The following is a 54,017-nucleotide window of genomic DNA, read 5'->3' on the forward strand; positions in this document are numbered from 1 at the left end:
AAGTGTTCACGCCAAGAGAAGTAATAGAGGTAGTTATTCCCAAGAGAAAATTAAAAAATTCTAATTCTCCTGCATTTGGATAACCTTTGCTAAAGCCATTTTTTTGTTGTTGTTCCTATAGAAGTCTCCAACATATCCCCCTCAATTATTTTTAGAACGCCAGGATTTCCCAAAATATCCATGGAATATTTGCCTAAGATATATGTGGGTCGGGGTGGGGGGGAAGGTTTTGTGGTTGAATAATGCTGAGAAATATTCCCTTGGAAATTCATATGTACACTAGCACCCTAAGGGTTTGACAAGTCCTGAGAAAATATTTTATTTAGTTTAATCCAGAATTTATTGAATTTATTTGATCCCTATACTATTTATTAACATTCCATGAAACTACTGTTACATGAAATAAACATAGAGAAATGCTGGATTCAATGAATATTAAAATGGCCTTTATCCCAAAGCAAGGCTGAGGGGCATGGGAGGTAGGTATGGGAAAGAGAGAGTTCATACTTTCAAGACTGTAACTGAGAATTTGCCTAAAACAATTCACTGAGCAGCAACCACACAAATCCTTCAGGGTCACAGACACTCAAGCACATACAATGTTCCTTGGAAGCATGTGCAAGGTCTCTGGAGCCTGGAGGGTGAGGATCCAACACTCACTTTGTATCCTGCTGCTGCTTGCTGGGACCCCACTGTGGAAGATCTAAAGGCTCCTAAACATACTGTACCTTCTGCCCTTGGTCATGACTTCCTGAATTTACTTCCTATTTTCTGGAAGAGAAACTACAAGAAAAACATTTAAAGTGGAGAGGCCCAATTAGAGAATCAGAAGCTAGATCCAGGAGTGAGGGGGAGTAGAGAAGATGGGCAGAAAGGGCTGTGTTGAGAACCCCATCAGATTCAGGACAAGGATATTCCTCTGGGTGGAGGTGAGATGAGGGACACCAGTAACATCAGTGAAGAGGACTCTTCAGAACAGAGCAGGGCTGGGATACACTTAGGAGAAACAATACTGACCTCTAAGGTTAGTGACTAGAATGGAAACCCTGAGGAGCAGAAACCATGTTAAATGCATCTTTGTAATTATTTTCTTGAGGAGAAAGATGGTGGCTGGGAGGAAGGAGAATTGTGTTTTTTACAGAAGGGGGAAGATGATGAAAAATCCCGGATAAGGTAGAGGCATATAAAATAGCTTGCTTTCTATTTACGTTGACCACTGTATAGGTGATTTTCCAAATTAATGTTGTGGGTTGGTAGCTGAAGGCAAGTGTGCCCTCCTCTATTTTTCTTTTCCCCTTACTGTGGCTTCCCGCTAAAGAAGGAGTAGAGACAAATTATATTCTAAAAGGCCTGGTGTAAAGATACCTACAATCGTTGACCTTGGGAAGGCCAAGGTCTCTGAGGGGCAGCTGAGCTGCATGCAGGATGGGAAATAATAGAAAAGAATGTACCACAGGATATTTTTACTTCCACCAATTTATATTTTTCTAACTAATAATAAACATGTTACTTTTATAATTGTCGAAAATTAAGTTTATTTCTGTAGTTCACACCCTATACCGTTAGTTTCTAGGAAACCTAAATAAACATAATGTAAACTTCATATTCATGTGTTTTTAGTAGGGGGTGCGGGGATGTTTTCCGAGAAAGTATGAGTGAATGGAAACATAATACAGGAAATACTCCCTTGTAGGTTATGTTTACATAATTCTACAAAAACTTGGGGAGAAATCATCTAGGGGTAAGAGTTCCTGAGAACTTCTGGAGAAAAATGGTAACATTCTCTACCGGCGAGAGGACTGAGTGGCAGGAGACGCTCTTTCGGTGAGGAGAGGAAATACCTGGCAGCCTGCAGAGAGGGCCTTGGCAGGTAGGAAAGGTGGCCGCGGTCTTCGGGGACCTAGGGCGGAGCAGGAAACGGCGGCGCCGGTGTGGGAGGCGGAGCCGCGGGCACTGGCTCAGGTGGAGATGAGCCTGAGTACCTGCTAGCTGCCCGGCACCGGCCCTCCCGCCGCGGCGACGAGCGAGGGGAAAGCGGAGGGATTCCCGCAGAAGTGCTGCGTCCTGGGCGGCAGCTGATGAAGAGAGTGCCCCAGAGCGCCAGAGCTGAAAGGGGTTAGAGAGGGCCCGGCATGGGCCTCGAGTTACCTGCACCTTGGCTCCTGCTCTTCACCTGGCTCCCAAAAGGTGAGCGCCTGGGCCCAAGGAGACTGGAAGCCATTGTTGCCTGCCTTGCAGAGCTGGCCACAGGCAGGGCAGCGCAGGCCTGGGCCGCGCTTCGCTGGTACTTGGCACGGGCGCCAGGCGGTGCGGGGACTGGATAGTTTCACCCGTGGGAACCGGTTGTTTTCCTCTCTTACTATCCCAGGCCCTTCAGAAACAGGTGCAACTAAGGAAAAAAAACAAAACAAAAACAAAACAAAACAAAAAAACCACCTCTGGGCTGCCCCTCCTGCAGTCATTAGGCACTTAGTCTCTACTGCTGAACTGATAGACGCGGCCACACCACTTTAACAATTCCTAATTACTTTTTGCTTTCATCTGATACTTGCTTTTAGGTTTTGGATATGATGACAACTCTATGGGCTCAGAAATGCATTTATTTCACTCCTGGGAGATTATAGTGTGTCCTTAATTATATAATGGATGTTAATTATGATACAGAATCTATTTTATAGGACCACAACATTTAGCTCTTTGCTAACCATCTTCAGGGTCACTTGTATACTTTTTTGCTATTCACCCGCCTTCCTAACTTCCTCCTTGCTTAATATCACCCCCTCAAGTGTCCACCTAACCATCACACCTTCGACTTTAACTTCCATGGCAAGCCCCTCTCTGCTTTGGAAAGCATGGTTTTGTGTGTCTCAGTTTCTATCTCCTGGGAATGTGACAGAAATGTGTATCTGCATGAATAAAACCTGGTAGCAAAGGGTAGCAGAATGAAGGCATTTCAGCCCTTTTCAGTGAGGATGTAGGTGTGATCTTGCAAACCAGAACCTATTGTTGCACTTTAGATTTCTGTCCTGTTTTATTTTGTTTTATGTTTTTCTCCCTCCCTTTTGGGAATAACTGCCCTCTTACCTTTGTCAGTGGGAGGTCAGCTCAATTTGCCCACAGACCAATTTGAGTCTTGTATTTTTGTGAAAAGATATAATGTGAAAGTACAGGCAGAATTCCATTTTTACAAGCTCACTAGGACATTAAAATCACTCTGATGTTATGAAAATTCATTCAGACAAGATTCTACAATAACTTAAGCTTAATTAAGCCACGGGAGGGAGGATTGCAAAAGGGTAGAACAACTAGAAAATTGGTATCCCTAAGGTCCTCTAGCTTACTACATTTTCTGCAGGATGTAGGGCCTACAAATTATCTGAAACTGACAAGACTACATGTTGGACACCTATGATACACAAGAAAATGAACCAAACCTCCCCTAAATCAAAGTGCCTGAAATTCCACCAGGGCAGTCAGCAGCTTGGACTATGAAAGCAAATTCATAAAAATCCCACAGTTTTGCACAGTTTTCTCTTTGATGCCTTGTGTGTTCAGCACAAAGTCCACAGCAGCTAGAGATTTCTAAATTTGCTTGCGCTGCCTTTTTAGGAAAACAGAGGTCTACCACCACCTCTGCCCCAGGGTACCCCATTCCCAGAGTGCTCCTGAGCTGAAAGGAGCCAGGGAGTGGACAGCATAGACTTTGTAGTCAGCAGTTGTCCAGGTCAATAGGATAAGAAAAGAAGCCTTAGAGACGAAAAATCGCGGTAGGGTATAAACCCCAATCCTTAGATCACCAGCATAATGTTTTAAAAGCTATTTGGTTTTCATAAAGAATATTGAACAATTAACATTTTTCAAATACAGTGATGGTAACCAAAGGGTATATTTTTCTAGTAAGCAAATTGCCGAATGAACCAGGACTTCAGAAAGTGGAGCACCAGGTGTTTATGAACTAGCCATGCAGTGTGAGCAACCAGGATATTAAGTAAAGTAATAGAGACTGCTGTATTTGCCTGACATTTTTTAAATGCATGACATGTTTTATTGGATTGGCCAAAAGGTTCATTTAGTTTTTGCTGTACTATAGCTCTAGTAGTGCTTAGTTGTCTTCAAGTTCATTTGAAAGATTTTGTTAGATTGTATTGTTACAGCTGTCATATCAGCATGCATTAAAAAAAAAAACATCAAAATTGGTGAATATTTGTGCAGCCATTTTAATATTGAGGATGGAAGAAAATGCACAACATTTTCAGCATATTCTTTATTATTTCAAGAAAGATAAAAATGCAAGTGAAACGCAAAAAAAGTTTTGTGCAGTGTATGGAGAAGGTGCTATGACTGATCATACTTGTCAAAAACGGTTTGCAAAGTTTCTTGGTGCTATTGACATTTTGGCCAAATGGTTCTTTGCTGTGGGTCTGTCTTATGTATTGGAAGATATTTAGCAGCATCCCTGGCCCACTAGAAGCCAATAGCAGGAGATAGTGGACATATTCAAAATATCCAAATCAATAAAATTATTGGTGAAAATAAAAAATGTGTCTCTTATTTTATGGAATAAAACAAATGGATTTCTTGGTCAACCCAATAGAACCAGAGAATGCTAAATGTGAAAAAGACCTAAGTGTACATCTAATCTCACCTTTATTTCATAGGTAAGAAGTTGAGATTTCAACTGTTTTGACTCCAACACTTTGAAGGGGAAGTAGCTCTTAACAAGCATATTCAATGAATATGTGCAGGAAATGTAAATAAAGCTGCATTCAACTATTTTAATATGCATGTGGGTTTTGCATCCATGATGTTGGTCAACTTACTGAACTGCTAAAAACCTCCAGTAAACTGGGATGACTATAGTACATATCTCATAAGGTTTTTTGTGAGGATTAAATTAAATGAAGATTTTTAAGGCACTTAATACAGTCCCTGGAATAAAGTGAGAGCTTAATAAATGTCCGCCATGATGACCATGGTAGTTATGATTTAGACCCAAGTAGGATTTGATAAAGCTAACTTTAAAGATACAATTTAGGCTTCTCCATGCCTCCTTCACCTGCAGGTAAGAAACTGCAGTTAATAGGTGATTGTCAGGTTGTATTTCAGAATCTGCCTCTTACTAGGTCTAACTTTGAATGAATCTCCCTTCATCCAGGCAAAATTCCTGACAAGCCCTTTTTCTACCCCACTCCCTTTCCTCCCACCAAAAGGCCAACTCTTGTTAAGTGGGTTAAGATCAAGCACAATGTCGACAGCATGGTCATCACTCAGGAAATACTGGGTCCCTCCCTACTGCCCTTGCTTCTTTATTTTTAAACCAAACTTAGCAAAACGTCTCTAAGATCAGACTGGTGAAGACCTGCTTCCTCTCTCATTCCCAGTAGCTACCAAAGCAGTGTTTTTCAAACTTTTTTTTCACAGCTCCCAGTAAGAAACACCATTTACATTGTGACATGTAAACAAACACATGTAAGATTTATAAAATAGAAACAAAACGTTCATACATACACTCAAACCCCATTACTATGGTGGGTAAAACAATAACAAATTAACCTCAAATATTATGTTAATAACATTTAAGTTCATAGATAATACTCTCCAAATTAACAGTACTAAATAGAAAAATCCAGTAAGTTAATTTTCTCAAGATCCACTGCAAATAAGAACTTTGGAAACCTCCACACTAGAGTGTCTTCATTTTGGTCCACCAACTTGTTTTCTTCTGTTTCTAGAGAGGAGTCAACCCAATCCTCTGATTTGCATCCAAGCTTCTGCAATTGCAAAGTGTAGGCCGGTAGTGAAATGATGTCAGATTTGGGTACTCGCTAGTTGATGTGGCTTGGGGGCCCTGAGGTCAGGGAGTCCTGGGAAGTTACCATAGTCCCTGTGCTCTCAGCTGTGAAGAGATCAGTTGTCAGAGGTTTTTGGTGGTGTTTTTGTTGTGTTTTTTTTTTTGGCATTTTATCACACAAGTAGTACTTGCTTCTTAAAACAAAACGTTAAGATAAGGCTAAAGTATGTACCTGCAGCCCTTTGTATTATTGGTTAACATTTCTGGTTATGTTCCTCCAACCTCAAAGTTTATTCCTGAAATGAAAATTCAGTTTTTTCTTCAAATTGTAAAATGGTGAGTCATTTTTGCTTTTGTGAAAAATAATTTAAGATCATAGAGTGATGTTAACTTATGAATCTACACAGCTGTCAATGTGTAATATTATTCTGTGGGAAATCAAGCAGCTGAATCAGACAAGATTCTTAGCCTCTAGAACTTGTTATTTTTAATGAGTTGTGTGAATGAAGGTTAGGGTCATACTCAAGACTTAATGTCATTTTGATCCCTGATGTAGTAGATGGTAAAGTGGAGCATCTTAGGGTGAGGGGTCTACGGGAGGTGGATGGGAGGCTGCCCACTCAACAGCTCCCTTGTTTCCATGGAACCCCCTGAAATATCTCCCCAGAATCCCAGTGCTCTGCTGGACATAAGTAGAAGTCACTCCCAGTCCTTGTCTTCTCCTTCTGGCCAGTCTTACAGACGAGGAAATCTGTGTTCAGGGAAATCACACATCCCAGAGTGACACAATGAAGTTCGTTTTATACCTGAGACCAGAACCCTGGTAACCACTTATAGTCCATTGCCCTTTTATCTGTTTCATGCCAGTGGAGTGGGTTTGTTTTGTCTAATTGAATCCTGGGATGCAGAAATAGAAATAGTTGCATCCTGGATGTCTAACTAAATGTAACTTATTAAACATCTTGCTCCAACAACAACGCAGTAGAATGAGATGCCAGGTAATTAATGTTACCATTGACATCCTGGGTTTTCTTCAGCTTAATACTTTATTTCCTTATTTGAAGTTGTTGGGAGAGAAATAGAACTGTATGTTTTAAAAATTGGGAAGACTCTGATCATGTCACCTTTCTCTAGTCCTTAATTCTCTATCTTCTGATGTGTAAATCTTAGGGTAAGGTAGGGTCAAAGGCAAGCAGATTTGACACTTTTTTCATTTCCCAAATTCAGTTAATCACCAAATTCAATTGCTTAATCCCAGAATCTGCCCCTTCTTTTTTATTCTAGGTAACAAACCTCACACTGGCCTACCTTAAGCATCTTGACAGCCTCCTTGCCTCTAAACTTGCTACCTCTCTGTCTAGTTGCAACATTCTTCTACCCAGATAATAGGCTAATTTACCTGGGTTAATCTTTCCTACCTTCATTTTAATTCTCCAAGAACCTCCACGAGGTCCCCATTGCTTGTAAGAGTGGATTAAATCTCTTTGTATGTAATTCAAGGCTCACTCATTCTCTGAGGGGGTTACCCTATCCCACAGAGTGCCCCCAGCCACTGTGAGTGAAGAAATAAGTCGTTCCAGACACTCTGGGTCTGCCAGGAAAAGAGGGTGGTGATTCCCTCTAGTGGGGAATGCCCGAGCCCTTCTCTTGAAGTGGCTTTTATTGAGAACGAAATGTGTGCAGGGGTATACAGCATGCATGCAAAGCCTATCAATCTACCTCAAAAAGGCTAAGATAATAAATTGAAGAAATACAGAGGTTTGTCTTAAATCGAGGTCTGTCAGACAAGTAGGCACCAGATGCTCATTAAGGCAGTTTTTGGGGCTCAGGAATTATCTCCTTACAGTGAAGGCAAACACCTAGTTTTTCCTTATCAGGGCAGTGCGAAGCAGAGCAAGCTTCAACAAATACAATGCACTCTTTAGGCCAGATCTCCCATGGAAACCCTCCGTGCTATGTCTATCTGGTCGAGACTTATAGGCCACTTTCAAGGCCTGGCTCTCACAGGGCGACAGTTCCCAATTCCACACAAAGTAGTCCCCAACAACTCTCACCTCACTAACTTGGGCAGCCTTGTCCCCACTAGGATGGCATGCTCTTGTACTTCCTCTTCCCCCAACATATACCCTTGTTCCTTGCTTTTTATCTGAACATACTGTAAATGGTTAACTTTATTTATTTTTTGTACTTTTAGAGCACTTAAAATTTGTTCCAAGCAGTTTGCCCTGTGTCATATGAAATTTATTTGTTCTTTTACTCAACAAATGCAGTGGAATGAGATTCTGGGTTATCAACCAGCAGATGTGCTGGTAAACAAAAGCAGACAAGGCCCTGGCCCCATGGTACTTAAAGCCTAAAGGAAATACAAGCAAAGGTAGAAATACAACTGTGGTAGGAACCATAAGAAAGAGGTATAAGGGACCACACCAACATATAATAGATGGCTTTTGCTCATTCAGGAGGCCCTCCCCAAAGAAGTGATGCTTGAGTTGAGAGCTGAGGAATCATCATTTCAGACTAAAGGGAGAGCTTGTGCAAGGCTGCTAGAAAGGAGATCAGTGAGTATGAGAGAAGGGACAAATGTTAGTGACTGAGTGGAGGAAGTCACAGGGCATATGAGGGAAATGAGGTCAGAGGGGTGGGTAGGACCACATATGCGTGGCTTCATGCCTCAAGGTAGGAGGCTTCCTGTTTATCCTAAGGATAGTGTTCAGCTTTGGGAGATTTTTAAAGAGCAGGAGTTGGGAGACCGATGGCAGTGTGGAATCCACATGGCTGAAAACCAGAGTATGTGCAGGTCCCAGTACAGCTTAGGCAGTGTCCAGGCTGGAAGTGATGGTATCATGTACTAGGGTGGGAGTAAAGATGGACAAACAGATCAAGAGAATCCATAAATACTTAGGAAGTAAATAAAACCAATTTGATAATAAATCGTATATGGGGAGTGAGGGAGAAAGAGACGTCAAGGATGATTCCTAGTTTTCAGTGCTGCCCATTCACTGAGATGGGAAATATCAAAGAGGCCCAGGTTTGTACGGAATGATGTTGATTTAGATTTGGGGCTTGATTTAGAATTTGGGACAATTAAGAAGAGCTACCAGGAATATTTGGATTCGTGTGCCTCTCTTGTCCTTTATTGTACAGTAGTGAGATTTGATATCCAAATCTCTATCAGTTTCTGAACAACCTTTTATAAAGCTTAGTCATAAAGTACTTTGTTTCTGTGCTTACTTGTTGATTGTTGACTTTCCCACCCAGAGTGTAAGTTCTGATAGTGCAGAGGCATCGTCTCCCTTACGTGCTACCGTGCCCCCATCATCTAGAGTGGTGCCTGGCTCATAGTAGGCATTCAATAAATTAAGTGAATGAGTGGCCTCTGAAGACCCAGGGGACACAGAGATTTGTCATTCTGGTGAGACCCAAATTTGCATATACTCTGAGATTAGCATGTGGGGACATGGATGAGTCACTGATTTGATCGACAGACTTTGGGAAACTCCGAGGCTCTGCCTCTCAACCAGGCTTTGTCTTCTACCCCTTAAAGGAATAGCAAGGTCAAACCACCTGAGTGGCTATTTTTTCATCTTGTAAATTATCAAAAATTTTTACAGATTGATAAATTCCCTCATTGGAAAGATTGTGGTGAAACATGGCACTGTTACACTTTTGATGGGAATACATGTATAACTTTCTTTCCTGAAGTTTATATTAAAATATAAAAGCCTTATTTCCTTTTACCCAGCAATCTCATTTTAAGAAACATCCTACTGGAAGGCATACATGTGAAGAGATACTTTATCTAAAAACAGTCATTTTAACAATTTATGTCAGCATCATTTGTAATAGTGATAAATTGGAAGCAAACTAAATGCCTATTATTAGGAAAATGGGTAAATAACTATTGTTCAACCATGTAGTGAATTTTTAGGCAGGCCCTAAAATAATTAGACCTATAGAATATAATGATATACCATTAGTTTGAAGAAACCAAAGTTGTAAGTGAATATACATAATATGATTTTTTTTTTTAAGAGCAGCATAGGAAAAGCTGTGGAGGTATATACACCAAGTCATAAACTGTGGTACCTCTGGGGAGTAGAATGAATGGTGAGCAAGGAGGAAGTTTTTGCCTTATACCCTTCTTTATTGTTGGAAGTTTCTTATTATTTATTTTATATTACAAAAAAGTAAAAAAGCATTTTTATACAAAGTAGTTAAAATAAATCTGTGAATGTGCCTTACAGTAAATATCCCTTAAGGTTAAACTTCCACCATTAGAAAAACTTACTTAGAAGGCAGTTGGTACACAGGAATAAGTGTAGGCTTTGGAATTTTAGAGATGTAAATTTAAATCTAGCTTTGCTACTTTCTAGCCCTGTGACCTTAAATCAGTTACTTAATATCTCTGTGGATTTTCTTCACCTGTGAAATTGAGATAAAAATAAAGCTTATCTCATGGGATTTTTGCAAAAGTTAAATGAGATACCATGTAATAAAGCACCCAACACCATTATCTAATAGCATGTTAGTGCCCAGTATATGTCACTTTCCTCCCCAGGGTAGCCAGCCACGTGTTTCAGTGCCACCCCAAGCCTAGCACTGTTGAGCTGCACAAGCCAGACCTTTGTTAAATCTGTAATATGTAGACATAATTCCTTCCCTGCCTCAACTCCCTCCTAACTCTCTGGATCCCTTCTTGTCTGTACTCATTGCCAGTCACTCTTCCCCTTTATTTCTCTCATGTTTGCACTGGTATCTAAGGAAATATAATAAGTACTGATGGCAAATATACTTGAGGAGATAGCTCGCTCAGAGATAAACTCTGATAGGATAAAACCTGTGTACTTTTTGTTAACATGCTTACTGGAGCAGAGGCGCCTGAGTACCTGAAACACACTCAGGAATCAAGACCTTCCACCAGCATCGGCACGAGGCCACGGCCCTTGTGAGGAAAGATCATACTCTCCCTCCCTGGCTACCATCCCCTTGGAGGGAGGACCCTCCCTATGGAAAGGAGGGGAAATACCATCTAATGTTCTGAAAATAGTTCTTAGGAAAGGGGAAGGAAGGAAAGGAGGGAGGGAGGGAAAATATCTTTGTTCCTATGTCCCTATGCTGTATGGATAATACATTCTAGAAACTGTAAAACGTCTTGCCCAATATGATTGTAGACAGGGAAGACAATGAAAAATAAATGTACAAAGATACGCATGTATTCAGGAACACATAGCATTTAATTGTAAAGATACTCTTCTTTTTTGGTATGTTTTTCTTCCATTTTAATGTCAGATGGTAGTCCCCACTCTGCACGGCAGCCTTGTTTTGGAAAGTACCTCATGGCGGGAAACAGAGAATCCCCTTCCCCTTCCCTCCTTCCCATGAGCTCTAGTACCTCATCTGAAGTTACCTTTCCATCCTTAAATGACAGGACTCCCTTTCTTCCTCTTTCACAGAGGAGGCAGATTGTGAATGGGTTTGCCAGAGTATAAAATGACACAGCTTTAAAAGCACTAACTTCATTTTGCAAAGAGAAGACAGTAGTGATAGTTTACATTTGCATCATTTTAATTCTTTCAGAATACTTTTACATGATAGTCTCAGTTGATCTCAATATTTTAAGGTAGGCAAGATGCATATAGTTGATACAAATAATAGCTAATAGTTTATTGAGTGCCTGGTATGTGTCAGGCTCTTTGCTAAATGCTGGACATTTCTCTCATTTAATCTTCATTATTATCCTATCAGGCCAATGTTAGTATCATCCCAATTTTGTGTGTAAAGAAACAACTGGAGTTTGGAAATACCTTGTCAGTTCCTCTAGCTGGTGGGGAGTGAAGGTAGAATCTGAACTCAGGAAGACAGTCTCTAGAATTAAGTTTTCAAGGGCAAAATGATAGAGACCGCTAGGAAAGAGGTAGCAGTGAATTGGGGATAAGGAGATGCCACAGGAAGAAGGAAATGTAAGAATAAAAAGATAATTTACAAATCTGAAAACTTGAAGTACTAAGTTTAAAAGAGCAATGATGTTGGGGTGGAGGTTAGCGGGTGGAGGGATTGAGCAAAGAGGAAAACGGACTCATGGACGTGGACAACAGTGTCGGGACTGCTGGGGGGAAGGGGGTGTAAGAGGACTAAATGATAATGGAAAAGAATACAATAAAGATTAAATTTTAAAAAAAACAAACAACAAGAGCAATGATGCAATCTACAAACGGGGCATTTATCTTTTTGAATCTGTTCATATTTTCAGCCCCGATCTTGCTGCTTTTGGCCTCTTCTTGAAAACCCCTATCTGCTTAGTAGTGTGCGTGCCCAATGTGGTCAGTTTTACAGAGAAGTTACAGCATGGGAAAGAAAGATGGGAAGTTTTGCCTTTGAGATGGATTTGCTACTTCCTTTGTCTTCTTCCTAATCTGAAAAATCCTCCTGCATTTATAGAGTCCGGTGCCTGACTTCGACTTAGAAGGTTAAAACCTGCCTGCTTGGGAAAGATTGGGTTTGGGTTAAGAAATAAAAATAAAAAGATTGAATTTTGGTGTCAGCAAGCCCTAAATTCAAATCCTGAGGTTGAGAGGACTTAGTTTATTGTCTGAACTTTTGCCCACGTGGATGAGAAGGGCTGATCCCACCCTAGGGGGTTTGTGAGGATTAAAGACAATGTATGCAACCGTAGATGCTGAGATCCAGGGCAACAACCTAGAAGAAGAGAGAAGGGTTTGCTGGTTGCTCAGTTACCTTTTATCCTGGGACTCTTCCCTATTTTACATGTGAGGGTGGTGGGGGCTGAGGACATGTTGTGGGGGAAGGTCTGAGAGCTATGCACGGTGCTATGGGACTGCCAGACCCCTGGAAGGATTGTGAGTGAGCTCAATGTGGTCAAAACATCTGGAAACCTGGCATATTTTAAGGCTTGAAATTCACTTAAGGGGTGAAATTGAAGAGAGGATAAAAGGCAGTATAGCCAGTGTTGATGTTGGGGAAAGGTGCATTCTCTGACCCCAGGTGTCCTTTGCCCATAATAAAAGCATTCATGGAAGAGGAGCTGAATGAGGATTTGATAATGAAGGTGATCACCCTGTTCTCCTGACTCAGAGTGTCAGATTCAGCAATCTTCAGAGCTACTCCAGAGCAACTTCTGGCTCCAACCGAGCTCATTCCTCTGACTCCCGGCAAGCCCCACTCCTTCCCCAAATGTTTCACCTCTATACAAATAATGTTGAGTAGGGTCTTCTTGATAAACTGCTTTTTATGTTGAATGATCGTTCAGTAAAATAAAGAACATGTAGGTTATTAATTATAGTATCAGAGTGACAGTGGACAATTGTATATTAATTATTGTTCACATAACCTGGACCCATGTTCCAGTTGTTTGCAAGCCAATGAATACCAAACATGCCCCTTTACTTAAAAAGTGGCCAGGCAGAGTGGTAAGAGCACTGCTCAGGGGACAAATCTGGAATCATTTTTTTAAATGAATTGATTTTTTCAAATACATTTGTCTCTGCCTACCCCCACCACTTTCTCTTGTGGAATCATATTTTCTTAGAAAATAAATGACCACAGACAAGTCATGTTTTCCAGTCTCAGATTCGCTGCCTATGAAATGGGCACATTCTCTCTTCCCAGGGATCATATTTAGTGTGTAAAAGAAAATATTTGAAAGTGCTACGTGAAGCTAGGGTCTTATTTAGACTGCAAATCAGTGTTTCTCCCCCTTATTCCAATCCATTTGTGTTACTATACAAAAGAAACTAGTGTTGACAAATTCATCGTAAGAATCTTACCTATAGCTCCTTGTGTTCAGTTAAAGCTATGTTGGGCAAGAGCTCCAAAGTCCATTTCAGGTCAGTACTGGGAAAGAAAAAGTGAGGGTGGGGAAGCAAAAATAAAAAAAGCAGGTTACGACAGAATCCATATTAGGCTTGAGATGCTAGTCACTGGCTCTTCTGTCCTGATTGGATTGGTTTCCAGGAATCCTACAGCTGATATGGACAGCAGCTCTTTATCCCCAAACCACTGAAGGCTTGTTTTCGAAATGATATTCTTTTTTCACTAACAGCTGAATAAGGAAGTCATCCATCTTCCTAAAAACACCACTGTCACCCTATAACTGTTCTTCAGAAAAGCCCTCAGTGATTATCTATTAACTAGAAATAGGCATTGGAGTGTGGTGTACTCCATCTCCCCACCTTCCGGTCACCAATACCAGGACCACCTTATTTATCCCCTGTCTCCCATAAAGCCAGAGCTGTCGGCTAGGTTGGTTCCCTCCAGGTTCCCCAAGTTACCGCCCCTTCCTGATCAGGGGCTTTGCTCATCTTCCATCCTGACATGATGAGTTTCTCTGCCTTCTCTTTCTCATGTGTAATCTTTATCCTATCTGAGTCTCAGGGTCTAGTTTAAATCTCTTCCTTCATCAAGTCTCCCCCACCCACAGGTCTCCCCTACACTTCTGCAGACCCTCTCTCCAGCACAGCTGTCATGGGCACATCCTCATTTACAGCCCAGCCCTGGAGATGGCTCGGGTCATTTCTGGGCGCCAGAGTCCTGAGCAGCACTCTGCTCTCTCCATGGACGTGAGAAAAGCGGGTGCAGGTGTCCATCGAAAGCCTCAGCAGGCCATCTTATGTGGGCTGTGCCCAGAAGGTGAGGCAGGAGCCAGAACCAATGACTTGGGCTCTTAAGACAGGCTCACCCAACTGCTCTGTAATGGGTGTCTATGTTTCTTTTGTTTGTGGAAGCAACTCAGTTAAAGTCAGCTCCACCTGAGAACTCCAGCTTGAACCTCTTTCTCCTTTGCTCTTTTAATAAAGAGGGAAAAAGACGCGTACACTGACGCTAACCCTAACATGGTAGTGTGTGTGTGCCAGGCACTGAGCCAAGCACTGGATGTGGACTATTTCATTGAATTCTTACAAGGACCTGATGAGGTTAGTACCAATACAATCTCCATTTACAGTTGAGGAAACACAAATTCACTGAGAATAAATAATTTGCCCAATGTCTAAGTAGTAAAGTTTGATTCGAACCAAGTCATATCTGAGTCCAAAGCATATGTTGTTTTTTTCTTAATCTAGTCTACACCAGTATTTCTCAAAGTATGGTTCCCATCGCAGTAGCATCAACATCTCCTGAAAATTTATTAGAAATCTAAGTCCTTGGGCCCCACCCAAGTCCTACTGAATCAGAAACTCCTGTTGACATCGACCTGGGCTGTCTCAAGTCTTCCTGGTGGTGGATGCTCAAGTTTGACTGCTCCTGCTCTACACTAACCCTCCCGTGAGAAGATCCCCTATAACCCAGCCTAGAAACCATATTGACATAGGAACATTACAAGGTGCCAATTATGTGTGGCCCTCTGACTGTGCTAAAGCCCCATTTGACATTTCTGTGCCACCTGGTTCCTCATCAAGGCAGAACTGTAGTATATCTGTATCTTCGGAAGGTAGGAGGGGGGAGACTTAATTCTTTCAAGTCTTTCTTGATAAAAATGTGTCACAGTCTGATCTTTTTTTATTGCATTTGCTTTATGCTTATGTTGACCTGTGCTGCCAATATCCACTGGTTAATGTATTTTTGGTCATTCACTCTATCATTTATTCAACAAACAGTTTTTGGTGCCAAGGAGGTGACAGGCACAATAAGAGGTGCTTGTGTTTGAAGAGTGAGTTAGAGACAAAAACCAGTCAGCTTTCTCAGAGCCTATAGTAAACTTGACAACAGCAAGAAGTATGAAAATTCCTCCTTAAGGTAAGATGAGGCACTTTGGGAAAACAAAGGGAGGCCCCTTTCCCAGATTTGCAGTCAGGGAAGGCTTCTTGAGGAGGGGAGGGTGCAGCTGAAGACATGAGGAATAGATAGTAATCAGTCTAGTGAAGGGAGTGGAATGGTGTCCAGTGATAGGGAAGAGTGCTCCACCCAAGAGACCCGCATGCAGCAAGACTTAGAAAAGAGAGCAATCCCAGGATGGAAAGGACTGAAGCACGTTCAGAGTGACCAAGCTCTGCGTGTAAGGTAGGGCATGAAGGGAGATGAGGCAGCAGAGAAAGGCTGAAGGCAGACCTCACCAGCTCTATAGGCTTTGTTTTAAGTGTGGAGTTTATCCTTAGGTATATGGGAAAACATTTTTAAAGGAAAGTGGTGTGAAAAAATACGTACATTAACAAGGTCACTCTGGTACAAATATGGCCTTATTTTAATACAGTTTCTTTATTATTGTTGTATGTGTTACCACCATTGATAGACTGATGGACCGAGAGCTCCCTGGGAGTTGTCCACTGTCTTCCCCATTGTCTGGGCAGTATTTTACCCAGTCCGAGTAAGAACTCAGGCTCCTCCTGTGAGCTCCCAAGCAGTCAGGCAGTGTGTGTGTTCATTTGCATAACCTTTGTTACCCCACAAACAGAAGTAGGTCACCTCCCAGAGATCTGGTCTGCCTGTAGCATTGTCTCCTGCTTTTGGCTTCAGGGTGCCTGTCCTTGTTGGTGACGGTCCAGCACACAGAGCGCTATGTCACCCTGTTTGCCTCCGTCGTCCTCAAATGTGACTACACCACCTCTGCCCAGCTCCAGGACGTGGTAGTGACTTGGCGCTTCAAGTCCTTCTGCAAGGATCCCATCTTTGACTACTACTCTGCGTGTGAGTGCCCTCCCCTCTGGCTCTGCCCGGGTCCCTGTCTGAAGTATTGCTGTTATGGTATAGGAATTATTTAGGATCACAAATCCTCGTAAGTAGAAGAAGCCCCAAAGATCACTTAATCTAGTCTCCTCATCTTATAAATAAGAAAACTGAGCCCAGGCAGATGATATAACTTATTGAAGGTCACATACTATTTTATTTATTTACAAATCTATGTCCCACCTTGTTCTAAAAAGATTTAAAGCAGCTCAGGCATCAAGTAAAAGGCAGAGTAAGTTCTGCCTCCTAGTCCATGCCAGCACACTGAGATGGGGATGCAGATCTGCCTGCGATCACCCCCACCCTTAGAATGCTGACAAGAAGATTCCTATACCTCTCAGGATGCATGAGGAATGATCATTTGTGAACATTGAGCCCACTGCCATGTTCAACTCTATGGCCAGCCTTCCTGGTAGATAGTCATTCCTCTACTGACTAACCACTCACTGTTGCAGAGCTCATTGCCCATCCCCCCACCCCACCACGGGGAGCACATTTTTTGTTTGACATTTCTGAGATGCAAAACTCCCCCTATGTTTAGCCAAATCATATCTCTAAGTAACAGTTGCCCTGCTCATGTCAGTTCTGGTGTCTTCTTAGCTGCCCACCCTGCCTCTCTCAGGGAACAAAGGAACCTAGATACCCACTGTCATCCCAGGAAAATTAATCTTGTGGAAATTTTGGGAAAAGAAGTGAACACCCTGCTTGTAGGCAGGAAGTGAGCTTCCTGAGATGAAAAAAAGGAGGGCAAGGCATCAACTTTACTTCTTTTAGTCCTACTAATGTCTCACAATATAAACCCCAAAACCTAACTGTCTGAGCTACCCACGGAGTCTGATGTCCCCACAAAAAACCCCTCCCTCCCTAAATTGTGGCACTGTTTCCTGGGGATTCCTTTTAAAATGCCTGGGTTAAGTGGGGAGGAAGGAGAGACAAGGGTAGTAGATGTTTGCCCCAGCAGATTTAACAGCTCTCAAACCTTGTACTATAAGGGCAGATGGATGAACCCTGGGGGAGCAGAGTCCGGGAACAAGACGTGGGAAGTTGGGTTGGGAGACAAGGGGATGCAGCCAGGATTTGGAAATGGTGGCCTATTGGATGGGTCTGGAGTCTCACAGCTCAAGGTGTATCTCATTGGTATCACTTGGGAGCTCATTAGAAATGCAGAATTTCTGCTTCTCACTCCAGGCCTAAAGAATCAGAATTTTCATGTTTAACAAAACTCCCTGGGGATACAGAGGCTCACAGTAAGGGCACCATTCTTCCTGAGAATTCCCCACTGCTGTGTGACTTGGGTGTGTCCTCTTTCCTCAGCATACCAGGCAGCTTTGTCCCTGGGCCAAGACCCTTCCAATGACTGCAATGACAGCCAGCGGGAGGTTCGCATCGTGGCCCAGAGGCGGGGTCAGAATGAGCCTGTGCTGGGGGTAGATTACCGGCAGCGCAAGATCACCATCCAGAACCGTGAGTGGGGGGATGGGGGGATGGGGGGTGGGGGCGGCAGGGCACTGAGGATGGCAGAGGTGCAAACACCAGGCTGAGTCATTGTGGGGATTTCCCTTTTTCTCCGCTGCCTGGCGACCTCCTTGGTCCCTGCTATTGTTTGAGTAAAAAGCCAGATATACAGAATGTGCTGCATCATCTGAAGTCACTTCCCTGGAAGTTGGTCTCTGGATGAGCTTTGGCTAAAGGTCTGGGAGTGGATGGTTTCCTTTGCTTCCCTGAGATTCGGGGCTAAGGTGTGGATGAGGCTCCTTTGATCCTTTCTATGAATTGCTCTCAGAGCCTCCTGGAACCCAGGCTCCTGAGTTTCCCTCTGGTCATGCCTGTTACATGTATCTAAGGAAACAGAGACTTCCAAGTACTTGACCACCTTGAGTTCAACACCCTCCATTGATACAGAAAAGAGCATGGGGCTTAGAATCAAAACACCTGGCTGAGTGTCCCATTACTTCCACATGCTGACTCAGTGACCAGTGGCAGATATCTTCTCTAGTTCCTGTTACCTCATCTGAAAGATGAGCATAATGGTCTCTGTATCCCCACACTGAAGTGAATATCAAATGTGGTATCCGAGAGCCATATCTAAAGCATATATCTATTCCTTGTGCCCAGTACAGGGAGTGGTGATCGGATTCAGGTGTTAGTGCTCATTCTGCACTTATGGGGTATATGAACTTGGGCAAGTCCCTTCAGTTTTTTTGGCCTCAATTTCTATAAAGTGAAACTTGCCAGTGGTACCTGGGGAGTTGTCAGGATTAAGTGAGACGGTATGCAAAAAGCATTTAGTAAACAGTAATGGTGCAGTGAACTTCAGTTATGATCACTCAGCATACTTTTGGGTGGATGGGTTAGCACTCCACATTCCTATCTTGTAATCCAGGATTAGTGTGATGGTTTATTGGCACAAAATTCAGAGCCTATTTCAGTGAGCTTTGTGTGCTGTGTTAAATAAACATTTGCTGGTTTAAAGGAAAAAAAGGATAGAGGTTATACACCCAGCAGGCCACTCAGGATACCCATAGCAACAATGTGAAGAAATCAGTTCATGTTCTGTGACCATTTAGAAGTATATCATTTAAGGGGAGCCAATTTGCCCTGTCTAGTGTGGCTCATTTGGCTGGATTGTCATCCTGTAAGGGTTGCAGGTTCAATTCCCAGTCACGACACATACCTGGGTTGCAGGTTCGATCCCCAGTCTGGGCATATATGGCAACCAATCAATGCTTCTATCTAGAATCAATGTTTCTTTCTCATTCTTCTTCTCCTCTCCCCTCTCTCTAAAAGCAATGGGGAAAAAAATGTCCTTGGGTCAGGATTTAAAAATAATAATAATAAAATAAAGAGAGGCAGTTTAACAATTGCCTTTCAACTTTGTTTCTAATATTTTGACTTAGGTGTGATCCTTTTACATTCAACCTCTGATTTCCCTAAGCAGTGCTTGAACTCCTGGCCTTAGGGAACATCTGTCCTTTTCTAGCCTTCAGGGGCATTCTCAAAGATTCAGGGTGGTTCCACTTTCTCCAGAGCCCGTGGAATTAGCTTTGCTATGACTCAAGTTTAAAGCCTCTTTAATTAGTGAGTCTCCTTTACAGTTTTTGAAGGTTGAAAGTCCCCATAGGTGATAGTCACTACTTTATTGTGCTTTTTTTTTTCTTTTCTAATTTTGAGCAGTGTTGTCTACCACCTCCACTCCCAACGAAACACTTTGGATCAGACTCTGACTCTTTCTTATTCCCTTGGGAAAGTGGTATTTCCCCTTGGCTTTTATTTTTACCTTTAGGCTTGTGACATCTGGAGCCCTTGTTTTCTGATATTTTTATGCCCATGTCTGCACCATTTGAGATGACCCTGTCAAATCAGTTCCTGGATAATTTAAAATGTTAACATATTTAGATATTCTCATTACTCTGACATCCATAAGTAATCCTTATGTTGCTAATAAAAATTGGGGCAGATTTATAATATGTATTAACCTTTGAGGGGGAATTTCCCCCAAAGCGTTTTCACCATTCTTCCAAATCTGTGGTAAGCTTGTTTCTGAGAAAAGTAGTAGGTTTGGAAAATCATGGGTAGGAAAAAATTGTAGGGATTGACGTAGAAAGAGAAGGAAACAGAAGTCAAAGTTAGCTCCAGTTTTGCATTACCTCACATTTTTGTTTCATTTCCTCAATAAATATTTCTGGACAAAACAAATAATAAAGAATTGCAGATAAACATGGTTACTGGATTTATCATGGTGATGACTTCATATGGTGTATAAATAAATGTTGAATCACTGCCATACACCTGAAACTAATATAATATTTTATGCCAACTATATTTTAATTAAAAATTAAAAAAAAAAGAATTGTAGCTGTGACTCAACTAAACAGGAGCAAGTCTGTAATGCTAAGGTCTTGAAGAATTTGAAGATGTCCCCTGACACTTACCGTGGCTAAAATAATGGGGACATGGAAGCTGCCCTGATGCCTCTGAGTGAAATTTAAACCCATTTAGGACAGTGATAGGCCTTATTCCTCTTCAGATCTCCCACATTTCCCCTTTGAGAACTTCCACAGTGTCTGACATAGTGCCGGACCCACAGAAGGTCTTTAGTGAGCTTTTGTGGTATTTGCTAATCTTGAATGTACCATTCATCCACCTTAGGGGGTAACATAGCACTTGGTACTCACGAGAATGAAAATTCTTTTTTTGAGTAACATTTACTCTTAAAATATTGGCATTGCATCCCTTGTATTCAGGCTTATCTCATAAGATATCCTTTCAAGATTTAGAGATATCTCTTTGGAGCTGGCAAGGGATCCAGGCTGTGGAATTTTCTATCTCATTTGGAGAGGACATTAGAGCTCAGTGGTTAAGAACGTCAGAGGTGAGGCAGGGGCTTGAAGCTACCCCTGCTAAGCATCATCTCTCTGTTGTTAGGCCAGTTTCTTAGCCTCCTGGAGAAGGCCAACACCTGCTAAGCCTCAGTTTCTTCATCTGAAATGTAGTTAATAATTGTATCCACTGTGTCAAGATTAAGTTTGATTGTAAGCAAAAGCCCAAAATATTAGTGACTTAAAAACTAAGGTTTATTTCTTCTTATGTATAAATTTAAGGGTAGAACCCTAGCTGGTGTGGCTCAGTGGATTGAGCACTGGCCTGTGAACCAAAGGGTCGCTGGTTCGATTTCCAGTGTAGGGCACATAGGTTGCAGGCCAGGTCCCCAGTAGGGGGTGTGCGAAATGCAACCACACATTGATGTTTCTCTCCCTCTCTTGTTCCCTCCCTTCCATTCTCTAAAAATAAATAAATAAAATATTTAAAAAAAAATAAAGGTGGACAGTCCAGAACTAGTATGGTGGCTCTCTTCCTTTAAATCTGCAGGGACCCAAGGCTCCTTTCAGCTTACCAAGAATATCATCTTCTTCCTCAGGGTCCAAGATCACAGCCATCACAGTTGCTTTCCTGATAAGAGAGTAGAAGAAAAAATGAAGAACAAAAGGGCAAAGGGGTTCCCAGACTGTTTTTAAGAAAGTTCTTGAGAGTCATCATGTAACACTTCTGCTTACATTCCATCTACCAGAACTGAGTCACATCTCCATGCCCCTCAGTAAGGGAGAATGGGAAATATTGACTTTATTCTGGATGGCCATATACATGGCCCAAAATCCTATGACTATGAAAGAAAGGGAGAATAGACACTGGGAGACAAGTGGTAATCTCTACCACACGCACTTAGAGAGTTGTGGTGGGAATTAAATGAGGTGATGCATCCAAATCCTTTCAAGATACAAGGTACTTCATAGGGTTCAATGAATGATCAGTTTCCAAGCACTATTGTACTGCCTGGAAAAAGAGGAGAGTCCCAATAGAAGGAATTAAGGTTTTTCTCTGAACTATGTGGTGCTCTCTTAGAATGTGGAAGGACAATGCTAGGGTCTTGATGCTATCATAGGTCAGAAAGCATTTCCCTCTCCTTTAATCAGTGGCACTTTCTCCCTTCTTTCTTGCAGGAGCAGATCTTGTGATTAATGAAGTGATGTGGTGGGACCATGGAGTGTATTATTGCACCATTGAGGCTCCAGGGGACACATCAGGTGACCCAGATAAGGAGGTGAAGCTCATTGTCCTGCGTAAGTGCTGCAGGAACTTTTTATTTTTCCACCCCATCCTGACACATTTTTTTTTCATATAGGAAAAAAGAAACAAAAAACAAAAAACAGAAACAAGCAAGCCCAAATTATTGTTTGGCTTGCCAACCTCTGAAGTTCCCTTACCAAAGCTAAGCATTTTTTTGCTGTTGTTTTTCCCCAGTATATTGCTCAATCTTAACCTGTATGTCAAAAGCTGTATTTATGAGACCTCTAGGGTATTAGAACTAGCAACATGCCTCTAAAAATTTAGTTCAACCCCTGTTGGGCTTCTCCTCTGCAGACTGGCTGACAGTGATCTTCATCATTCTGGGAGCCCTTCTCCTGCTCCTGCTGATTGGAGTGTGCTGGTGCCAGTGCTGTCCTCAGTATTGCTGCTGCTACATCCGCTGCCCCTGCTGTCCCAACCGCTGCTGCTGCCCCGAGGAAGGTGAGAGGAGCTGGACAAACAGTGAGCTGGGGTGCTGCTGGTGCCTGGTGCCTCAAACAGATCAGCTTCAAAACCTTGTGCTCTTCCAAGTTTTCATGCATGACCTTCTCCCATCACAGATTCAGGGGATATTTGGTCTCAGCTCAGAAAATGATGCTTGGGCAAGCTACGGAGTCAAGTGAGAGGACTTTTTCTTGGCCTTATGCTAGCCTGCTTAAGGCCTCTTTCAGATGGTTCTGCCTACTGATGGCATTTCCTCAGCGTCTCTGATATCCCCATGCTCCACTGTCTGCTCCTGGCACTGACCTTGCTTGACCATGAGAGGAGGGAAGGAAGAGGGGAGGGAAGGAAGGAGGGAGGGAGGGAAAAAATGAAAGAAAAGTAAGAGAGGAGTCCACTCCTTAGAGATGACTTGAAAGGAACAGATTAAAGGAAAGAGGTTTTAGAACAGTGGTTCTCAAACTTAAGAATCCTTTAGAGGGCTTGTTACAGCTTAATCGCTGGCCTCACCTCTGGAGTTCCTGATTTAATTGGCCTGGGGTGGGCCTGAGAATTTGCATTTATCAAAAGTTCCCAGGTGATGGGATGCCGCTGGCCTGGGGCTGAACTTTGTGAATCTCTGTATTAGGGGAAGGGAAGAGGGAGCAGAAGAATATCTTGCTCTTAATGTGATCTTTTGGGGGGATGAAATTTGACTTTACAAAAAATATTTATTTATTTTTAGAGAGAAGAGAAAGGAGAGAGAAAGTGAGGGAGAGAAACATCAATCAGTCACCTCCTGCATACCCCCAGTCTAGGATCCGCCCGCATCTCAGGCATGCGCCCCAACTGGAATCCAAACCAGCAACCATTTGGCCTGGGGCATGATGCCCAAGCCACTGAGCCACACCAATCAGGGTGGAAATTTGACTTTTAAAACAGAATTATGACATGCCCTAAACAATATAGCTGCAGAATGCGTGGTGGAGATAAAAAAATAATAAATTATTGTACAATAATTTTTTTCTTAGTAAATAGCTGGATTGGAATTAACTCCTTTTAATGGAAAGGGTATTTGTGTTTCTAAAGTAACAAAAGCATTTCCTTTTCCTGATGACATAAGTATTACATTGCAGAAAATTTGAGAAATTCTGGAATATGTGAAGACTAATCTTAGCACCCAAAGATGACCACTCTTATCATTTTGGTCCATTTCAGAAGGAATTTTTTTATAGGGGAATATAAGGAATTGCCTCTTAAGATGGAAACAAAACCTAATCTACAGTGTCAAGAAGGTCAATGGTCTAAGTCTGGTTTCAGGCCTATGTTCTGAGGTTGCTGTCTTATAGGAAAAGAGAACTAACTTTTTTATTGGATGCTTGCTCTTTGTAGGCCCCTTGCATATATTTCCCCATTGAATCTTTACAACCCTAGAAGGCACTTTTTAACAGATAAGAAGACTGAAGGTCAGAGAGGTCACTCAGTTAATAAGCAGCAGCAGAAGTACAGTGTTTAATCCATGTTTATCTGACTTATTAGAGCCTGAATTTTCCACGGTAGAGGTTGCCACAACCTCTATGTGTAGATCAGAATGGATTGGCTATGATACCAATAAACTCCACAAAAAGAGGTAAAAAAGCAGAGAACTCAGTGTTGGGCTGTGATGCTCCCTACCTTTAAGGGGCCCCTGGGGGAAACGCCATGGAGAAGTCACTGTCACCGGACTAGTACTATGCAGGAAGAGGTGAGAAAAACCCTCTTAAATGCCTTCTTAGAATCCCTAAATCAGAGAGACACTCATAACAGGTAGCACTGGGGGCAAACCCTCCACAAATGATAATTGTACCCACTGTGAGTCAGCTGATAAACAGGTTCTGGGGGAGAATAGTTCCTCCTAAGTGGTTAGAGTTCATTTAGAAGAAATGGTAAAGTCAAGAAATGCAGTCCACAAATAAAGGTCCCTACACTGGAGCAGATGAGGTCACTTCCGAAGTGAGTCACTGTCCTGAGAAGTTTGGTGATGAGAGGAGGGGGCATAAACTGTTAGGAAGCTCTTGGATAGAGAAGGGGGGGCGGGGCGGTGTGTGTGTGTGTGTGACTGGTGTTTTTTTTTGTTTTGTTTTGGAATAAAATAACCGTAAGCATATTTGTAGGCAAAGAACCGAGGCCTATGGAAAATCAGTAAAGTGAGGTGATCACTGAGGAGTGATAGAGCCAATGGGAATGACATCAGCCTTTCAGTGGAACGACTACCTTTAGAAAAGAATGGGAAGGCAGCCTGACTGCTGAAAAGAGCTAGGAAGTCATTATAATATAGACAAGGATTAAAATATAAGGGAAGAAGCTGAGGCAGCTCGCACTGGAGAAATCAAAATTCTAGACACAGAAGAGAGCTTTAAGAATGATGTCAGTGGCTCTTGAATTTCTCTGACCACAGCCAACCTCCCTAACCTGCTCCCAATTTCTAGTGAGAGTTAATAGAGGACCAGAGAGGAGAAAAATGAAAATGACGCCACATTTCAGTAACTTTTTAAAAATATTTTATTTATTTATTTTTAGAGAAAGAGGAAGGGAGGGAAAGAAAGAAGGAGAGAGACACCAATGCGAGAGAGAAACATCAATTGGTTATCTCTTGTATGCACCCCAGCTGGGGACCAAACCTGCAACCCAGGCATTTGCCCTGACTGAACCTTGGGAATTGAACCTTGACCTTTTGCTTTGCAGGATAACACCTAATCCAATGAGCCACACTAGTCAGGACACATTTCAGTAACTTTTGATAGTTTACTTAGTCCTAGTAAACAACCCACAATAAAACTTAAAGATGAAAGTTATTAAAATGGAACCTTATTTTTTTCTGTGAGAATCAGGGAAACAACTTTCATCCCTAGATCATTTACTGGCCTCCTCCCCACAGAAGCTCTAGGCACACCTTTCAATAGGCCACAGACCATACTGGAATCTCGGTTCTATGCCATGCACTACCCCATCCTCCTTATAGGTGAGGGATATGAGGCCTAGTGAGACTTTCTCACAACTATACACAGTTTATTTGTGGTGGAAGCTGGACTAGAACTAGGTATCTTGATTCCTGACCCAGGGCTGGTTCCTCTTCCTCAACAAAGATGATATAATCGGCTGAAAATTCATGAGGAGGGGAAGACTTGGGAAGTGGAGTATGTTTAAACTGCTACTCCAGATGAGGGAAGCAGGGTAGACAGATCAGTCAGGGAAAGTCAGGTTGGGAGGAGGGCTATTTGAGGTCAGTTGCTTAACAGTGCAGTCAGCTCTAGCAGTGTGTGGCCAGAAAGCATGTGCTGGTGGTTCCCTAAAGCTGAGTTGGTAAGAGTTCAAAGGGTGTGGGATTCTAGAAAGCTCCTGAGGATGTTACTGAAATGACTGGCCAGTCAAGTCATAGGAGACTGGTCATGTGGGAAAAAGCAAAAGGACTGTGTGACCCTAGGTCAAAAGAGAGCAAAGAATGGATTCTGTAAGAGTGGAGAAGAGGTGGTAAGGAATGGTAAGCAGCTACAAGTAAGCGCAGTTGGAGCTCTTCAGGGGAACCACAGACAGTGGCCACAGATGATGCAGGCTGCAGAGGACAGGAGGCGCAGCTCTCTGGAGGAGGGGGAGGTTTTGACTGTCATTTCTATCAGGAAGGAGACATCTTAGAGAATATGCCCCAGGTTTTCCTCAGAAATGGAGATGAATGTGTGTTGGGTGGTTTAGTCTCCAAATAGGTACTTTTGTCTCCTATGGGATCTAAGGCAATAGAAGCAGCTTATTATAACAATTTATTAAAACAGTGAGAGCCACTGTCTGTTGACTGTCATATGTTAGGCACTTCATGTGTATTACCTCACTTGACCTCAGTAATCTTGTGAGGTAGGTATCATCCCTGTCTCACAGATGAGGAGACTTAGCTTAAACCCTCTGAAAACTCACTCAACATCACACAGCTAGTACATGCCGGGATTCCAGTTAAGTCCATCTGACTCTCAAAGCCATATTTAAGGAAATCTACCCCTGAGAATCATACTTCTCAGAAGCTTTTAAGGATCCTCAATATTCAACTCCAATTTGACTCCCTGCATTAGAATGGGGGCACTTGTTGAAAACACAGATTTTTCTTGCCTTGCATTATTAGGCTGAAGGAGAGTTTCTGGGAAGTGGGATCCAGGAGTCTGTATTTTTTAACCAGCTCATTAAATGGTGACCAAGGCAGACTCTACTCCACTGGGGTTCTGAGATAACTTTCTAGGAGTCTTGAAGCTTTGTTACTTTCTCTGTGCTTCTTCTATTATTGCCTGTCTGAGTCCCCTTTAGGTGAGCAGAGGAAAACCCTGGTAGTCTAGATGTCCCCATGGGGCTGTTCCCGGGGTCAGGATGGCAAGGGAGAAGCTCAGAGGCTGTGTTTTCCACTGTCATTAGGTCCTGTGCATCAGGAAGAGAGGACCCCTGAGAAAAAAGGTGGTAGCAGCTAAGAAAGGAATAGGTGACTCTCTGAAATGTGTGAAAATTTGACAGAAATATCATGGATGATTTGGAAGGATTTCTGGGGAGTTATCTGTGCAGGGAGTCCACCTAACTTAAAAGGTCATTTGGAGAGCCCTGGCAGGGTGGCTCAGATGATTGGAGTCTCTGGTACAGCAAAGCTTTGCAGGATTATTCCCTGGTCAGGACGCATACCTAGGTTGCGAACCCTGGGGGAGGCAACTGATTGATGCTTTCTCTTCTCTCCTCTCCTTCTCTCCCCCTCCTCTCCTCTCCCTTCCCCTCTCCTCCACCCCTCTCCCTTCCTCTCTGTGTAAGATCAGTAAACAAATGCTCGGATAAGGATTAAACAAAAATTAAGAAAAGTATTTAGAGAGCAAGGAGTAAGCCTAATGCTCCCTTTCTCTCCTATTCAGTTGGGGCAATAGGCGAAGGAAGTGGCCAAAAGGGAGAATGGTACCATTTGTAGGAAGCCAGGAGTCAATTAGAGGGGCAGGGGATGTATAAGGTTGTTCCCAATGGAAGCAGATGGCCCTAGGCTTTGGGGGCAGATACTAAGCTGGAGTGGGTTTTGAAAGGTGTAGAGCCGAGCTAGAGAGAAATGAGGAGGTGCCGCTGAGCAAGGGTTTTTTTGCCTCACAGAAATAAAAGAGTCTAGGGACTCAGTGGTTTGGCAGAAAGAGTGCAGACTCGGGTGTCAGACACAGGGTCACACCCTGTCTCTGCCAGTCACCTGCTGTTGGACTGTGGGCTGGGGAGATAACCTCTAGGAGCCCAACTTCCTCATCTGATCCCACATTGAAGATTTCTCTGAGGACCAGTTAGCTTACATAAAGTGGCACATATCAAGCCGAGTATTATATATGCGAATGAGGGCACACATAGGGAGCTGGGGAGGGGTATGTCTCTTAGCAAAAGGAAAAGTACTGAGCACGTGGACTTGTCCTCGGAGGATCTGAAGTGCTGTCCATTGGCTTGAAGGTATAGCAGCCGAGTGAGCTGCTGTAAGTATGCATCAGATTTCCTCCAGGCTGGGCTATGACTCACCATCAGGGCTGGAGCTCCAGACACTTTGGGGGGCTGTGCTGCAACCACTTCCTGTTGTGCTGGAAGTTTGTTTGACACAGAAGCCGAGCTTCTGGGTAGCTGTCCAGATGGCCCCTTAACTGCTGGCCTCGCCAAACCTCCCACCCTGTGCTGCTGGGTCCAGAATGCCTGCCTTCTTTTCCCCTTGTTGTGGCAGGAGGAAGCTTCAGTCAGAGCCTGCTGCATTGGGGATGGTCACAGGGCTTGGGAGCCCAGGAGGAGGTGAGAGTGCCAGGCTGGGAGCCTGAGGCAGGCACTTCATGCACTCACACGCACAAGTACACTTCCTATATGCATGGATAGATGGACTTTGGAAGACGTGGCACTCGTCCAAATTACCCCAAAACAGAAATTCATGAACAAAAACAACTAAATGCTTTTAACATTCTCTCACGATGGGTTATGAGATTCAGACCAGCTATACCTAGGGGACTGGAGTGACATTTCCATGGATCCCTTGTGCTCATTTTTAATATTATTATTTTTGCTCTGAAAGGAAATGGTATTTCCCTTGTCCCTTCTCTGCCTTACCACACCCCTTAGAGATTTCCCCTACTTAGGGGAAACCCCAGCACTTACTAAGGTTGAGGAGAAGGGTACAAAAGGTCCACTGGATCCACTTCAGCTTTTTGCTTTCTCCTGCCTTCCATTGGTTTTCTCCTACTGGGACTGGCATCCTAGCTAGAAATGTTCTCTACCAGTAATTCTGCCCATTGACTTCAGCATCTACGTCCTTCTCTTTTTCTTTTTCCACTCTGAGCAAGCAGCCCTGAGCTTCCCTGGCAGTCCCTGACTCACAGCCCCCTCTGAACTCTTTGCATCTGTACCGGCTATATTTGGCCTGTGGCTGAAGACCTTGTTGGTTTGTGGTCTGAGATTTCACTGCCTGCTAATTACTATGTATATCCCTATACATTACAGGTGGCCTTGGGAATGGGCAGGATGGTGAAATATTTTCAAGATTAGGAAGTCAATTTTAAGAGTATACTAACCTGAGTTATAGGAATCGCAATCTTGCGCAGGGAATTTGTTCCCAGTTCATTCCCAGAGGAACAATTGATTCACTACTCCCTTGCCTCTAACTCTCTTGCAAGATGGTTCATAATGAACTTTGAAGAGAGAAACTGGCCTCTTGGCAAGGCCGCTGGACAGTGAGAAGTGAAGTGGGAGGCGCGGACCTTGCCCGGGGCTGAGGGCCTGCATTTCACCTTTCCCCCCACAGCCCTGGCCCGCCACCGCCACATGAAGCAGGCTCAGGCCCTCGCCCCTCAGATGATGGAAAAACCCCTGTACTGGGGGGCAGACAGAAGCTCCCAGTTTTCATCTTATCCAATGAACCAACTGCTGCAGCGAGGTAAACATTGCTGGAGGTTTAGGGTGGGAGAGGGCCAGGGTAGGAGCAGGGGCTGCCTCAGGCCTTTTTAACCAATATGGTGGGTATCTATATGATTGAGGATGGGAGGGGATGGATGCAAGTTAAATGATGTGGCATTTTGGTGTCCCGATTCTGAGGAGCATGCTGTGGGCCAGCTTTTCTCCATGTTATCCTTGTTTTCGTACAGATTTATCCCTGCGATCCAGCCTCCCACAGATGCCAATGACCCAGGCCACCGCTCACCCTCCCATCGCCAATGGTGTCCTGGAGTATTTGGAGAAAGAGTTGCGGAATTTCAACCCAGCCCTACCCCTGCCCCCTGACCTCAAAGCCATACCTGGCCAACCCTGCAGTATGCTGTCCTCCCTGGGCTCAGAGGTCGTGGAACGCAGAATCATCCGCCTGCCCCCACTGATCAGAGACCTGCCTTCTTCTCGGAGGACCAGCAACTCCTCCCGCCAGCCATGGCTTCCCCCAGTTTCTCCTGGACCATGGGATCCGAGTGAGGAAAGAAGGCAGCACCACCTCTCTGATTTCTACCAGGAGCTCCAGGACCGGGAGCCTAAGCGCTGGGCATTGGAGCGAAGGGAGCAGGACCAACTTCGCGGAGGAAGGCACCGCAGCTCCAGGCTGAACACATCACCCATGCCCTGGTCAGACAGGGACAGCCTCAGTGATGGCCCTTCATCCAGCGAGGACCGCTGGCAGTGGCTCAACCACCTGCCTCTCCGGAGCCGCCACCCAGAGAGGCCCCGTAGGCCCAGCCCGCGGGAGAGCGCCCACAGGCACCAGAGGCGCAGGCACCGCAGCTACTCCCCTCCCCTGCCCTCAGGGCTCAGTTCTTGGAGCTCTGAGGAGGAGAAGGAGAGGCAACCCCGGAGCTGGGGGGCCCACCGCCACCGCCCCCACTCCCCATCCTGGCCTGAGGAGAAGCCACCCAGCTACCGCTCACTGGATGTCATCCCAGGCAAGAATAGCAGGAAAAAAGGGAATGTGGAGAGGCCCTCGGTGAGCCTGGGACATCCTACTGAGGGTAGGGCACGGGCAGAAAGGACCCTGTCCCCGGCTGACAAGGCCACCTCACATGCTACCACTGAGGGTACTCCTTCCCTGTTTTGTACAGCTAGCCCTGCGACTTGGAGAGTCACCTCTTATAGAGCTAGAAGGTTCCTCGTGAGTGCGGAGGGCAAGTGAGGTGCTGGATGCTTACAAAAGGCTTTCTCATCCTCAGGTTCTTCCATTTCATAGATGAGGAAATGAGGCTTAGAATAATTAAGCACCAAGTGAGTAGTGGTGCTAGGACTTGAACACTGGTCTTGATGGCTAAAGCTTTACTTCCTGTCACAGCTGCTTTGCTTTACTTAGCAACTGTATTTCCATACCCCAAATTAGAACACATGGTCTGACAGAGGATGTATGTGCCACTTCTGGGTACTTCAAGTCAGTGTGCAAGACCCTGTTGTAGTCAAAGATGAGGTCCCCTGAAACCCTCACCCCCTTCATAGGAAAGGATCGTTGAACTGATTAAAATAAGAAAAAAGGCCAAATGTGGGTCAAGATTTCAGGATTCTGTAAACAGGCAAGGTTATCACTGAGTGCAAGTCAGCTTACCAGCCTGAAAGGAATGCTGAGAGCGGTGTAGGCTTTTGGGCCTCTGATAGGGCCTCTGAATAGAGACCTTTTGTTATTTTTAAAGATGGAACTTTAAAAATAATTTTATAATTAATATACCCAAATGATGGTATTCTTTTGCAGGTTTTATTTATTTATTTTTAGGGAGAGGGGCAGGGAGAGAGAGAGAGGGAGAGAGACATCGATGTGAGACAGAAATATCGATTGGTTGCCTTTCCTATGTGCCCCAACCAGAGACTGAAACCGCACACCTAGGTATGTGCCCTGACCAGGACTGAACTGGCAGCCGTTGCTTTGCCAGATGATGCAAGTGAGCAACTGAGCCACACTGGTCAGGGCAATGGTATTCTTTTAAAATTTTCACTTTGCAAAGTTATGCTGTCACTACTCAAAAAATATTTATGAACTACCTTCAGAGCCAACTTACAACCTACCTACAAAAATCTATTTCTCTGTTTGTCCAGAATCCTTTTTCTGTTTTGATTCTGTTGAGATAATGGGACATGTAGCTCTGAGAGCAGTTCCTGGTTGGGGGAGGGATATTATGGGAATAAGAATCTCAGTCTTACACACTTTGAAGTATACAACTCACATTTGGAAATGCAGATTCTGCTGTAATTTGTATACAAATCAGATACACAGAGTATATACAAAGGAACAGGCACCTATGAGAGCCACAGTGCTGGTGGTCTTTCTAGGGAAGCACCTTGGTGAGAGAGTAAGTTATGAAGGCAACAGCAAAGGCCTGTAGGCGTTTCTGAAACAATCAATGACAATTATATCATATTCTCACAGATGTCCCACGAGAGAGGCAAAAACCAGTAATAATGAAAATTAGTAGTATCCTAAGTGGTACTGAGCTATGGACATTTATGCTACACCTCATTTAATCCTCTTAAGACTCAGTGAGATTTGTACTATTGACTTATTTTACCGTGGGTACAACTCTTCCCCCTGTGTTACCAGTAAGAAAATTACATCCTGAGAGAAAGCACAGAATCGGTTAGATGTGGGAAAACTGCTCTTACTTTAATTGTATAGTGACTAAACTGTCTCTTAACTTCATTTTAACAGAGAACTGCAATTTATTTGTTTTTATTTATTTCTGGAAAGAGGGGAGAGGAGAGAGACAGAGAGGGAGAGAAACATCAATATGTGGTTGCATCTTGCATGCCCCCTACTGGGGACCTGGGCTGCCATCCAGGCATGTGCCCTGACTGGGAATCGAACTGGGCCTTTGGCTCACAGGCCAGCGCTCAATCCACTGAGCCACACCAGCCAGGGTAGAGAAATGCAATTCAAAAGCCAGCTTTGGGCCTCAACCCAAACCCCATTTTTTAATTTCCTTCTTGTCTTTATTTTCTTTCCTTTAAGTTAAATTATGTGTTTTCTTTTAAGTTAGAGAAGGGTGAAAGGAACACCAATTATGTTCCAGACACTGAGTTAAGCCCTTTGCAAGCCTTATTTCATATAATCTTTTTAACAGCCATATGAGGCTCAGTGAGATTAAGGAACATGTCCAAAGTCATATTGTCAACAAGGAGTGAAGCCAGAATTTGAACAGTTCTCTGATTCTCAATCATGCTATGTGAGGCAAAGCTGTTTTCTGGTTATTTTATTTCTTCATTTTCTGACAGCTTCCTTTATCATACAGAGGTACATACCAATAATTCTGCCACAAGTAAACCATATCTTTTATTGTAAAGTGGCTGGTGAGAGGCAAAGATTTCACTGAATATAATTTGTAAAGCCTTCATTGTTTCGGATGTCTCTGAGCTTATCTCCCAAAGAGCTATCACTTTACTTCAATCACATTCAACTGTGGATTCATATTCTGAGTGACCAGAGGCCCAGTACCAAAACTTGATTTGGAAGATTGGTTGGTTAGAAGGACATAGTGCTTTGTGTGTAATTTGAATTTTGAATGCCTGTAGTGAGGCCAAAGTCTTACTCTTTTTCTCCTCTACTTGGTGGGACTGGGATGCTTCCCACACACCACCTTAGCCTCTGAAGTCTTTGGCACTTGCAGCTAACTTCAGAAGTTATAAAACACTTGGGCCACTAGGTGGTGATCTTTGATTATGTATTACTTGAATTTTGTTTAACCCTTGAGTGGATAAGATTTATTACTATTTTCTTTCTAAGTATATTTTATTGATAATGCTATTACAGTTGTCACCTTTTTTCCTCCCTTTACCCCCTCCATCCTGCACCACTCCTCCCTCCATGATTCACTCCCCCTTAGTTCATGTCCGTGGGTTGTATATATACATTTTTGGCTTCTCCATTTCCTATACTATTCTTAACCTCCCCCTGTCTATTTTGTTCCTACCAATTATGCTCTTATTCCCTGTATCTCACTCCCATTCTCCCCGTGCCCCCTCCCCACGGATAACCCTCAATGTGATCTGCATTTCTGTGATTCTGTTCCTGTTCCAGGTGTTTAGTTTGTTTTTAGGTTCAGTTGTTGGTAGTTGTGAGTTTGTTGTCATTTTACTGTTCATAGTTTTGATCTTCTTTTTCTTAGATAAGTCCCTTTAACATTTCACATAATAAGGGTTTGGTCATGATGAACTCCTTTAACTTTTCCTTATCTGGGAAGCACTTTACCTGCCCTTCCATTCTAAATGATAGCTTTGTTGAATAGAGTAATCTTGGATGTAGGTCCTTGCTTTTCATGACTTTGAATACTTCTTTCCAGCCTCTTCTTGCCTGTAAGGTTTCTTTTAAGAAATCAGCTGATAGTCTTATGGACACTCCTTTGTAGACAACTGTCTGCTTTCCTCTTGCTGCTTTTAACATTCTCTCCTCATCTTTAATCTTGGGTAATGTAATTATGATGTGCCTTGGTGTGTGCTTCCTTGGGTCCAACTTCTTTGGGACTCTCTGAGCTTCCTGGACGTGCATGTCTTGTTCTTTCACCAGATTGGGGAATTTTTCTTTAATTATTTTTTAAAATAAGTTTTCAATTTCTTACTCTTCTACTTCTTCTTCTGGCACCCCTATGATTTGGATGTTGGAACGTTTAAAGTTGTCCTATAGGATCCTAAGCCTCTCCTCTTTTTTTTGAATTCCTGTTTCTTTGTTCTGGTTGGATGTTTATTTTCTTCCTTTTGTTCCAAATCGTTGATTTGAATCCCAGTTTTCTACCCTTCACTTTTGGTTTCCTGTATATTTTTCTTTATTTCACTTGGCATGACCTTCTCTTTTTCCTCCATTTTGTGACCATACCCGATCATTTCTGTGAGCATAGTGGATACCAGTATTTTGAACTCTGCATTGGAGAGGTTGGCTATCTTCTTGTCGCTTAGTTCTTTTTCTGGGGTTTTGATCTGTTCTTTCATTTGGGACATATTTCTTTGTCTCAGTGCACCTGTTACATTGTAAGGGGCGGGGCCTTAGGTATCTGCCAGGGTAGGGCAGCCCACTTCACTGCCTTGTGGTACTGTATGTGGGGGGGAGGGTTCAGAGAGAGAACGATGCTGCTTGCTTGGCTCTTGCCCCACTTTCAGTCACTTCTCTCACTTCCCACAAGTAGATTGTACCCTTTCAGGTGCTAATGCTGGGGTGGGTGGGTTTGTGTATGCTCTAGGACCCTGTGGGGCCCTCTAATGAACTCTCCTGTGAGACTGGGAGGCTCTCCCACTGCTGCAATCCCCACAGGTTTTCACAGCCAGAGGTTTTAGACTTTAGTTTCCTGTGCTGGAACCCTGGGTTGCACAGTCTGTCTCATCCCCCAGTTGTTCCTCCTGATTTTTCTGGTTTATCCGCACATGAATGTGGGATATTCCAGTCTGCCACCTCATGCCTTGCCTGCCCCAGTCCTCCAAGTGCTGCCTTATTGCTCATTCTCGCAGCCCAGTTGCCTGTCTCCTTCTTTCCTACCGGTCTGGACGAATGTTTCTTTAACTCATTGGTTGTCAGAATTCCATACAATTTTATTTTCTGGCAGTTTTAGTTGTTTTTTGTTTTTAAATTTGTTGTTATCCTTCTTTTGGTTGTGTGAGGAAGCAAAGCATACCTATACTTACACCTGCCTTGCTATGCCTACCTGCCTATACCTCCATCTTGGCCAGAAGCCTATTACTATTTTTTAAATCAGGCTTTCAGCAGCTATAGCTTTACCATAACTCTTTGCAAAATGTTTCTTAAAATACTTTATTAAATATTCAGAGAGATATGAATCAAAAAATCTTTTAGCTCACGTGGGATCTTCACTCTCAAGAATAATGTTTTTTAAAAAGAAAAGGGCTTCCATGTAAATGATCTCAGGAGAATGCCAAATAGCTAAGAACTGTTTTCTGAAAAGTGCCCATGAGAAAATGGAAGTTATGTTGAGGAATCTCCCATTTGACTCCAGAACTAGGACACTAGCCAAGATCTTCTAATTTAGGTCTTTGGTCTTTTCACTCCATCAAAGGCTACAACCTCAGAAATAGAAGCAGTTACACCAAGTTTTAAACCTCAGTGGTTTCAGGCTAAGTGGTCCCTATATTTCTGGCCTCCTTCAAATCAGTCGCCTTTCTTTCCCATCATGCCCTCTGAGAAAAGACTTTTAAGCTATTTCTGATTTGTTCTGAACTTGGTCTGTACATAACTGTTCTAATATCTGTTCTAAGAGAAAACTACTGCATTCTTTCCTCTCCAAGCTAAACTCAAATTTTTTGTAGAGTGTCCAGGATTGTTTTTCTCTTTTCTTGACTCTGGCTTAATAAAAAATATATATTTTTAGATCAGGATATACTTCATCTTCTCCTTTCAGTAAAATGTCTATCCTTGAAAATGTCTAGGTTTTTCTTCAGCAAGCCCTGAGTAAGTTCCTTCTGCCCCATTTTGTTGCTTTCCTTTGTGTTAGAGAGTATTCATCGCATAACTTTTTGATTAGAAATCCCATGCCCTAAAACTCACTTTCCTGACAAATGGAAACACACAAAAAATTTTAAAGTAGCAACATGAATATACATACATATATGATACATTTTGAATAATATGTTTTGGGACAGATACCTTATCTTGTCATTTCAAATAAGAAAGGTCACATTCATGGACTGCAGCTGTAGATATTCAAACCCTAAATAAAGCAGCCCCTTCCAATACAAAGTTAAAGAAATATAAGGAATGTAAACCATAGCCCTTGCCTTCATGAAGCAAGCTGAAAAAGCCAAAAGACCAAGTGGAATAATGTCTAAAGAAAAGTGACTGAATTTGGTCAGGAAGAGATAATTAGTGATCTTTGAAAAATAACTTCAGAGAAATACTAAAATATGAAGCTAAACTTTTAAGATGAGGGCTGAGAAGGGATAGTTTAGGAGAATGTAAACAGGAAAAGGAGAACTGGGCCATGGCTTTATGAATGAATGGTAGAGAGAATGATGAATCAAACAGGGTACCTTTTCTTTTTCCAGTCTAAGGGGGCTCAAAGATGTTAAAAATCAGCAAAAGGCAGAGTGAATGATACTGTAAGAAATTTTTGAAAATTGAAGATGTTTGGGGGAGGCTCAGGAAAGATGGGAAGGAAAAGAAACCTAACCTAGGGGGAGAGACTGACTATGAAGAGTTTAAAAATAATTTTTGGATTCATAACTGCTGTCCTAGTAGCCACTACTCACCTAAGATTTGCACCTGAATCAAGCACACCTTGTGTATTGTATGCATAGACAACAGAGCCCAGCTGACTGGATGTTCTTGTGTTCTATTCCTCAGGAGAGAGACAGCTCCCATAGTGGAAGGAGTGTGGTCATTTAGTCACCGGGCACAGCACCACTTCTGTGGCTGCTTCTCAGCTCCTGGATGTCATCAGCATCATCAAGACTTCCAGGTGACTTGGGAAGGACCCTGCAAGTCTGTATCTAACAAGTTTTGTGTTTAGATTCTGAGAATCAAAAAGAAGAATTTTAAAAACAAGAGTTTTAGGAATTAATGAATTAGTTTTAGCCTTGGTTCACATTTTGTGCACAGCCAGATAGTCTCTGACTTGTAATGAACCCAAATTTGATGTGATTCCTCAAGAACTTAGTAGCATGAGTCTTCTACTAGGCTTCACTGCTCAGAACCATGATTATTCTCAAAGCGAGAAGTCAGGAATCTTTAAGAAAAAAATCAAGTATGTTTCAGGAGCAGGAAATCTATGGGGTACTATAGGGTAAGATTCATGGGAACTTACCTTACTTTATAGCATATCCAGAGGGGTCCCTCCATGTTAGGAATCCACGTTGCTGTCCCCATGCCTGGTCCAAAGTGCCCCTGAGGACCCAGTAAGAGATGGCACAAGAAATACTCCAGCAATGTGCTTTCCTACAAGATATTTATTACAAGTGTAGAAAATCACAGGGAGCAGTTTTGCACCAGCTTTACTCTGGTTCCTTGTTTTTCTCTTTTTCAATTTTTTGCTTATATGTAATTTATATTTCTGTATATGGTATGTATCCATTAAAATAACTTTAAATGTTTCTTGGAAACAACAGTATATAAATAAGAAAGAAATAAAATATACTGGCCTGAGGATTCTGCCCCAAATAAATATTTACTTTGGTACATTTGACTGGAGTAAGCCTTCTTCCTGACCAAAGCTCAGAGAAGAGCCAGGCCAACCTGGGTAATTTGGAGCTACTTTTCTCCTGGCTCCACTCAGCTTTTCCAAGCAAAAACTTTCAGGCAAGTTTTGCCGCTCAGAGCCCCTGAAGGATGGGGCTATTCCTTCCCTATAATAAGGTCTACCACTCTCTCCTATTTTACCCAGCTCCCTTGGTAGCTTCATGAATCCATTTGTGCCTCATGTAGAGATCCTCCTTGAGGAGACTGGAAGGAGGTGGCCTATGAAGAGGTGGGTTGTAGTTTGTGTGTGTGTTCCTCAATAGTATCTTTATGTGTATGGCCCCAAGCTCAATTCAGATCCTATTGTGTTGACAAGTCCATTTCCCCCCTAGCCTCATTAGTTATATGTTGGGAAAAATAGGTTAAATGCCTGCTTTGTGCAAATAAATGTTTCCTTGGGACTTTTTATTTCCATAATGTAATTGAGTCTAAATTAGCAGAAAAAATAAAATTTTAATAGATAATAAATAAATAAAGTACTGTAGGTGAGGGCCTTCTGGTCGGGGCAAGATGGCATAGGTCTTTTTCCCTGCTCCTTCTTGCTAAGCACAACTTTATAAACCCTGGAAATAATACAAGAAACAAGCAAAGGAAACTCTGAATTGTGCTAAAAAGAAAGCAAGCTGGTTTGGATAACCAGGACCAGAGGAACTATACAGAGGTAGGTCATCTTGTGTCCCCCAATCAACAGAAGATAGCTGCCCAGATCTGATATTTTCTGACTTCCCACCTAGCAATAGAAGGTATCCCAGTAGCTCATCCTCCCCCCTAGATCAAGTGGGAGCCCCTCTGACAACCTCAGGCAAGGGGGAACCAACTGGGAGCCTTGCCAAAGATAGTGGATGCATTCTTCTTCCCTGAAGGGTCAGAGAATCCTTTTTTCTATGGAGAGAGACTGAGGTAGGTAGGAGGAAGCAAAAAGAGAGACCCAGGGAAGCAGCTGGGGGAGCGTCTTTGTTCCCAAGAGTTGAAGACTTTCTTCCTCTGCTCAGAGTCACTACAGCTGACTGGTAGAACCAGAAAAAAAGGATTGGTCACAGTTAGCAGCCCTGTAGCTCGTAGCCTGGTTCCAGAAGCCACTTTGTCTCCATGGAACTGAAACTCCCCTCCTTGGTTCAGAGAAACCTGTATAGGTGAAGGGTACCAATAGAAGGATTTTTCCATACCCTTCCCTCACCAAGACATATTTAGCAATTTAGCCAGAGGAAATTCCTCCCGCTTACCCAGGCAGCATTAACAGAGACCTGTGCAAGCCCGAGTAGCACTGAATACATCAAAAAGACCAAAATAACACCACAAAGTCTCTGAAAATCAAACTGCCATTGAAATGTACAAAAGTGGGCTAATAATCATGTGCTAAACCTAAGTAAATAACTCCCTATAAAGTAATATATTTAAATAGAACCCAAAGTATCCTAAAGTGATTGGCAAAATGTGCAGGATACAAACTAAGAAAATCACAACTTAAATAAAAAAATGAAATCAACTGATGTGAATCTACTAATGCCACCACTGAGATAAGTCAAATGTTGGAGTTATCGGATAAGGATATTAAAGCAAACATTGTAAAAATTCTATAACCATCAATTACAAATTCTCTTAAATGAAAAAACAGAAAATCTCAGAAAAGAAATTGAAGTTATAGAACTGAAAAATACAATTGAAATAAAAATTTATTGGATGGGCTCAACAGTGGTGTGGAAATGATAGAGGACAGAATTAGTGAACTCAAGGATAGAACAATATATTTCATCCACTCTGAAAACTGGAGAAAACACAGACTGGAAAAAAATGAACAGAGCCTCAGGACCTGTAGGACAATTATAAAACTTCCAACATTCTTATCATTGGAGTCCTAGAGAGTAGAAAAGAAAGAGTGGAGGTGAATGGGCATTTGAAGAAATAATAGCTGAAAACTCCCCAAATTTGATGAATGGCATCAACCTAGAGATCAAAGAAGTGGAATGAAGTCTAAACAGAATAAACTTAAAAGAATTTATGCTGAGACACATCATAAATTTTTGAAAACTAAAGACAAAGCAGCCAGAGAAAAATAATGCATTCCTTGTAGGGAAATACCAATTTGAATGGATTTCTCATGTGAAACCATGAAGAAGGAAAAGGCAAGATATTTTTAAGTGTTAAAAGAACTATTGACCTATAGTTCTATATCTGGCAAAACAATCTTTCATAAATGAGGGCAATAAAAACAGTCAAAGATGAATGAAAACTAAAAGATTTTGTGACTAGCAAAACTTTTCTTGAAACTGGCTAAAGGAAATTCTTCAGAAGGGAAATGGAAAAGAAGAAAACTTTGAGAGTCAGGAAGCAAGAATGAACCAAAGAAAGAGTAGAAATATGAGTTTACACAATAGACATCATATTTGATTATTGAAACAAATTATAATACCATCAAATACTCTAAACAATTATATTTAAAGGTGGGGAATGTATAGGGATCTAAATGGAAGTGAGGTTTCTATACTTTATTTGAAGTGGTATATGTTAATACCAGTACATAGTTATAAGTAGCGCCCAGACCAATCACTATGAAAACTATACAGAGATAAATTTGAAAGTGCTATTAAAAAAATCAATATGGAAGGCATGGAAACATGGATCAGATTGAAAGTGACCAGAGGGGATGGGGAAAGAGGACAATGGTGGAAAGAAGGGGAAGGGACTAGACAAAGAACATGTATGAATGACCCATGGACATCGACGACAGAGTGGGAATTGACTGTGGGAGTCGGGTGGGAGTGGGATGGGTGGAGGGGGGTAAAGGGGTAAAAACTGAGACAACTGTAATAGAATAAACATGATTTAAAAATTTAAAAAAAGTAAAATTTTAAAAAGGCAAAAAAAAATTCCCTACCTAAATTTAAAAAAATCAATGTGGAATCTAAAACATGTTAAAAAAAAATCTACAGAAAGACAAAGAAAGAAAAAACACCAATAAGAACCAGAAGAAATAAATAATGAAATAATATCCTAAAGTGTGAAGATATCACTAATTTACTTAAATGCAAATGACCTAAATATTACCAATTAAAAGACAGAGATTGGCAGAGTGGATTTTAAAAAAATTTCACCACAAATATGCTGCATATAAGAAATTCATTTCAAATTCAAACACAGGTAAGTTGAAAGTAAAAGTGTGGGGAAAGATATACCATGTACACAAATAATTTAATAAAAAGAGCAGAGTGGCAACATTATTATTTCATAAAGTACACTTCAAAGAAAATTATGAGACTAAAAGGGACATTATCTAATGAATGAAAAAGAATCAGTCTGCCAAAAAAAAAAACAAAGTCTACAATACACTAATGTGTACAAATGAAACTACAGAGCCTCAAATACACGAGGCAAAAACTTATAAAGCTGAAATGAGGAGAGGGGTGTTGACATTTCCAACTATGATTATAGTTGGAAATGTCAACACCCCTTCCATCCAGCAACTCATGGAATTACTAGACAAATATCACAAGGATATAGTTGATCTGAATGACAAATTCAATCAACAGGATCTAATTAACATACATGAAACATCATCCAACAATAGAAGAATACCTTTTTTTTCTCAGTTGCCTGGGGAACATTTACCAAGTAGGAAAAGCTAAAACATACCATAAAAAAACGCTTAACAAATGTAAAATAATTTAAATAATACAGAGAGTAAGCTTTGACTATAATGGAATCAACCAGGCAATCTATAACAAAGACAAAGGAAACTCTCAAAACACTTGGAAGCTAGGCAACACACACAAGTAATTATGGATCAAAGAAATCTCAAATGAAATAAAAAAGTACATAGAAACTAAATATAAATAAAAGCACAACATTTCAAATCTTGTAGGATACAGTTAAAGCAGTGCTGAGAGGGAAATTTAGAGCACGAAATGCTTACATTAAAAATGAGAAAAGGTGTCATATCAGTAACAAGTTCTCTTTTTTCCAGCTAATTTATTTGTTTTTAAAATATTCTATTGTTTTCCATTACCATTAGGTCCCTTATACCCTGCCCCGTACAATCACAGCACTGTTGTCCATGTTCATAAATCCTTTCTCCTTTTTGCTCAACCCCTCCACCCCCCAGCCTCCTGCCTTTAGCTGTCATCCTGCTTTCTATCTATGAGTCTGTCTCTGTTTTGCTGTTATTTCAGTTTGTTCATTAGATTCCACATATGAATGAAATCATATGGTATTTGTCTTTCTCTGACTGGCCTATGTCACTTAGCATAATGTTCTCCAGGTCCATTCATACTGTTGCAAAGAGTAAAGTGTTCTTCTTTATGGCTGAGTAGTCCATTGTATAAATCCAATAGTTGCTTTATCCACTCATTTATTGAGGAACACTTGGTCTGCATCCATATGTTCATGATTGTAAATAACACTGCAAAGAACACAGAGGTGCTTATGTTCTTTCGAATTAGTGTTCTGGGTTCCTTCAGATATATTACCAAAAGTAGGATCACTGGTCAAAAGGCAAATACTTTTTTAATTTTTGAGGTATCTCCATAAGCTTTCCACAGTGGCTGCACCAATCTACATTCCCACCAACAGTGCAAAAGGGTTCTCCTTTCTCCACATCCTCACCAGCACTTGTTTGTTGATTTATTGATGATAGCTATTCTGACAGGTATGAGATAATACCTCATTGTGATTTTTATTTTTTTATTTTTGTTCCATTTTATTTATTGTTGTTCAATTACAGTTGTCTCCATTTTCCCGCCACCACTTTTTCCCACCCCACTCACTCCCACCTCCCACCCTTAATCCTGCCCTCCTTTGGCTTTGTCCATGGGTCCTTTAAACATATTCCTTGACAATGCTTCCCCTTCTTCCCCACATTATCTCTCTCCCCCCTCCTCTTTGGTTACTGTCAATTTGATTTTTATTTCAATGTCTCTGGTTATCTTTTGCTTGCTTGTTTTGTAGATTTGATTCCTCTTATAGGTGAGATCATATGGTATTTGTCTTTCACCGCCTGGCTAATTTCACTTAACATAGTGCTCTCAAGTCCATCCATGCTATTGTGAAGGGTAGGAGCTCCTTTTTCCTTTGCGCTGTATAGTATGCCATTGTGTAAATGTATCATAGCTTTTTGATCCACTCATTTACGGATGATACATCATTGTGATTTGAATTTGCCTTTCTCTGATGATTAGGGATGTTGAGCTTCTTTTCATATGTCTATTGGTATATCCTCTTGGCAGAAATGTCGTTCAGATCCTTTGCCCATTTTTCCATTGGGTTCTTTGTGTTTGGTGTTGAGTTTTGTAAGTTCTTTTAAACTTTTGATATTAACCCCTTATCAGATGTATCAGTGAATATGTACTCCCGTTTTCTGGGTTGTCTTTTATTTTGTTGATGTTCTCCTTTGCTGTGCAAAAACTTTTCAGTTTGATGTAGTCCCATTTGTTTATTTTATCTTTTGTTCCCCTTGTCTGGACAGATATATCCAATAAAATATTGCTGCAAAAATTCTAAGATTTTGCTGCCTATTTTTCTTCTATGATTTCTATGGTTTTGAGTCTAACATTTAAGTTTTTAATGCATTTTGAATTTATTCTTCTGTGTGGTGTAAGAAGGTGGTCTAGTTTGATATTTCTCCATGTATCTGTCCAATTTTTCCAACACCATTTATTGAATGAACTATCTTTAGCCCATTGTATATGCTTTCTTCCTTGGTCAAATATTAATTGACTATAAAGGTGTGGGTTTTATGTGTCTGTTTTTATGCCAGTACCAGACTGTTTTGATTACTGTGGACTTGATATCAGGTAACGTGATTCCTCCAGCTTTGTTCTTTTTTCTCAGGATTGCTGTTGCTGTTTGGGGACTTTCGTGGTTCCATATAAATTTTTGATATATTTGTTCTAGTTCTGTGAAATACATCTTTGGAATCTTGACAGGAACTGCATTGAATCTGTAGATTGCTTTGAGTAGTATGGACATTTTAATGGTGATAATTCTTCCTAGCCTTGAACATGGTATGTGCTTCCATTTATTTGAATATTCTTCAATTTCTTTCTTTAGTATTTATTAATTTTCTAAGTACAGGTCTTTTACATCCTTGGTTATTTATTTCTAGGGTTGTTTTTTTTTTTTTCACTTTTCCAGCTCTCTTTTATTTTATTTTTATTTTAAATACATTTGTCTTTGCCTCCCCCCACCACTTTCCCTTGCCCCCTCCCCCCTTCACTCCCTCAGCTCTTCCCCTTTGGTTTTGTCCATGAGTCCTTGCTATATGTTCCTTGACTTTCCCCTTCCCTTCCGTTTCCCTGCCCCACCCCTTCCCTCTTGTCTCTGTTGGTTTCTTTTCCTTTCAGTGTTGCTGGTCATATTTTCCTTGCATCTTTGTATTGTTGGTTAGGTTCCACTTATAGGTGAGATCATATGGTATTTGTCTTTCGCCCCCTGGCTTATTTCGGTTAGCATAATGTTCTCCAGTTCCATCCATGCTGTCGCGAAGTTTAGTAGTTTTTTTTCTTTCTGCTGCGTAGTATTCCATTGTGTATATGTACCATGATTTTTTTTTAATTAATTTATTTACTTTTTAAATACATTTGTCTCTGCCTTCCCCCCACCTCTTTCCCTTGCCCCCTCCCACCTTCCCTCCCTCAGCTCTTCCCCTTTCGTTTTGTCCATGAGTCCTTGCTATATGTTCCTTGACTTTCCCCTTCCCTTCCCTATCCCTGCCCCCCCTTCCCTCTTGTCTCTGTTGATTTCTTTTCCTTTCAGGGTTGCGGGTCATATTTTCCTTGCTTCTTTGCATTGTTGGTTAGGTTCCGCTTATAGGTGAGATCATATGGTATTTGTCTTTCGCCCCCTGGCTTATCTCGCTTAGCATGATGCTCTCCAGTTCCATCCATGCTGTCGCAAAGTTTAGTACTTCTTTTTTTCTTTCTGCTGCGTAGTATTCCATTGTGTATATGTACCATGATTTTTTGATCCAGTCATCTACTGATGGGCATTTAGGTTGCTTCCAACACTTGGCTATTGTAAATTGTGCTGCTATGAACATTGGGGTGCATAGGTTCTTTTGTATTGGCGTTTTGGTGTTCTCAGGGTATAGTCCCCGCAGGGGAATCGCTGGATCAAAAGGCAGTTCCATTTTCAGCTTTCTGAGAAAATTCCACACTGCTTTCCATAGTGGCTGCACCAGTCTGCATTCCCACCAACAGTGGACTAGGGTTCCCTTTTCTCCACAGCCTCGCCAGCACCTGTTGTTTGTGGATCTGTTTATGATGGCCATTCTGACCGGTGTGAGGTGGTACCTCATGGTGGTTTTGATGTGCATTTCTCTGATAGCTAGTGATGCTGAGCATCCTTTCAAATGCCTCTGGGCCCTCTGTATCTCCTCCTTGGAAAAGCGTCTGCTCAGGTCCTTTGCCCATTTTTTGATTGGATCGTTTGTCTCCTTGGAGTGGAGTTGAGTGAGTTCTTTATATATCTTGGAGATCAAACCTCTATCTGATGTATCATTAGCGAATATATTTTCCCATACGGTTGGCGCCCCGTTCATTTTGCTGATGTTTTCTTTTGCCATACAGAAGCTTCTTATTTTTATGAGGTCCCACTTGTTTATTCTTTCCTTTATGTCCCTTGCTTTAGGAGACATATCGGTGAAAAAATTGCTGCGCGGGGTATCTGACAGTTTCCTGCCAATGTTCTCCTCTAGGACTTTGATGGTGTTGAGACTTATATTTAAGCCTTTTATCCATCTTGAGTTTATTTTTGTGTATGGTGTCAGGTGATGATCCAATTTCAATTTTTTGCATGTAGCCATCCAGCTCTCCCAACACCATTTGTTGAAGAGGCTGTTATTGCTCCATTTTATGCTTCTGCCCCCTTTGTCAAATATAAGATGTCCATAGAGACCTGTGCTTATTTCTGGGCTTTCTATTCTGTTCCACTGGCCTATGGGTCTGTTCTTGTGCCAGTACCAGATTGTTTTGAGTATAGTGGCTTTGTAGTAGAGTTTGATGTCCGGTATTGTGATCCCTCCTACTTTGTGTTTCTTTCTCAAAATTGCTGAGGCTATTCGGGGTCGTTTATGGTTCCATATAAATTTTTGAAATGTCTGTTCTATTTCTGTGAAATATGTCATTGGTATCTTAATAGGGATTGCATTGAATCTATAAATTGCTTTGGGTAGTATGTACATTTTGATGATAGTAATTCTTCCAATCCATGAGCACGGTATATGCTTCCATTTATCTGTGTCTTCCTTAATTTCTTTTTTCAATGTTGTATAGTTTTCTGCATACAGGTCTTTTATGTCTTTGGTTAAATTTATGCCTAGGTACTTTATTTTTCTTCTTGCTATATCGAATGGTATTTTTTTCTGATTTCTTATTCTTCTAAATTGCATTGCTGGTGTACAAAAATGCCTTTGATTTCTGAATGTTGACTTTGTACTCTGCTGTTTTGCCAAATTCACTTATTAGGTTGAGGAGTTTTTTGGTAGAGTCTACAGGGTTCTCTATGTACACTATCATGTCATCTGCAAACAATGATAGTTTTACTTCCTCCTTTCCTATTTGGATGCTTTTTATCTCTTTCTCTTGTCTGACCGCTGTGGCAAGGACTTCCAATACAATGTTGAAAAGAAGCAGTGAGAGCGGACATCCTTGTCGTGTTCCCGATCTTAGTGGGAAAGCTTTCAGTTTTTGCCCGTTGAGTATGATATTGACCGTAGGTTTCACATATATGGCCTTTATTATGTTGAGGAATGCCCCATTTATTCCCATTTTGCTGAGTGTTTTGATCATAAATGGGTGCTGTACCTTGTCAAATGCTTTTTCTGCATCTATCAAGATGATCATGTGGTTTTTGTCTTTTCTTTGATTTTTGTGATGTATCACATTTATTGACTTTGTCTATTGGACCATCCCTGCATCCCTGGGATGAATCCCACTTGATTGTGGTGGATAATCTTTTGAATGTATTGCTGGATGCGGTTTGCCAATATTTTGTTGAGGATTTTAGCATCTATGTTCATCAGCGAAATTGGCCTGTAGTTTTCTTTCTTGGTAGGGTCTTTATCTGGTTTTGGGATCAGGGTGATGCTGGCCTTATAGAAAGAGTCTGGGAGTCTTCCCTCCTCTTGGATTTTTTGGAATAGTCTGAGAAGGACAGAGGTTAGCTCTTCCTTAAACGTTTTGTAAAATTCTCCTATGAAACCGTCTGGCCCTGGGCTTTTGTGTGCTGGGAGTTTCTTGACGACTGCTTCAATTTCCCCAGCTGTTATCGGTCTGTTCAAGCTTTCTGTTTCTTCCTCCTTCAGTGTTAGAAGACTATACTTTTCTAAAAATTTGTCCATTTTGTCAAGATTTTCAAATTTCTTGGCATATAATTGTTCATAATAGTTTCTGATGATCATTTGTATATCTGTGGTATCAGTTGTTATTTCTCCTCTTTCATTTCTGATATTATTAATTTGGGTCCTCTCCCTTTTTTTTCTTGATGAGTCTGCTTAAAGACTTGTCAATTTATTTATCTTTTCAAAGAACCAGCTTCTGGATCGGTTGATCCTCTGAATTGTTCTTTTTGTCTCTATGTCATTCAGTTCTGCTCTAATCTTGACTATTTCCTTCCTTCTACTTGCTGTGGGATTTATTTGTTGTTGTTTCTCCAGTTCTTGAAGTTGTAGTGTTAGGTCTTTTATTTGAAATGTTTCTATCTTTTTTAGGTAAGCCTGTATTGCTATGAACTTCCCTCTCAGGACCCCCTTTGCTGTGTCCCATAGGTTTTGGACTGTTGTCTGTTCATTTTCATTTGTTTCCAGAAATTTTTTGATTTCTTCTCTTATCTCATTATTGACCCATTCATTGTTTAATAGTGTACTGTTGAGTCTCCATGAGTTTGCAAGTTTTTGAAGTTTCTCTTTGAGGTTGATTTCCAGCTTCAAGCCCTTGTGGTCCGAGAAAAAGTTTGGTGTTATTTCAATTTTCCTGAATTTACTGAGGTTTGCTTTGGGTCCTTTCATGTGGTCTATCTTTGAAAAACTGCCATAAGCCTTTGAAAAGAATGTGTATTTTTCTTCTTTGGGATGTAAGGTTCTATATATGTCAGTGAAGTCTCTTTGATTCAGTGTGTCATTCGGCGCCACAATATGTTTATTAATGTTTTGTTTGGAAGATCTGTCCATTTCTGACAGCGGGGTGTTGAAATCCCCTACTATCAGTATGTTGCTGTCTATATCTTTTTTGAAGTCATCCAACAATTTCCTTATAAATTTGGGGGCTCCAATATTGGGAGCATATAAATTTACAATGTTGATGTCTTCTTGATAGATTCTTCCTTTAAGTATTATAAAGTGCCCCTCTGGGTCTCTCTTTATGGCGTTTGTTTTGAAATCTACTTTGTCTGATACAAGTATGGCAACCCCGGCATTTTCTCATGCCCATTTGCTTGGAATATTTTTTTCCATCCCTTTACTTTCAATCTGTGTAGGTCTCTTGCTCTGACGTGAGTCTCTTGTAGGCAGCATATGTGTGGGTCATGTTTTCTTATCCATTCAGCTACCCTGTGTCTTTTGATTGGGGCATTTAGTCCATTCACATTGAGAGATATTACTGATAGAAACTTACTCATCTTTTCTCTTTGTACCTGCGTTCCTCTCTGTCTCATTCTTTTCCTTCATCTGCTTAAACCAGTCCTCTTAGCATATCTTGGAGTGCTGGTTTGTTAGAGATGTATTCTTTTAGTCTTCTCTTGTCTGGGAAACTCCGTATTTCCCCTTGTATTTTAATGGAGAGCCTAGCTGGGTAGAGCAGCCTTGGCTGTAGGCCCTTGCTTTTCATGGCTTGGAATATTTGTTGCCATTCCCTTCTGGCTTGTAGTGTTTCTGTTGAGAAGTCAGCTCCTAGGCGTATCGGGGCCCCCCTTGTATGTTACTTTCTCCTTCTCCCTTGCTGCCTTGAGGATTCTCTCTTTGTCTTTGACATTTGCCGTTTTAATGATGATGTGTCTTGGAGTGGACCTCTTTGAGTCCCTCTTGAGTGGGGTCCTCTGTGCCTCCTGGATCCATGAGAACCTTTCTCTCCTCAAATTAGGGAAATTTTCCATCATTACTTTTTCGAGGAGGTTCTCTGTCCCTTGCTCCTCTTCTTCTCCTTCTGGGATCCCTATTATACGGATATTATTGCATTTCAGGTTGTCCTGCATTTCCCTAAATGCCTCTTCATTCTTTTTGAGCCGTTTTTCCATTTCTTGTTCTTTCTGGGAGCTTCTTTCTACCTTGTCCTCCATCTCACTGATTCGATCCTCGGCTTCATCCAGCCTGCTTTGGATTCCTTCTACTGTGTTCTTCAATTCAGAAATGGTATTCTTCATATCCTCTTGCGTCTTCTTGATAGTTTCTATGTCCTTTTCCAGGCTGATATAGTTTGCTGTAAGATCCTGATAGTTTCTCTGCAGTTTCTCATAGTTATCTTTGAGCTGGCTGAGCTCATTGAGCTTCCTTAGAACCATTGTTTTGAATTCCATATCTGATAGTTCCCTTGCCTCTATTTCATTTAGCTCTCTCTGTGGGGAGTCCCCTTTTCCACTCATTTGAGGGGAACTTCTTTTTCTTCCCATTTTTGTGAGAGTCTGTTAAGTATTTTTGTCCTTTACTTTTCTTTCTGGGCTTGCCTCTGATGATGTCAGTTGTTGACCCTATAGGGCCTTGGGTTGTTTGTTTGAGCCTTTCAGGAGTCTAATGCCTGTGTCTGACTCCTGCTTGGAGCAGCTCTGTGACCCCTTCGGTCAGGGCTGGGCTATTTTTTGGTATCTCTCTGCGCTCTCACGCGGGCTCCTTGAGCGCGTTCCCAGCGCGGCAGGGTCCCCCACCTGCCTGGCCTCGCATGTGTTTGCCCCAGACCAGGGGGCTTATTCGTGACCTCCCGGACTCATCTGGCCTCCCTGGCACGCGAGCTTCGCGGCACTGGTCAGTTTAGGGTCTTCTATTGTGTGTTTTCCCCGCTTTTGGCTCTTTGGGTGCGTTGCTTGCCCTCGCCAAATGGGGACTACAGAAATGGGAGGAAGTCAGCTCCAAGACTCCCCAGTTAATCCTGTCTCTGGTCTCTCCTCCAGGGACTCTGGGCAGTTCTACTTAATTTGTGGGCCGCTCTGCAATCGCGGCGGATAGGTCAATTTACGCCTGCCCTTGCCCCTCTGTTCAATCCCTCGTAGGCCGTATGGGTGCCAGTCTGTGTGAGGCCTTGCCGGCAGGTGCAAGCGTTTGCCAACCCGCGTGGGTCACACACACGCTCGCCAACCCTCGCCAGTCACTCGGCGCAAGTGTGCGCGCCTGCACTGGGTGTTTTGGGGGTGTCTATGTTTGCTTTTTGGCTTTTGAGTCTTTGGGGGTGTGGCCTCTTCCCGCGCAATGGAGACTACAGCAAGGAGAAGGAGTCGGGACTCCCCGGTTCCTCCTCCCGTTCTTTCCCAATGCCTCCATTTCTAGTCTCCCCTCAGGGGCCTCTGGGCAGTTCTGTGACCCCTTTGGCCAAGGATCCAACCCCTGTGCGGACTGCGTTTCAATCGCAGGCAGTCTGGTTCATGCACGCCCTGCTTCTTCCTCTTTGGGGTCGCGCCTTTCCAGCCCACAATGGAGACTACCGAACGGGGAGGGAGTCGGGACTCCCCGGTTCCTCCTCCCGTTCTTTCCCCAACGCCTCTGTCTCCAGTCTCTCCTCAAGGCTCTCCCAGCCAGTCTGCACTCAGCCCCGTAGCTCACACGCTACAAGCTGTGTGCGGAGCGCACAAAAGGCAGGTTAATTGATTCCCTTATGCCTGAGCGAGATGGTACCTGCAGAGTGGGGAGTGTGTTATCACCCGGACTCCACCGGCCGCCATGTCAGTTCTCTTCACAAAGTTTTCCTCACCAGTCTTTTCCCAGGCACCAGCCCACCCTGCTGGCGCCTCTACCCAGCGATCAAGGAGGGTGGCCGCCGCTGTAACTTTTGCGTTTGCCCTTTAAATGTCTTTTTGCATCCCCAGCCACCTGTCTCTGGCAGAGAGCGCCCCTAAGCTTTTTGGGGTTGCGTTTTGTCTGTATTTTCTCGGCTTTAGCTGCTGTAGTTTAGGGGTTCCTGTTTATGATTCAGACCCCGTTCTTCTCGAGGGGGGTGGCGCTAACTAGCCGTTTCAATGTCCCTCTGGTGCCAGTGCCCGTGCGCACCCAGCCCACCCTCTCGAGCCTCCACCGCAATTCTCACCCGTTGGGATGTGTGAGAGTAGAATCCACTGTCCGCGGCACCAAGGCTCCTCTCCCACTATCGCTCCACTGCTTTCCAGGTGATTACTCCATTATTTAGTTGCAATTCCAGTTTGGTTTTGGGAGGAGGTCAGCGTGACTCCCTTTCACTCCTCCGCCATCTTTCCACCTAATTCTCATAGTTATCTTTGAGCTGGCTGAGCTCATTGAGCTTCCTTAGAACCATTGTTTTGAATTCAGTATCTGATAGTTCCCTTGCCTCTATTTCATTTAGCTCTCTCTGTGGGGAGTCCCCTTTTCCACTCATTTGGGGTGAACTTCTTTTTCTTCCCATTTTTGTTAGAGTCTGTTAAGTATTTTTGTCCTTTACTTTTCTTTCTGGGCTTGCCTCTGATGATGTCAGTTGTTGACCCTATAGGACCTTGGGTTGTTTGTTTGAGCCTTCCAGGAGTCTAATGTCTGTGTCTGACTCCTGCTTGGGGCAGCTCTGTGACCCCTTCAGTCAGGGCTCAGCTATTTTTTGGGATCTCTCTGCACTCTCACGCAGGCTCTTTGAGCGTGCTCCCAGCGCGGCAGGATCCCCCGCCTGACTTGGCTCGCATGTGCTTGCCCCAGACCAGGGGGCTTATTCCTGACCTCGCGTACCCATCTGGCCCCCCTGGCCTGCGAGTTCCACGGCACTCATCAGTTTAGGGTCTTCTATTGTGTGTTTTCCCCACTTTTGGCTCTTTGGGTGCGTTGCTTGCCCTCGCCAAATGGGGACTACAGAAATGGGAGGAAGTCAGCTCCAAGACTCCCCAGTTAATCCTGTCTCTGGTCTCTCCTCCAGGGACTCTGGGCAGCTCTACTAATTTTGTGAGCCGCTCCGCAATCACGGGCGGGCGGGTCAATTTACGCCTGCCCTTGCCGCTCTGTGCACTCCCTCGCAGGCCGTATCAGTGCCAATCTGTGGGAGGCCTTGCCGGCCAGTGGAAGCGTTCGCCAGCCCGCGCGGGTCACACACACACTCGCCAACCCTCGCCGGTCACTTGGCGCAAGTGTGCGCGCCTGCACTGGGTGTTTTGGGGGTGTCTATGTGTGCTTTTCGGCTTTTGGCTCTTTGGGGGTGTGGCCTCTTCCTGCGCAATGGAGATACGGCAAAGAGAAGGAGTCAGGACTCCCCCGTTCCTCCTCCCGTTCTTTCCCCAACACCTCCATTTCTAGTCTCTCCTCAGGGGCGTCTGGGAAGTTACCTGACCCCTTCGGCCAAGGATCCACCCCCTGTGCGGACTGCGTTTCAATCGCAGGCAGTCTGGTTCATGCGCGCCCCGCTTCTGCCTCTTTGGGGTCGCGCCTTTCCAGCCCACAATGGAGACTACAGAACGGGGAGGGAGTCGGGACTCCCCGGTTCCTCCTCCCATTCTTTCCCCAATGCCTCTGTCTCCAGTCTCTCCTCAAGGCTTTCCCAGCCAGTCTGCACTCAGCCCTGCAGCTCGCACGCGTACAAGCTGTGTGCGGAGCGCACAAAAGGCAGGTTAATTGATTCCCTTATGCCTGAGCGAGATGGTACCTGCAGAGTGGGAGGCGTACCATCACCGGGGCTCCACTGGCCGCCGTGTCAGTTCTCTTCACAAAGTTTTCCTCACCAGTCTTTTCCCAGGCACCAGCCCACCCTGCTGCCGCCTCTACCCAGCGATCAAGGAGGGTGGCCACCGCTGTAACTTTTGCGTTTGCCCTTTAAATGTCTCTTTACATCCCCAGCCACCTGTCTCTGGTAGAGAGCTCCCCTAAGCTTTTTGGGGTTGTGTTTTGTCTGTATTTTCTTGGCTTTAGCTGCTGTAGTTTAGGGGTTCCTGTTTATGATTCAGACCCCGTTCTTCTTGGGGGAAGCTAACTGGCCATTTCAATGTCCCTCTGGTACCAGTGCCCGTGGGCACCCAGCTGACCCTCTTCGAGCCTCCACCACACTTCTCACCCTTTGGGATCTGTGAGAGTCGAATCCACTGTCCGCGGCGCCAAGGCTCCTCTCCCACTATCGCTCCACTGCTTTCCAGGTGATTACTCCATTATTTAGTTACAATTTTAGTTTGGTTTTGGGAGGAGGTCAGCGTGACTCCCATTCACTCCTCCGCCATCTTCTCTCTCCTGTTTTGTTTTGTTTTTGTTTTTGTTTTTTTGAAGCAATTGTGAATGGGATTGTCTTAATTTCCCTTTCTGTTAGTTCATTATTGGCATATAAAAATCCAACTGATTTCTGTATATTACTTTTGCATCCTGCTACTTTCCTGAATTCATTTATCACTTGTAGTAGTTTCTTGGTGGAATCTTTGGGGTTCTCCATGTCCAGTATTATGCCATCTGCAAATAAAGACAGTTTACTTCCTTATTTCCAATTTGGGTGCCTTTGATTTCTTCTTCTTGTCTGATTGCTATGGCGAGGACTTCTAGTACTATGTTGAATAAGAGAGGTGGAAGCAGGAATCCTTGTCTTGTCCCTAATCTTAAGGAGAATGCTTGTAGTTTTTGCCTGTTTTGTATGAACTGGCAGTGGGTTTGTCATATGTGGCCTTTATTATGTGTAGGTATGTTCCCTCTAATCCCACTTTGCTGAGAGTTTTTATCACAAATCGGTGCTGGATTGTATCAAATGCTTTTCCTGCACCTATTGAGATGATGATGTGGTTTTTGTCCTTCATTTTGTTCTTGTGGTAAATCACATTTATTGACTTTCAAATGCTGTAGCAACCATGCATTCCCAGAATAAATCCCACTTGAGCATGGTGTATATCTTTTTGATGCATTTCTATATTCAGTTTGCTAATATTTTTGTTGAGGATTTTAGCATCTGTGTTCATAAAGGGTATGGGAATACAATATACTTTTTTTTGTAGTGTCGTCATCTGGTTTTGGAATTAGGATAATGCTGGCTTCATAAAATGAGTTTGGGAGATTTCCCTTGTCTTGAATTTTTTGAAATACTTTGAAAAGGAGATGTGTTAGTTCTTCTTAAAATGTTTGGTATAATTCACCTGTGAAGCCATCCAGTCCAGGGCTTTTGTTTGTTGGGAGTTTTTTGATTACTGCTTCAATTTCACTCGGTGGAATCTGTTTATTCAGATTATCTGATTCTT

The 54,017-nt window shown here is 42.7% G+C and overlaps 1 protein-coding gene across 1 annotated transcript; it reads left to right on the forward strand.

Annotated features, from left to right (window-relative positions):
* The first annotated feature begins 1,982 nt into the window (after window positions 1-1,982).
* ILDR1 (immunoglobulin like domain containing receptor 1) lies at window positions 1,983-36,845 on the forward strand. Its single transcript, XM_054574974.1, has 8 exons — window positions 1,983-2,187; window positions 16,259-16,429; window positions 17,783-17,932; window positions 21,967-22,086; window positions 22,388-22,534; window positions 29,316-29,447; window positions 29,656-30,476; window positions 36,804-36,845. Exons 1-8 carry the CDS (start codon window positions 2,133-2,135, stop codon window positions 36,843-36,845), a joined length of 1,638 nt encoding a protein of 545 aa, XP_054430949.1. The 5' UTR covers window positions 1,983-2,132.
* The last annotated feature ends 17,172 nt before the right edge of the window (window positions 36,846-54,017 follow it).

This window comes from Pteronotus mesoamericanus, unplaced genomic scaffold, assembly GCF_021234165.1.
Source record: "Pteronotus mesoamericanus isolate MK-2021 breed Mesoamerican mustached bat unplaced genomic scaffold, CSHL_Meso_final contig_27, whole genome shotgun sequence".
Classification (NCBI taxonomy): domain Eukaryota; kingdom Metazoa; phylum Chordata; class Mammalia; order Chiroptera; family Mormoopidae; genus Pteronotus; species Pteronotus mesoamericanus.

Excerpts from the sequence above, each read along its gene's own strand:
- ILDR1 (XM_054574974.1), top strand. The coding sequence starts at position 2,133 with ATGGGCCTCGAGTTACCTGCACCTTGGCTCCTGCTCTTCACCTGGCTC. Across the intron at positions 22,535-29,315 it reads CTGCTGCTGCCCCGAGGAAG|CCCTGGCCCGCCACCGCCAC; the intron begins GTGAGAGGAGCT and ends TTCCCCCCACAG. Across the intron at positions 29,448-29,655 it reads GAACCAACTGCTGCAGCGAG|ATTTATCCCTGCGATCCAGC; the intron begins GTAAACATTGCT and ends GTTTTCGTACAG.